At 31.0% G+C, this 72,089-nt stretch overlaps 6 protein-coding genes across 9 annotated transcripts in view; 2 read left to right on the top strand and 4 right to left on the bottom strand.

Annotated features, from left to right (window-relative positions):
* Positions 1–7,061: 7,061 nt before the first annotated feature.
* On the top strand, positions 7,062–10,954 carry LOC112791946 (agamous-like MADS-box protein AGL30). Of its 4 annotated transcripts, none has more exons than XM_025834999.3 (12): positions 7,062–7,281; positions 7,369–7,409; positions 7,567–7,752; positions 8,055–8,114; positions 8,233–8,251; positions 8,380–8,444; positions 8,533–8,548; positions 8,639–8,700; positions 8,790–8,886; positions 8,968–9,015; positions 9,116–9,240; positions 9,699–10,265. In XM_025834999.3, the coding sequence occupies exons 3-12, from the start codon at positions 7,568–7,570 to the stop codon at positions 10,144–10,146; spliced, it is 1,125 nt and encodes a 374-aa protein (XP_025690784.1). In that variant the 5' UTR covers positions 7,062–7,281; positions 7,369–7,409; position 7,567; the 3' UTR covers positions 10,147–10,265. The 4 variants fall into 4 exon arrangements, with proteins under 4 accessions (XP_025690784.1, XP_025690785.1, XP_025690783.1 ...); XM_025835001.3 differs by adding an exon at positions 10,338–10,954 and having other exon boundaries at positions 7,064–7,409; positions 9,699–10,110; XM_025835000.3 differs by lacking the exon at positions 7,369–7,409.
* Positions 10,955–13,024: 2,070 nt separating this feature from the next.
* Positions 13,025–14,760, bottom strand: LOC112791947 (expansin-A1). The gene is made up of 3 exons (XM_025835003.2): positions 14,434–14,760; positions 14,013–14,325; positions 13,025–13,892 (listed from the first exon to the last, which is right to left on the bottom strand). The coding sequence occupies exons 1-3, from the start codon at positions 14,561–14,563 to the stop codon at positions 13,586–13,588; spliced, it is 750 nt and encodes a 249-aa protein (XP_025690788.1). The 5' UTR covers positions 14,564–14,760; the 3' UTR covers positions 13,025–13,585.
* A 32,392-nt stretch (positions 14,761–47,152) lies between these two features.
* On the bottom strand, positions 47,153–49,572 carry LOC112791948 (uncharacterized; the record flags this gene model as incomplete). The annotated part of the gene is made up of 3 exons (XM_025835004.2): positions 47,153–48,448; positions 48,531–48,568; positions 49,164–49,572. Coding segments are annotated over 3 exons (1,161 nt in total), but the record flags the coding sequence as incomplete, so codon positions are not given.
* A 9,285-nt stretch (positions 49,573–58,857) lies between these two features.
* On the top strand, positions 58,858–59,948 carry LOC112791950 (casparian strip membrane protein 2). Its single transcript, XM_025835006.3, has 3 exons — positions 58,858–59,215; positions 59,293–59,416; positions 59,547–59,948. Exons 1-3 carry the CDS (start codon positions 58,992–58,994, stop codon positions 59,760–59,762), a joined length of 564 nt encoding a protein of 187 aa, XP_025690791.1. The 5' UTR covers positions 58,858–58,991; the 3' UTR covers positions 59,763–59,948.
* A 259-nt stretch (positions 59,949–60,207) lies between these two features.
* Positions 60,208–61,481, bottom strand: LOC112791949 (NAC domain-containing protein 2). The gene is made up of 2 exons (XM_025835005.3): positions 60,854–61,481; positions 60,208–60,780 (listed from the first exon to the last, which is right to left on the bottom strand). Exons 1-2 carry the CDS (start codon positions 61,304–61,306, stop codon positions 60,373–60,375), a joined length of 861 nt encoding a protein of 286 aa, XP_025690790.1. The 5' UTR covers positions 61,307–61,481; the 3' UTR covers positions 60,208–60,372.
* Positions 61,482–70,865: 9,384 nt separating this feature from the next.
* The window catches only part of LOC112791951 (methyltransferase FGSG_00040), a 1,937-nt gene continuing 713 nt past the window's right edge, over positions 70,866–72,089 (bottom strand). The window contains exon 1 of the mRNA XM_025835007.3: positions 70,866–72,089. This exon is cut by the window's right edge and continues 713 nt beyond it. Within this exon, the coding sequence (XP_025690792.1) occupies positions 71,149–72,089 (941 nt within the window). The 3' untranslated portion in view covers positions 70,866–71,148.

Consider the following 72,089-nt stretch of genomic DNA (forward strand, 5'->3'; position numbering starts at 1 on the left):
AGGGCTAGAATCGAAACCGTCCCTCATCTAATTTTTGATTTAGAATCGTCCTTAATGTTGCATTTCTAATTAAATTCGTCCTTTCTGATTAAATTTTTTTCTTAATGACAAATCTACCCTTTTCAACGTTAGTGTTTTGCGCGAAACATTTCATGTCTTAAATTGGATGAAAACCCCTTAACATTAATTAGAACTCCCTTTATTCACAATGCTTCGTTAACCAAATCCATTGCATTGTACCCTAACCCGAAAGTGGAAAGGACTGAAGCTGTTTATGGACTGAAACTGAAGAGAGGAGGCGAGATTGAGCAACTGGAAGGAAGGGACGTCAAGAGTCGTTGAAGCAGTACTGATAGGGTTTTCGTAGGTATGATTTTCCTCCTCGTTTTGACTATGGTATCTTTCCTTGCAGTGGTTAGTTTTGGGTTAGATGGTTTAAGTTTTGGTGGTCTGTTTATTGCTGAAAAGAGGCCTTGTGTGTGGAGACTAGGGATTAGCGTCGCTGTGAAATAGGGAGGTCTGTGTGTTTCATGTTTTTAATTAATTTTTTTGTGTTATTGTATTCTGATAGTAATTTATTCAGGGTGTTGTAGAAGACAATGGGCTATTTTAAAGTGAAGGTCTACTATGAAAGATGGTTTACTTATAAGAACGGTCCATTAGAGTATGTGGGTGGAGAAACAACAGTGATTGAAGAGATTGATGGTGATGGTGGTCTGTATTTGAAGCATATGCGGAGCTAAAGCAATTTGGTTACGTGGAGGAGAAAATTCCATCGTTGTGGTTCAAGGATCCGACACATGAAGATTTGGAGAAAAATTTGAAATTGTTTAAAAGTGATGCGGATTCCATTGAGATGTGTAAAATAGCAAAGTTGAGAGACTATGTAGAGTTGTATGTTGTCCACAAGGTTGAGGAGGAAGAGGTGTTTCCTGCTGCTGGCTACATTGATGTTGGGAAATGGGGAGAAAGATGGGATGGGTGACATTAGTAGTGAGGGGCAAGAGCTGGTTGTGTATGGTGGATTAGATGAGGGGCAAAACCAATCTGAACCAGGTGGTGCTGATTCTGGGTTAGAGGATGACAACAAAGTTGAGTATGGTAATTCTAGTGATGGAGACAGTCTTGATTCAGAGTATAAATCATCTGGAGAAGAGGACGACAGTGAAGATGATCTGCACTTTACTGACAGTATGATGAGCTTGATCCTGATGTAAATGGTTTTCAAGATGTGAATGTCATGAGTAAAAAACGCAGGGATGTAAAAAAGAATGTTGTAGGTAATGAGGACTTTGAAAATGACAAGGGAGAAAATAGTGATGACTTAGATTTGGACCACGAGGTTGGGGCTGAGGGGTCTGATTCAGAGCATCAAGGTGTGAAGTTTCCAGTTCACAAGGCACAAAAAGATATGAGTCAATACAAATGGGAAGTTATGTTGAGTTATGTTTGTGTTAACTTTCTGGTACTTTCAGTGTGACTTATTAGCTACTTTTTGTTGGTGATATTTTGCCTATGAGCATCTGAAGTGTTGTACTTAATTACTGGCCTGGACTGGCCAGATATTTTGGGATTAACTCTGGGTGTGAGACACTTTTTTATTATGTATGTTAGTATGACATTTACCAAAGCTTGAGTTAAGCTTGTATTTGTTTCAAGTTTATGTCATTGTTATGGAATTATTCAGTAATGAAAACCAGGCATTTGGTAACCAGAAATGATACTCAGATTTCAAGAACCAACCATACTTACATAATTCTCATTCATACATGTTAAAAACCATTTCAAAAGAACACATTCAGGGAAGTTGCAGCCTAATAACTAAATTCTAACACAGCAACGACCATTAACTTCCACTCTGCCGCTTTCGTTCTTGATTTCAGCGAGACAACCTTCCTCCTCATTCTTGTAATTTCTGGGTTTTCCACCTCTATCTCTAGCTCTATCCAACGAAAGAAATTGCAGCCTTCATGCACCTACGCAGTATCACAGCCTTCACTCTCCAATCCTCAACCCAAAAATCTCAACTCAGAATAAAAGAAAATAAAAAAACCTCATAGTAAACACAGCCCTAGAATCTGTGACCAGAATTCCCTTTCGTCCCCGAGGTTCGGGCCTCTCACCATGGGAACAAAGCAGAACCTACCATGCGAGGAAGATTTGCTTCGAGACGAGGTTGAGCTATCGACATCCATGGCGTTCTCCTTCCACGAGGTCGGCGACGGTGGAATCTGCAGCAGTGGGAGATTCAAACCAATTAACCCCTTTTTTTCCGTTTACATATATATTTATAATGCTTTTTATTTTTTTATATTAAACATTTTTTATTATGCTTGTCTTCTGCGATAACTACCCCTAACGATGAAAAGGGCATTTTTGTCCGAAAAATATGGAAAGGACGAATTTAATTAGAAATGCAACATTAAGTACGATTCTAAATAAAAAATTAGATGAGGGACGGTTTCGATTTTGGCCTTCAACGTTAGGGACCAAAACCATACTTATCCCGATAAATTTTTATATCTGCTTCAAATTAAATATAATTGAGAAATAAATAAATTTACAAATATTTATAAATTCTTATCTTCACTGTTACACATAGTAATAACATAATGATTTTAGTATTATACCTAAATTAATTTAAATTCAATTATTCTATATATTAAATAAATTAAATAACTAATAAAATTTTTTATTTTTTATTTAATTTTTCTATACAAAATTTTTGAATGCTTGATATCTTAATTTTTTTAAAATGATAAAATATGATTTAACAAGTAAGTATAAAAAATAAATATCTTTGTAATAGTTATACATCTAGATATCTAAATCAAACAAAAAAATTTTCTTTTAGCAAATCTTTAATAACTGAAAAGTTAACACGATAGATATGTATGAATCAAAGTGACAAACAAAAATAAGAGCTGTGATAATAATAATATGATATGGTGGTAATTGATTGCGGTTGAGGTTAATAGAAGAAAAAAAAAACAAAAAAGGAGAATAAAACAAGGTAACAAAATAATGACCGCGAGACAATAATAGTTATATATGTGAAAAAATAATAAGAGAAAATAATAGTGTATAATATGATAAGATGATATAATCAAAATAAAAATTAATAATTTTAAAATAATAACAAAATTAAAGATAATTAAAGATGCTCAATATAAAACTACAGAAATATTTTTTTTATTAGAATTATGTATAAAAAAAAGAATGTTTTGAATATGAATATAAATTTTTAAATTTATTTCAAATTAAATAGAATTAAGAAAATAAATAAATTTAATATATAAATAATTAATTTATAAATAATGTTAATAAATCTTTATCTAAATTTTGTTACACATACTAATAACAAAATCTTTTTCTTAATTTTTTATTTAAATTGATTTATTTTATATTTTTTACATATATTAAATAATTTAAAATATTTTATTTTTTTATAATTTATTTTTTAATTATTGATATTAAATTTATAATTTTAGAAATAAAAGTATAAAAATATCTTTTTAACTCAATACAAAAGCAGTCGTGCCTGTTAAGGAGTTAGTCAGTATATAACGTGAGTACATGAAGTTTAGTGTTCAATTTTTTTCCCTATGTTAACTCTGTCAACATAATTTAAAACTAACCTTACAATTATGCATTTTACTAACTGTTTCAAAAAAAATTTACATATAACTTCTTCCTCAATCCTTCACTCAAATAATCAACAAATTTTTTTAAATTTTTTTACTATTTTTCTAATTTTATTTATTTCTCTTACTCAATTTTATAACATTTTCAATTTTAAATAACTTTTTAGATAGTTTTATAAGATAGATAAAAAGAAGAAAAGGATAATGTTAATTTTCGAGCCATGTATGAAAAGAAGAAAATAATAATTATGACAAAAGAAAGTGTTCAATCATCATCGGTGATGATAAGTAATTTTTGATATATCTTATTATATTTTGAAATATTAATTTAAATTATATTTTGTTTAGTTTTATGTTAATTTTAGTTTATACTTTGTACTGTTTTGTTCTTAATACATTATACTTTGATCAACAGTTTAATTTCACTCTAATTATTTTATTAGAGTTTTTGTCGTAATTTTTTTAAAAAAAAGCTAATAACAAAAATTAATAAAAATAAAATAATTAGTTTTAATTTTTTCTCACACAATAAATTTGTTTGTCAAAATAATTTTTTACAAAATTTATATTTTAAATATTTTATATATTTATCATTCATATACTCATATGTATGATAAGGTAGGTTACGTTAAATAATCCATATTGTATGACTTCAATCTATATAGGTATATATATGTCTATATATATATCATATTTTATTATTGACCAAATTCGAACCAACTAAAAAATAAAGCTAAATATTTATGTTTAATTTATCATATTTCGATGATATTATAATTTGTTCCTGCAAACAAAAAAAATTAATAAAATATTCATATAAAAAATATTAATATAATTTTTAATAAATAATTTTGATGTAGAGTACATCAGAACTATATAATATATAAGGTGTAATTCCATACTAAATTCATGTTATTTCACAAACTGCTATAACCAATTCATTATATATATATATACATTCATATGTATGATAAGATAGGTTATGTTAAATAATTTATATTGTATAATTTCAATCTATATATGTGTATATATGTTTATATATATCATATTTTATTATTAACCAAATTCGAATCAAATAGAAAATAAAGCCAAATATTTATGTTTACTTTATCATATCTCGATGATATTATAATTTGTTTTTTGAAAAGAAAAAAAATTAATAAAATATTATATAAAAATATTGAAATAATTTGTTAATAATAAATTTTTTATTAAAATATGTTACTTTGTTATATTTTGTAATAAATATTTTTTTATGTAGAATACATCATAAGTACATAATATATAAGGTGTAATCCGTATTAAATTTATGTTATTTCATAAACTCCATAACCAATCTATTATATATATATATATATATATATATATATATATATATATATATATATATGATAAAGTAAGTTATGTTAAATAATTTATATTGTATAATTCTAATCTATATTTTTATATATATGTATATATATAATATTTTATTATTGACCAAATTTAAACTAAATAGAAAGTAAAGCCAAATATTTATGTTTACTTTATCATGTCTCGATGATATTATAATTTGTTCTTACAAAAGAAAAATAATTTAATAAAATATTCATATAAAAAATATTGATATAATTTTTTAATAAATATTTTTTATGTAGAGTACATCAGAAATACATAATATATAAAGTGTAATTCCATAATAAAATCATGTTATTTCACAAATTATCATAACCAACCTATTATATATATATATATATATATATATATATATATATAAAATACCAATATTTGATATAAAAAAATGAGACTTTCTATATATATAATACCAATATTTAATATTTGATACAAAAAAAATGAGACCTCACAAAAAAAGGCTTGAAAAAAATTGAGTTTAAATACAAATCATTACAATTGTATTTTATATTTTTATTTATTGACCATACAAAGATAATTAATGCATTTATTAACCAAGATATTCAAAGAAAAAAAAAAGGATTCAAGTAGCTTTTACAAATATCTCATAAAAAAAAATAGTTGAGAAAAAAATAATAAACTAAATGTCACATTTTTAGTTTAAATGGCAGTTAATCACTTGAATATAAATACCTTAGAATTTGAACCTATCGAAAAAATGTATTACATTACATATTACGAAAAGATACAAAACATACATAAGAATTTAGTGCATTTTGTACCAAGATGGTTGGATGATATGAAAATATTTTACTTAAACATTAATAATATTCAATATCTCAAACACTATTCTTTCTAAATAATGTTAAGTGATATAAAAATATTTGTATTATATGAAAATTTAAATGTAAATATTAGGTGATATTAGGTATAATTCTTTATCTAAATTAAATATTTAGACAAAAAATATTTTAGAAAATACATAAATTATCTAATATTAAATTTTTATTTGTGTATTAATAAAAAATACACGGGCACGGCAGTAACTGTATGTTGAGCCACTAGTTATATATATTGAGGATTGTAGCAACTATATTGGTGATTTTGATATTTTACTCGTATTTTATTTTTTTTTAATAAAAAAATTACAAATTTAAAAAACTTGTGATTTTAAGTAATTTTACATTGTGTATTATGTCACATATATAAGCTATGAAGTACAAAAATTTTGGTGAATTGTACATATTTTAGATAATAATTTTTGATATTTTTTTGACATGCATGTGTTTGATGTGTTCAATTGTGTCTTAATAAAAGGTAAAAAAAAATTTTTCGGACACGTCTAGACACACTTAAATACCATCACATGTCAGCATGTACAACCTTAATATGTATTTTTGAAATAAATTTAGAAATAATATATCATTATTTAGACTTTGTTAGGTTGACAATGACTTTTGTGAACAATATAAACAATGCAGGGCAGAGCTAGATGAAATATTAGAGGGGAGCCAAAAATATTTACACAATAAAATAAGATTAAAATAAAATTTTTAAGGGGGGCTAAACTGAAATTAAGATATAATTTACATGTAAAAAATTAAAATTCCCTTTCTATATAGGTAGTTCCGCCCAGTCCAATAAAGTAAAAACACATTACACTCCCAAATTACCCACATAAATTTTAATATTAGAATAATCATCCTTATGTTTATTAACATAAAAAATATTTTAAATACTTTATATAACTAAAATAAGATTAAAAATAATTAAAAAATTAATTTATATTTTAATATTAATAAAATATTAAAATATTATTATAATTTATCTAAAATACACTTTATATTTTATATATATGCGTGCATTTATATCTTATAAAATTTTAAATTTCGTATATCAACATGTCTCATGTCAGATTTTATGTCTGTGTCAATGTATGTGCATCATTGCATATAAACAATGCTATAAATTATTAAAATAGTTGATTTATTTAATGATAATTAAACGATGAGTTTTGTTGAGGTTAGTATGGTTGGTAACGAAAAAACAAGATGCAGATATGGTATTAGTATGGTGTTGGAAATTAAAGGATGAGGTTGAGAGGGCGAAACTCATATATGTTAATATTGATTGTTGTAAAGGGAATGAAATGAAATCTGTAACGCTCTTTGAGTTGCCGATTCTATCGCACACCTCAATGACCGTTTAATCGGTCATTCCATCGTGTGTTATGTAAAACCTATTTGTAAGCTCTCTCATTTCCTTCTCTCTCTTTCAAGTTTCAATCTCCCATTCCCATTCCCATTTCCTTTCCTCGCTCGCATTCTGCTAGGCGTTTCGATTCTGCAACGTTACTTTCATTGCATCGTTTAGGTAATCTTCACTTTCTCTTCCTTTTTTATCCTTGTTTTCTTCTAGCTAGGACCGTTGATCATTTCTTGTGCGTAGATTAATTTCAATGTAGAGCATTTTTGTTTATGAATTGTGTTATGATTGATTGAGATTGTTACAAAGATGTAAAATGGTGTAGGATGGGTAGGGTAAAGCTGAAGATAAAGAAGCTAGAGAACATGAATGGGCGTCAAGCAACATATGCTAAAAGGAAGAATGGAATTATCAAAAAGGCTACAGAGTTATCTATTCTTTGTGATATTGATATTATACTTCTCATGTTCTCACCAACTGGAAAACCTTCTTTGTGTAGAGGCAGGCGAAGGTACCTTACCTACCTTCAATTCTCTTTCTATATCATCATCTATTATATCATACTTATTCACAGAAGCATCTAAAACCCTTCATGATTTGTCACAATTATGTAGTCTATAGATGTTTAAGCATTATATATGCAAAACAATATCATCTACTACCTTGGAAAGAGGCATATAATGATATGGACCAATGCTCATATAGGCAACCCTTCGTTAGACATTTCTTATTATCTTAAAAGTATATTTTATTCAAAAATTATATTATCATTTGGCTAATTAGTCATCATTCACTCCCTTTTGTTGCATGTAGTAACTTTGAGGAGGTTATTGCAAAGTTTTCTCAACTAACTCCACAAGAAAGAGCAAAAAGGTGCATAAGGCTTCCATTCATATTGAAAAAATTATTATACAAAGACTTGATTGTTGTTTATTTTATGTTAAATTATACTACACAATTTAACAAAATAGTTTCCTATGAATTGCAACAGGAAGTTGGAGAGTCTTGAGGTAAGTCATCAATTCTTATGACCCAATTTCCATTCTCCTCCCCCTCCCCCCTCTCTCTTCTTTTCAGAACCATTGATTGTTGCATTACTAAGATTCTCATAGTGAATTGTGTCAATTTGAGAGTTCAGGCACTGAAAAAGACATTTAAGAAGTTAGATCATGATGTAAATATACAAGAATTTTTGGGTACAAGGTATGTTGTGCTTAGTGCTTAGATTTAACCTTTTAATCCATTAATTATAAGCTGAAACACTGAAATATTTGTTTATTTGTTATTGCAGTAGTCAAACTATTGAGGTACACAACCAAACTATGTCAATTACTATGTTCAATATATATTTATTTTTGTCATTGTTTTATCTGTCGGTACTAACTCACTTTTTGCAGGACCTAAGTAATCAAGCTAGGCTATTACAGACTCAAATTTCTGAAACACAGAAGAGATTAAGGTGCATCTAATTTCTATAGAAACAAACATTTGTCCAACATATATGTGTTATTATAGCTACATCTAATTTAGTTTGTGTTGACTCTGCAGTCAGTGGAAGGAATTTGAAAAAATCAATAATGTGGAACAACTTGAACAGATGGAAAATTCATTGAGAGATTCAATCAATCAAATTCGAAACCGTAAGGTGTGCATCTATTGAAACAACTGAATTAATCATTTATCCTCTTAGTTTATCTTAGTCTAAAATCTTTGCTTAATGTTCCAGGAACATATTAAAAACCAACAGCTTGTATCACTGCAATGCAATAACCAGGTAAATAATTGTTCATGTGGTAATTAATTAATATTTCCATGGTTAGACATAATACATATATATTGGTGTAACATTTTTTATTCATTTTTCATTCTTTCAGTTCAATGAAATGCATATTCCGTTTAGAATGGGTACTGAGCAGCATCTCCAACCTCTACCATGGATTGGTAATGGTGACAGCCCAAATCTAGTTTTACCTGATGACTCTAGCTTGCTTCTCCACAAGTGAGTTAGTTTTTCCAAAATAAAACATATTGAGTGCGTCAACAATTGTTCTTTGACAGCGTAATGTGTTTAATTAACCTATTTTTCAAGGATATTAGGCATGTATTACTATATCATAAAGTCTGTTTTCATAAGCATATGATCTCATAAAGAATGACACATAGTAGTGGATGCTGATGTCTTATTAACATAGTGAAGGTTATCCATCTCAAGAATTCACCTAAACTTGCAGAGCTTAGATAAATTTAAGAGTTTAGTTTTGATGTGCTAATAGTATAACACGTTTTAAATGATTATCCAGTCAAATACATACATAATAGGATGTCTGTGCAAAACATGCCTACACTAACAATGCATCATAGAACTCAAAATATATTTAAACTCACAAGATTGAATTGCAGATATAGTTTGGTTGTGTTGTTTTGTAAAAACACTTATGATATTGGTTTAATTATCAGAGATGTAGAGGGATCTGCAAGCTCATCATTTGGGAGTTATGCAAGTTACATTGGATCCAGTAGTAAAACAGATATTTCAAACTCGGGGCAAGAAAATGGTGTCCTAAGTGATTTGAGCAGCACTACTGCTCCATTGAGACTACCATTGAATAATGGACATCAGTTTCCATACATGCCATCATACAATTTCAATTTGCTGAATGATTTCAAGTTCCAAGCAGCTCCAGAGATGAACCATCATCATAATCAGCCACAAGAAAACCATAATTTAAGTTTTCATCATCATGTCAACAATGGAAACTTTGAAGCCCCAAGGAATGCTTATGACTCCAATCACCACCACCACCATGGTTGGGCTTCCACTTCAGGGCCTTGTGCTGTTACTATGTTTGATGAGCATTTGTATGCCCAGGCAAGTTTACCTCAAGTCAACTTTGGTTCAACATAGCCAACACTATTCTTTTCTTTTTTCTTCTATTTTCAGAACAAGCATCCATATCTTTTGTTACCTATATTGATACAACAGTTGTGATTATCCTTTTAATTTATACCTCTATTTTAATGTCTTATACTTCCAACTTTGCCGTTTAGCTTCAAAGTTCACTATCCTTATAAACTTCTACTTTTGTTTGAGTGCAGCAACCAAACTGATTCATCATGGATTTTGCCATCTGCCTTGTAATGAATTTGCTAAAGAATTATCAGTCACCCTTGATAACCTTAGCATCCTCAAAGATTTTTCCACAACAGATGTGTTTTTTATATGCAGACATATATAAGAAACAACAAACCAATTTTTAAAATGTGGCTTAGCTTCCTAACAGCAGGTAAGCCTAGCTTGATGTCATTTACTCACTTAGGCAATGTTTGATAATTAAGACAAGACAGGGCAGAACATTTTTTATATCTCTTGGGTTTCTGTTTCTGTTTCTGTTTCTGTGTCTTGTTTCAACGATCAAACACAGCCTAATTGTGTTGAGTTAATGCTGAGGCAGAAGAATGTTACACTAGATCTTTTTAATAATTACCAATAGTAGGTTCTATTGGTGTTGTTGCTTCCACCTTGTCTCTTAGGTGTGAAGGTTACCTATGGCCTAAAGAAACACATTTCTTCTCCCTCATACAGTCAATACTTGTATATATAAGATCACATATAGCAAAAACTAGTAATTCAGTCTTCTGGATTTGCATTTTTGCCCAAAACTCATCATGTATTTGCTTCTTGTAAATATGTCATTGTTCAGTTTGCTTAATAATTATCCTTACATATATAGAGGGTCACCTGCAATGGACCTAACTGAATTTGGAAACATAACACAATATACGAAAAATCTAATGTTTTGATCATGAGCTCAAATATATTTGAGTTCGAATCACTCATGAGCTAATAGTGTGTTAATTTTGAAAGGAAGGTTGTGAATGAATAAACTTTCTTGTACAAAAGTTCCCAACAGACTTTTCGTCCATTTGTTAGGAATTTGTGTCTTGATTTAAGAGTTTTAATCCCCACACAAGTATGAAATTGATAAGTTGTCAACAATACGTGTCGATTTTTTTTTTTTGTGTTAATTGGATTTGACTTTTTTTTTAGTATTCAAGTTGGTAAAATGAAAGAAAAAACAAATAAATACTATGAGAGCATTGATTTTCCGTTGTTAGTAAGATTCGCTTAATAATTCAAAGATCAGTAACCCATAACTTTCTCACTTCACCAACTAATGCAGTTCAGAAGAGTCAAATTCTTCATTATTAATAAACCAAACAGGAAAAAGGCATTTAAGTCAATACTTGCACAACAACATCTTTAATATTCTACGCTTCAATGTACGTGTTCAATGTTGGCTCGCTTTAAGTTAATTATAGAAATTCAGCCTATTTATTGACGTTTTGATTAAAGTTGTATGAACCCTGTCAAAATCCGTAAATCGAATATGTAAACTTTAATCAAATAATTTTTGTTAAACAAATTCACATGAAATCATTAGTCATGTGTGGGAGGCTGGTAGCACTGCACAACTTCAATATAAATTTATAAATGACTAAAATGAGGAAAGAAAGAAGCTACCCGTAAGTCAAGCTTGACCATATTTTTCTATCAACTTAGCTTGCATTATATATATAATTTAATTTTGATGCACCGTCAATGTAAAATAGTTTTATATGTATTCAATTACATAATGTTACAATAGCAAAAATAATTACATTTTAGTGTGAATGTTCATCCAAAAAGATGGATGCAATTAGACAATTATATATATATATATGAAATGTTAACCTCTACTCCTTTAGAACGAAGAGCATATATAAGAGTGAAGGTCAGCATTTTCTTGAGAAAAAGTAAATGTTAAACTTCATAGCATTTCCGATTTCTCATACATGTGTACAAAGAATAGGGAATTCAAATTCAAGTTACAACTATATGAGTTTACCGAGCCCAATAAAGGCAAGGGATAAAGAATAAGGATGGTTTTTGCACAACGAAATCAATGATAAAGATTGGCCGATTGGGGCTTTTCAATTTGTCGATGCGAATACAGGTGGAAAAAAGGCCCAACTTGGTCTAAGAAACCACGAGAAAAGGGACCACCAAAGAAAAAGAGGCTTATGTTATGGGCGCTAACATGTGCATCCAATGTCTTTAACATCTGGCTTTTCTAGTTTTCTTCATGGATCCGCAACTAGATTTATAAAAATAGTGTTACTTATCAGTTAATTCTCCTAATGAAGTGCACAGTTAAGTAAAGTGCACATGGGGACAGAGGACAGCTGCTCCCGGAACCCTAATTCAAATTTCAATGGCTATCATTATTTTAATCGGTAAAATAAATTTCTAAAATTTGAGGGGTCAAGCAAACTACTAATAAATATTAATATTTTTGTGCTCTTCTTGCTATTGACTATTGAGTATCCTATGATGTGATGACCTATTTCTAAATGAAAATTGCTCAATTTATTTTACATGACATAATGCATTAACTAAAACTCTCACTCTTGCTAATGGAAAACCTATCGTAGTAATAATGTAGGCCCCAATTTTGTGATGCTGTCTCAAACTGAAGTTCCTTGGTCACATTATACAGATCCGAAACATGAGAACAAAGATTTTTTATGTTTCAACTTCATGTGTGGCCCATGTTATTAGGTCCTTAGGAATCAAATCTTTACCCATCTTGAGAAGTCTTGATTTGCTTTACTCAGCCAAAGAGAACAATTATTACTACTTTCCTTTTTGTCTTGTAATATTTTTGAAAAAAAATATTATCCTTCTTTTCTTTTAAAAATAGGTAAATGGATATATGGGCAATAAGAAATAAAATACAAAGGAGTAGTTAATAACTGCAACTTTCCATTAGGAAAATTTACACTACAATATTCTCCGATAAAACTAGACATACTCCAAGAGCAAACAATGCTCACAACACGCCCAATAAAGCGGAAAAAGTAACCCCACTACTAATGGCGGGTGGTAACCATAATAGAATCCACCTCTTCCAATTTAGTAGTTGTTCACCCATAATAAAAATATTAAAAAGAAAGTTCCACCCCCTGCTAGCTTCTATTTAGTAGCAGGAAGGTTCACAAAAAGCTTCTCCGAAAAGTGAAGGGCCAATTTAACAAGAGGGTCCCCCCAACTTCTCCATAACACAAGATAAAAACTTAAAAATTGAAGGACCATTTTAAAATAAGCCCTTCTCAAACCCTAGAAAGCCAAATTTTAAAAAGACCAAAGGCTTTGACCCCATGACTATTACTAGTAGCATACTATCTAATACCCTAGTATACTATTTTAGGTCACATACTAACACTTGGGAAAATGATGATACTTTAGAACATACTACGTATGTGTATATGTAAAAATTTGAGTTGGACTTTTGACCATAAGGACCCTAGTGGAATTGAGCACCAGTGTAGGTTTGGCCAAAGGTCCAACCAGCTGGGGCAACATTGTTAGAGACCACTGTACGGCCATCACTTGTAGTGACCTTGAAAGAGAGGCTTTGGCCATTGAGGTAGTTGTTGCTCTGCCAGTTTTGTCCCCAGTTTCTTGACATTGGCATCCAACCGGTTTTTGAACCCTTGATGAACACAGAATGAACATCACCAGCACCACCAACGTTTGTGATTAGTACTAGGTTGAAGTAGGAATGACCATTAATAGTGAACCTTATTCCTCCTCTTCTCCTGCATGCCACCCTATGAAACCAAAAAAGGACACACCTTCAGCCTCTTTGCAAAACCATTCACCAAAATTAACAAACACTAAACCATAAATAAGCCCAATTTGGGAATATGATAAAGATAGTAACTTTATACCTCCTGTAAGCGACAGGGACTATTCCAGCTTTGTATTGAGCAATGCGGAGGAACACAGGCTGAGCTAGATCAAAGTGGTGAAGAGGAGGGTTGCACCACCCACCTGCATTGTTTGGCAATGCATTGTTTGGAGGGCAGAAGTTAGTGGCAGTGACCACAATGGAGCCAGGGAGGCACCATTTCTGGTCATTCACACACTTAATCTCATAGCAAGAGCCACAGCTCAAGCCATTGTTGAAAAGTGCAGTGCTCAAAGCAGCAGTGGTTGTTCCGTACCCCTGGCTATAGAGGTTTCCATATCCACAAGCCCCACCTGAAACGAACACAACAAATTTTCATGACCCATTAGAAGTTACTCAAATGGGTTGCAAAAAATTGAACCTTTAAGAAAAATATAAAACAAAAACGAGTGCATGCATACCCATTGTCCCTGATGCATCACCCCCACCATAGAAGGTAGCATGAGCATTGGTCCATCCTGCTCCACCATTGGCGTAAGCTGAGGAGAACATAGTAAGAAAAGTAACCAAGAGAAACCCAATGATAGCCATTTTCCTTTCCTTATACTAAAGGGAATTAATTTTGATATTATGGGGACAACAAAAGAGGGGGCTAGCTGCTGCAGCAACACGGGAGAGATAAATGTGATTGTGAAGCAGAGGAGTGTGGAAAAATTGGTTGGCAGTGGTACCTAATTTATAGAGGTTTGAGGGGTTTGGACTTTGGAGGGTAGCATAGGGCCACAATCAAAACTTTAACTAACTCTTTTGAACTGTTTGAACCGAAGAATACCGCTAGGGACATAAAGTGGATTCTATTATTTAAGAATTGACATGTATTATATTTTATATATATTAAATAACATAAACAAAGTAGTGCATAATTTCCTTATACTCGTTTAAGAGTTCGCGAATTCAAGTCTGTTATTTTTGGTAAAAAAAATTATGTAAGAAAGGCAGTAGATTTTTATCACTTAGAACATTAATTAGTTAGTCGGTATTAATATTTTTAACATAAATCTAAAAAAAATTTAAATATAATAAAATGTTAAAAATTAAATACATAACAAATAACATCTTTATATTTTATATTTTTTATATACTTATCAAGTATATATCATTATTGTTTGTGTAGTGTAAGTGTATATTTAAAGAGAATTTTTTGGATGAAAAATAAAGATGGTAGTTAATTTTAAAAAAATATATATATTATGCATAATGTTTTTATTTTTTAAAAATTTAATTAACTTGTGTCTTAAAAATATATGTTAAAATTATAAAGTAAGAAGTTTTTTTAATTAAAAAGTAATGTATTTAAGTATGTATGAAAGAGTGCAAGTGGGAAAGAGGTCAATTTTTGATGGTGCAAAAGAGTGTTGTGTGGCTACAGGCTACTGGGAAGAAAAAACCGTGAGGTTGAATAGCCATGTGAGCGGGAAATCTGCAAAATCCATGTGGGCCATAGCAGTAATAGCACTGATAGCTTCCAAGCTTCCACAAGCACATGCAACCAATTCATCATTTGACACAAATACCCCTCTGCTTCTAGGTTTTATAATTTACACTACTATGTCCATGAGGGCTAAAAAATTTTGATATGGTAGTAAAATGAGTGTTATACTTTAGCGTGGTAATTTTTTGTATTTTTTAAAATTATGGGATATACAAATTGAATCCACCAATTTGTATTGAAAAAATTTTAAAAATTTGGAGTACACAAATCGGTAGGTCCGATTTGTATACTCCAATTTTTTTTAATTTTTTTAATACAAATCGGATAGTCCAAGTACAGAAATCAGATGGTCTGATTTGTGTACTTAAAAATCGAATGGTCTGATTTCTGTACCTTTTAAAAATCGGACGGTCCGATTTATATTTTGTACATTAAATCATCCTACATTTTAAAAAATACTACAATAGATCACAATTTAAAAAACACCATTATTAATCCAATATTAAAAATAAAAAAATGGCCCATGGTCCCAACCTCTCTTTCTCCTTTCCTCATTTCCATTTATGTTCTTTTTTCTTTTTTTTTCTAGCGTAGCTTTATTTTTATTATATTGTCCGAAAATATTGTGGAAATATTTTCCCTTTGAATTAAATAAAACGTGTGAAATTAAGAAAAAAAAAAGGCTAAGTGCATAACATGTAATATTTTATCGATTCCTTTGGGCTATTTGAACCATAAAATGCTAGGACAACTTGTGTATTCCTTTTTTTTAACAAATTTGCTATACATTTAAATATTATTGTTATTCAAATTCAATAAAGTAGATTTAATATTAACAAAAATTACTCTCGTCAAATGAGCGTGATTATACGCATGGTGTACTATTATTGTTGTCATTGTCTTCGTCTTCTTCGCATTCCTCCTCTTCTTCTTCCTCCTTCACGTTCTTCTTTTTCTATTTTCTCTTCCTCTTTCTTCTTTTTGTTCATTTTTCTTTGTGTTCTTTATTTATCGCGTGTTTTCTTCTCATCATCATTCTTTTGTTGTTATTGTTGTTATGCATTTTTTTCTTTTCTTCTTCCTCTCCTCGGTGATTTTGCAATATTATGTGTTTTTAATTGTGCAAAATAACCGACCAAATGCACCTTAATTCACTCAGAAATGAACCGAAATTGCATCTAAAATGAATCAAAAATTAAATTTCAAATGAACCAAAATTACTTAATGATGATGATACACAGACACTTATTTCAAAACAAGCACAGATCAAGTGTACTTTACTTAAATCTAAAATGAACTTAAATTACTTAATGACTATGTTTGAAAACAAGCACACAAACAAAATTGAATTATTAGAAACAGAAATGAACTGAAATTACATCCAGAATGAACCAAAAATTAAATTTCGAACGAACCGAAATTACTTAATGATGAGGATACACAAACAAACTCGTTTCAAAACAAATACAGATCAATTGCACCTTATTTAAATCCAGAATTAACCGAAATTACTTAATGATTGCATTCGAAAACAAACACACAAACAAACTTTAATCATTAACAAAAACCCATCCAAATCTATCAAGTGATTTTGCAGCATTATGCGTTTCTTCTTCTTTGTTTGATTTTTTCATGTTTTTTGCTTGATGTTGCTGATAAGTATTGACTAATTTTTTTATTTCTTAAGTAATTTTGGTTCATTCATTGGTTTAATTGAGGTTTATTTGGATATAGAAATGAGTTCAATGTGTTTTTATTGATGATTGAGTCTTTTTGACTGCTTGTTCAAATTTAAAATTTTTTCGATTCATTTGTGTGTTAATTGAGATTCACTTAATGCTACTCATAAGTATTGACTAAATTTTTTATTCCTTAAGTAATTTCGGTTCATTTCTTAGTTTAGTTGTGGTTCATTTGGATCAAAAAATGAGTTTGATGTGTTTTTGTTGACGATTGAGTTTTTTATTGCTTGTTTAAATCTGAACTAATTTCGGTTCATTTGTGTATTAATTGAGGTTCACCTGATGTTGCTAATAAATATTGATCAAAATTTTTATTCTTTAAATAATTTCGGTTCATTTCTTAATTTAAGTAAGGCTCATTTGGGTCCAAAAATGAATTCGATGAGATTTTGTTGATGATCGAATCTTTTTTTAGTAAAGAAGAATAAAATTATTCATTATCACTTTATTCAATTGTATTAGATTTAATTCCATTTCATTCAATTTATCTTGAAAGCCATCTCAACTATTATGATAAATTGTTCATCAACAACACACCTAAATTGCAAATGAACCGAAATATTATTATAACAACACTATTATGTAATAACAAATGAACAAAAAATTGTGCATTCTATAAATTCAAAAATTCATGCATTTTATTTACATTCAAATTTTCGGTTAATTTTAGATGTAATTTTAATATATTTCTGAATAAATTAAGGTATATTTAATTTTATTGTTCTGTACTATTCAAAATATATAATATTGCAAAATTATTTAAAAAGAAAAAAAATACAATAATAACAACAGTAATAAAAAAATAAAAAGAAAATACGTAAAAAAAGAATGAATACGAATGAAAAGAAGAAGTAAAAAGAAAGAAGAATATATGTGCATAAATTTATAAAAAAAAAACGTGTATATAAATGATTTAATTAAACTTAAGTTGCTAATATAATTTGAATGCAGAATATTATTATTTTCTTAATATATTAGCTTTTTTAGAAAAACAAAATTGAAGAGACAAAAGCTGAAGCTCTAGCCGCCTAGGACAACGACCAAAGGGGTTGGTAAATTTAATACACAAATTCCTTTCTATAGCCCAATTTAAGAGCCATAAATATTCATTGTCTAGTACCTGCTTAATTTTTCTAAAATTTTATTTTCTGTGCTCAACTAAACAAAGCAAGTGAAACACAATCCAGAATCTGTTCTGTCCGAAACAAAAATTAAAACCTTTTTTGCCCGATCAAACTCTATTCACTGGGTTTATTATTTTTTTTGAAAATATTTGATAATCAAATTAAATAAAAATAGTTAAAAAAATTTTATTTAATATTTATTAATTATTGAATACTAAATAAAAAGATTTCTGACCTTTTTACTTTTTTTAGCATTATCTTTTATTATTATTATTATTATTATTATTATTATTATTATAGGCCCTAGCCCCTAGGTGTGGGACTTCTTGCCTGTGTTGACATGCAGGGTCGCTCTGAATCTGAAACCTGAACAACGATGTCTTGTAGCTGTTTGCTGTTCATCACTCTTATACCGAACAACCTACTATGCACCACATATATTATTAATGCAACCACCCACATGCTCTCACCTTTTCACTCACTCACTTCAACTAACCTTTTTCCCATCCTACTTTTTTTAAGTATAAAGTAAAATATATTTTTTGTTCTTAAAATTTGATAAAAATTTTAAAAATATTTTTAAGTTTTACTTTGTTTTAATTTTGTTTTAAAAAATTTTTATTTGCATCAATTATATTTTTAATGGCTAATTTTTTAAAATATTTATGACCAATTCAACAATAATTTTATAAGAACAATCCTCAACACAAGCAAATAAAGCATAATTTTCATGTATTATTGTTAGATTGGTCTTAAATTTTTGGGACATATAGATATCGAGGGTATATTTGATGCAAATCGAAAATTTTTGAGACAAAATTGAAACAAAATAAAACTTAGGAATATTTTTAAAATTTTTGTCAAATTTCACGGAAAAAAATATATTTTACCTTAAAATATATAATTATTCTTTTGTTTTTAAAAGATAAAAAAGGCAAATTACTCATTTAAATTGTTTAAAACCATAATTATTAGAATACAATTTTTAAATATTACAAACACAAATGCAATATTTATATTATTATAAAAACCGCGAGAGAATATAGTGGTTTCAGGAATGCACATAAACTGTTACAGGGTGTATAGCAGTTTATGTTAAAACGCGTGTGATGAGAAAGGTGTAACGGTTTCTGAAGGAATGCAATAATGAAAAAATTGCAATACCCCTATAGCGATTTTGGATAAATTACTAAATTGGTCCCTTACATTTGGGCGTAAACCTGTTTGGGTCCTTGAGATTTAAAGTGTCATATTTGAATTCAAAAAAGTTTCATTTAACTTCAATTTAGTCTCACCGTGAGGTCAAAGATAAATAACTAACGAAATGTCCTACATGACAGCAGTATAAGAACAAAGTCAATAATTTGGAGAATAAGTACAAGCTCTAGAGGCACAAAATCAACTGTGGATACATCAATACATGTATTTAATATTTTTTTTAGTTTTATAGAAAATATGTTATTTAAATTATAAAAAAATGATAAATAAATATAGTGATGCATCCACGGTTGATTTTGTGCCTCTAAAGCTTGTACTTATTATCCAAATTATCGACCTTGTTCTTATACTGTTGTCATATAGGACATTTCGTTAATTATTTATCTTTGACCTCCGGTGGGACTAAATTGAAGTTAAATGAAACTTTTTTGGATTCAAATAGGACACTTTAAACCTTAAGGACCAAAACAGGATTACGCCCAAACGTAGAGGACCAATTTAGTACTTTACCCTAGTGATTTTTTTACAAATGACTCATTACACAAATCGCGGATGGGTGTAGCAGTTTACATATGCCTATAAATCTAGTGGAGGCAGTAGAAAAATTCTTTATTTCAATTGAAACCAAAAGTTTAGAGAGAGAAGTTTGTTTAGAGAAAGAATGAGAAAAAGAGTTGTGGACTCAGAGAAAAAAGACTTGGAGAGGATTTGGCCACTTGAGATTTCTAGAGGTTCCATTTTCAAGTGGGACCATGGTGGACGAATGCAGCTTTTACCGACTTAATAGTGTTGTTCACGTTACTGACGGTATCAATGAATAGGTAAGTTTGTTTCTTTTAAGTATTAAAGTTTAAAACATAAAATGTAGTATTTAGGGTGCAGGAATTAGAATAGAATTTAATGTTTATAGTTTAGTATTTGAAATTTAAGATTTAAAATTTCAAATGTAGAAGGTTTGTCTTTTAGTATTTGAGATTTAGGATTCAAATTTTAAATGTAGAGTTTAAGGTTTGTAGGTTAAAATTTTAAATATAGTATTTAAAATTTAAGATTTAAAATTTAAAAGTTAGAAAGTTTGTAGTTTAGTATTTGAAATTTAAGACTTTATTTTAGATATAGAATTTAAGGTTTATAGTTTATTATTTGAAATTTAAAATTCAAATTTTAAACTTTGCACTCAACACAGCTTCCTCTTTAGTTTGGAAAGATTGCCAATCTAAAATTCTGTAGTAGAATTTTTCTCATGCAATCTTTGACCCTCAAAGGTAGGATCTATATCTGGTTGCTGGCCGATGGCTTCTAAGTTCAACGTTAAAAAATGTGGAGGACAATGCTGTGTCCTGGAATTTGATGGCCCTTGATGTATAGGTAGGTTCTTTGGGTATCTTCATCACTGTCCCCCATGATGTGAGTAAGCTCTTCGTCCGAATCATCCTCTCGCATTGCATTTTCAACCCGATCCGGTTCACTCTCACTTGCAATATGCGGAATCATACGAGGTGACCTAGCTATCCTAACTACAACAGATGGAGGATCAGCCAACATACAAGCAGGTGCAACAACAGGCATCGAGGTAGAAGCACCCCACCATAGTCGACTGAGGATTCGGCACTGATGTCCTAGAACTGTCAACACCATCTTCCAACTTGGCATACAACTCGTGTATTCTCACTTTCGGAAAACTTCGCCGATAATGAAACAAAACTTGCATATTTTCGTCCGACCATATCACAAATGTTTCATACTTCGCACCAGTTGACACAACCACAATAAGAATATTGTAAAACAACTTCTTTACCCACTTTATCCCACACATCCCCACCTTTTGTAATATACTCGTTTTTAGCTTTGACAACGTATTTGTTTACTGAATAAAAACACTCACTGGTTCTCTGTTAGTAAACTTAACGCCGTATCTTTTTTTTTTTTCGAATAATGCACTAAAACTAAAACACTCCCCTCACTATCCATTTGTGAATTTGTAAAAATGGCAATCTACTACTACATCATTGCCTCCTTTTTGGTTTTTGTAGGCATTTCTTTTATGAATAAACCGCTATAAACTCACACGGTTTCTTAGACTAGCCATTTATAAAGAAACCGCTATAGGAATATCGCAGTTTTTTTTATTATTGCATTCCTTCAGAAATTGCTACAAGATATAACGGTTTCTCTTCACATGTGTTTTAACGTAAATTACTACACTCTATAACGATTTATGTGTATTTATGAAACTACTGTACCCTCTCACAATTTTTATAGTAATGTGAATATTGTATTTGCATCTGTAATATTCAAAAGTTATAGTCTAATAATTATGGGTTTTAAACAATTTAAATCAATAATTTGTCCTAAAAAAAATCTTACACTTATAAACATAAGATGACTAAAGAATAAAATATTTTTTCAACTAATTTCGGTGACTAATTTTAAAGTTATGTATTTAAATAAACATTCGAATTCATACATTAGAAGACCATTTAAAATCTCACCAAAAAATGAATAAAAACTTGTGAGATTCATTTATCATACATCCAAAAATATTTTAAATATCTAGTGAATTTTTGAAATTTATTTAAAACAAAAAAAATATCAAATTATACTAAAAAAATACTTACAAATATTTAAATTACTATAAAATATCTAAAATAGATCATTATATATATAGAGAGATCGCTAAAAATCGTCAACGGATTGTTGGACTAATTTTTTATTAATTTATTATTGATTATTTTGTTACCAAACTAAACTAATTTGCTGATCGATTTTCAGTTCATATATAATTTTTTATTGGTATTGAAAATAACTTTTTATTTTTTAAATAAAAGCAAAAAATAATGTGGGTTAAAATGACATAATACAAAAATATGAGTTTCAAGAATTTGTTTAAGGTAAAAAATAATTTCGCTGTAAGCGAAAAACAACTTATAACTTTGATACTTAAAAAAACCCTTTCGCCCCGTCTAATAATAATTTGCTGTCGTGTATGCTTCGATCACACGAACAATTCTTCTATATTAAAAGTTTCATCCATTGAAATGAGCTACACATATGTCTATCTAACAAAGCAGATCGGTGAATATCTTCTCTACAATTAATGAAACCCCGTATCAACAATGTTGTATGACCATGTCTCACGCACGTGTGTGTTATATTGGTCTTCTACGTTGTAGAATTAGTAGTATAGAGCAGTATATTATATCTTTGGCCAGCTGGAGTTAGATACTTTTAGTTACTAGTATTCGTGAAGTAAATCATTTAATAAATAATGTTTATCGAGTACACAAATCATGAATTTTCGTAGATTAGATATGCATGGAGAACCATAACCTTTTCTAGAAATTTTACGTTCAACCAATACCGAGAATCCCGGAGTTTGTGTTTTCTTTTTCTTTTTTCTTTGGTTTGTTTTTTTTCCTTTTCTTTTTCCATCACTATACACTACAAGAAATATGTCTAATATTATCGGATTTAGGGTCTCGAATTATGGTCAAAATTATTGATGGATTAATGGAGAATTTTGTAAAAAAATTTATTACGTCAAATAGTTAATGATAGATTAGCTTTTTCAACAGTAAATTCGTCGATAATACTTAACGACAAATGGGAAGAAATAGGCACAAACGTGAGCGTCGAATTTACTGTCGATAAAATTCGACGGTAAACGGTTTTAGTTCAACATTGCATATTGATAATGACATGCAAGGAGTTATCCGACAATAAACCATTTTAGTTGAATGTTATATTTTGGTGACAGGAGTTACCGTTGGATTTATCTCACGGTAAATCTGACGGTAATGAAACTTAAAATTGATAGTGAACATTCTCTCCTTTCATTTCGAAAAGTCTCTCTCTACACTCTTCTTCTCCGTTTCTCTCTCTACCTATTCTGGTTGCCGCCGCCGCTCTAGCCTCGTCTCTCACCGCCGCCTCTTCCTCTCACGAAAATTAGCCAGTTTCCTGTCGCCACACCGCACTACATCATCGTCCAGCAATGCCACCGCTGCATCTCTCTCAGTCGCCGTCAGGTGATGCGTGAGCATCTTATACCCTTTTTCTAGTTATTTTTATATTTTTTTAGTTAGATTTTATTTACTTTTACTTGATTTTAGTGTAAAATCACCTTTAGATGCTACTTTTAGTCTTTCTTGTGTTTTTATCGTTTTAGGTAAAATTCGGAGCAGTTTGGAGAAGCCTAGAGCAAGAAAGGAAAATGCTGACAGCACCCTCCCTGGGCGTTCAACGCCCATTCCTGAAGTTGAACACCAGCAGTAGCCCGTTTCACACCTCTTTGAGCCTCCAAGTGGATTTAGCACTTCTTAGTTTTATTTTATTTTTTGTTGTAATTTTTATTTACAAATAATATCTTTTAGGTTTAGCATTTATTATTAGGTTAGTATTTAAAGGAAAAGATCAATTAGGTTTAGGATCTTCTTCCTTTCGCACTTTTCAGAACCCTATTTTCTTTGTAAGTTATCAGCAACTAAACCTCCTGGTTAAGGTTAGGAGCTCTGTTTATTTCTATGGATTAAATTATTATTCGTCTATTTTAATATATGTTTCATTCAATTCTAAGGTGTTGTTTTCGTTTTTAATCTTATAAAATTGGGTGGAACAGGAGTATGACTCATTTTCTATACGAGTTCTTATGATTCTCGTGAGAGTTATCTCGTTTGAACTATAGCTTGAGAATACGCCTCCTAGATGGCTAATCACACAACCTGATGGAGATACGCAACATCTATTCAGCTGGGATTGGGGTGATTAGGGTCTTTGTGGTATAAACTAGTTTTCTGAACTTCACCCTCCGGTCTGAATTAAATGACCACAGGAGTGGCGTTTGATGAGGATTATAGGAGATTAAATTACTAAGGGATTATGGTTTAATCACTTACAGTTTACCATACAATGAATCATTTATTATTAAAATAGTTAGTAAGAAGTTTTAATCCGAAAAGATAAACATCTCCGAGACCTTAACTGTTTTCTTATATTGATTTTACACCAAATTCTTATTGCTTTCTTTATTGTCTTGTTTTATGCGTTTTCAACCATAACTCTTTTTACTGTTTGCCTAACTAAGTCTAACAGGATAACCATTGCTTGCTCCGTCCGACAATCTTAGTGGGATCGACCCTCACTCACCTGAGATATTACTTGGATGACCCATTGCACTTGCCGGTTAAGTTGTGCGAGTTCTAATTTCGCGCACCATCAGGTTCCATGCATCTCCCTCTTATATAAATTATAATTTAAAATTTATTTACATATTAATTTAGAGACTAGTTATATCTTAACTAGTGATTTAAGATTTGATTATTTATATATTAAAATAAATTATATAATTTTTAGTGTTTGTTTATTTTACAAAGTTAGATTGCTTTAAATATCTATTAAACGTATTATGCATTTAAGTTAATTAGTAAAAATGATTGAAGCCTCTTCGTGAGTGAATTAAGATTTCAACCCTTGTATGTTGGTTTGGATGGAACCTTTGAGGGATGGAGAAATCCAAATTTTAGGGGAGACTCTGTCGAATTTTTATGAGATTTTGAGTGAAATTGAATTCGAAAGTTTTTGAATTATGTTTAGGATTGATAGATATTTGTGTTAATTGTGACATGAATTGGTTCCTCCTTTAAATTCTTATGTTAAGTGTTTTGGGTTATTTGTTATAATTATTTGTTACTCATACATTTTCTCATATTTATTGTAATTATTTTGTTATTTCTTGAGTTTCTTATGTATTATTTTTTGGTATTTATTATGTTATTAATATGTTTACTGTATTGAGTGTTTAATATGTTTAGAGTTTATGAATTTAATTGTGTTTTGATTAGTGTTAGTAACATATTCGTTGTACAGGCATAATGACAGATAGCAGAGATAGGTCAAATAGGTCACGTGGTCATGATAGAGGGTGGGATTCTGATCCACCGAATCCCCTAAGGCTGCCCAGTCATCACCCTCGACCCCAGCTACCCTGGCTATCCCATCGACCCCCTATGATGTCACAGGCAGGTCCATCGGACCAGCAATTCCTCATAGTCCCAAACCCGAACTGGGTGCCGCCTTCTGCGATGCTTCCTACAGATGCAGGGACGACGTCGACAGAGCTTGTGGTTGGTGATTCCTCCAATGTCCCCAAGCATGATGCCCCTCCACCACCACCCGTCATCAATAGAAAGACCTATGACTACTGCGCCGTTAAGCGGTTTCAGTAGATGATGAGCACCGCTAGTCAGAAAAAGACCACTTGACATCGTGGATCTGTCCAAACATCAAGCGTGACTTGGAGGCTTATTTTAGAGATAACAATAGGTTCAAGCGTCGCCGTCTGACAAACATCGCTAACAGGGCTTCGCACAGGTCGTCGAGGTATATGAGTGAGTTAGCAACCTTCATGAAGGCGAAGACCAGACTGGTAAGAATTTTGTCATTGTTTAATGTTTTAGTAGTTACTTGAAATTGTTTTCTACGTTTCTTTTTTATTATCAATTTAATTAATTAATTAGTAGTATAAATGTTAGTTTAATTTTCTGATTTAGTGGATTTAGGTGGTTAATATAGGTTACAATATGTTAGATTAGCCTTTGAGATTGCTGAAAAATGTAACCCTTCAAGGGTGGCTAAATCCAAATTTTAGGGAAACTCTGTCGAAATTTTTATAATATTTTTAGTGAAATCGAAAAAATTAAAATTATGTTTTCGAAATTACAATTAAGATATTGAACTTCATGCTTATATTTGCCTGACATTGATTAATTTGTTTATTTATTTTATTGATTAGTTGATATATTATTTGTAGTTTAAGTCATTGGATTGTGAGGCAACACTGGTGAAGACCTTAAAGTATACCCATATTTTGAAGGCAAAAAATGAGAGATTTGCTAATGAGCGGTTTACGACCCATTATGTGAGTTTAAATTTATCCCAAGTTTCAATTTTATTCGGTTTAAAGTCAATTATTTAACTATTATCCTAATCACAACTAACGTGTGTGACGCAAGACAGAGGTTGGAGGCTGCAACCCAACAATCTCAGTCGCCTAGTGGGGCCGGCTACGAGACCTCCATGGTGGATCCTAATAGGATTTGGCGCGAGATTGCCTCTGAATCCCACAAGAATCTCCGCTTCAGGTTGGAGTCATTCTTCGCCAGTGGCATCTGCTCCTCTGTGTTGGCAGCTTCCTCTGCGTCTGCCCCTGTCACCAGCCCTGCTGATCAAGGGAGGTGGTGCGGAAGCTAACACAGAAGTTTTACCAGTAGGTGGAACAGTGTGAGCAGAAGTATCAAGAGATTCTTGCACGCGTTGCCATCAACTCTGACCTAAGCAAGAAGCTGGAGCAGCTCGACCAGTTGCGACAACAGATGGAGGAGTACAGCCAGTAGATGCACACTAGAGGCAGCGGCGTACTGGTTCCAGCGGTCACACTGCTAGTGGAGCACCGACGGCAGCACCTCCTCCGCCACCGCAGTAGGGGGACCACGATGCCGATGACGAAAATTACCGAAATCTGTAGGATATAGGGTTGCACGCATTTTTGTTTGTCTATTTGATTGTATTCTATATTTGTGACATTTTATTTCATTCAGAACATTTTTTTTAATAGAATAAGTTTTTTATTTTTGGCAATGTTAAATTTAGGGTTTATAAAATTAACATTACCGTCGGATAAATCTGACGGTAGCATAGCTCCTAAACACGTGAAACGGTACCAAAGTGACGATAACTATCAACACAATCTCGCCAAATTTATTGAAAAGTCCAACGAAAAATCTATCGATAATTAGCGTTAGACAAAATAAATTTGACGGTAAGCAGTTTATAGCAACGTTTATACTGTCAATCCAAAAACGACGATAAATTTGACATTATTCAGCGTTTTTCCTATAGTGATATATAATAGTTGTAGTTATCAATAGTAATCTATTATGCCAAATCACCAATAGTAAAATTAAGTATACTTCTAATTTAATATGGGCCAAATATTAAGTGATTGATGAGTTTAGTTTTCAAAATAAATGTTTCACGATGAATTCTTTCCTTGTGATTAACTTTTTATTATTTTAAATGTTCAATGTTCATTTTCACGTTGTGGTTTTCTTCCTTCCTTTTTTGACGCTTGGATGCGGTCAAGTAAAGTACTTAAAAAAACATATATATTTGTGAAGTTGTATTTCTTATTATATATATATATATATATATATATATATATATATATATATATATATATATATTAGTTTTTTTAAATTATTTCGAATGTGGAAGGGATTGTCATCGCCCATATCAACCTTGCAGGTACTAAGGAGGCTCACTAAACTCGTGGCAAGTTTTTTTTAAATAAAAAATAAAAAACTTATTTAATAATGCCCTGCCATGCATGGACATTAAATTTGGAACATTTAATTTCTGTATTAATTTAATAATGAAGTAAAAAATAGAGTAATTTAAATATATTGGTACATGATATATTATATACAGATGTGGACTTATAAGTATACAAATATGTAAAATACATTCTACGATTGGCATGAAAAAAAAAAGAAAAAGAAAATAGTTGTATTTTGTAAGCAAAGATAACCAAATGTTAAAACGTGTCCTTTATCCTCTACATGCAGAATAAAACTGTACGTTAATCACATTGGAAGACACCAAACATGACCTGCGTTTCGCAAGTTCTCATAATAAAATGTGATCTGCGTTTGACAGGAAAATAGCTTGCATACACAACACGTGTATGTGAAAGGGTAATAGAGGATTTTTATAACGCATTTTACATTATGCTTGGAAGGCAGGTGAGGATACTTCAACTCGTTTATGCGTTTTGTTTGCAAGGAAGAAAAAGACGAGGAAGAAGGTTGAGTGTTGAGTAAGTGAGGAGAAAAAATACAATACAAAAAATGCTTCATAATTTTATATTTTTTCAAAAATATATTATTAAATTGATCATTCTCAAAGGGTACATATTTTTTGAATTTTAATTATGAATAAGTTTATTTATTTGTGTTATTATTAGAGTGTATATTGATACTATCTGTATATATGTATTCTTTGTAAGTATGTATATATATGTTTTCAACGAAAAAGTCTTTCGCAGGATTACACGTTTTAGGTTTTAAACAGACTCCTATTTTAGTATTAAATATGTTTAGAGTCGTCGTAATATTCAAGCTATCAGAGTGGCACAGTTGGAAGCATGACATTCTAATAGTGACGGTGTTATAGTCATGGCCTGGGGATAGACGAGTAATCCCTACCCAAGTTATGGTTTGGAGCACCTACCTGAGTAGACGAGTAATATCTATTCTGGGTTGGGTGAAACACTGGCATGGGGAGACAAGTAATACCTATTCCATGTTGTGGTGTTCTGTCCTAATTTAGCTACCGGACATATCGGGTTTGGCTTTATAACCGACAGATGAGACTCATCAGCCATAAGGCAGACATGCATCATATGCATTTGCATGCTTTGTTTAGGTTTGAAGTTTTTTTTGTTTGCCCAATTACTTAACTGTTATTAACTGTTATCTGAGCTACTTGCTGTAATTGCTATCCATACCTGTATTTTCTTTGTCTGTTTTACCTGTATTTGTTCTGGTGTGGTACTTTTGAGATTGAGTTTTGGTGCTGAATTGATGATAGTGTTGATTGATTGCGTGATAGATTTCTGATTGGAGTTTAGCTAAGTATGAAAAATCAAGCTGGTTCAGCATAGACTTAATGAACCTATGCTTAGAACAGTTGGTTATTCATACAGTTTAGAAAACTTTTAAGATATTTCTTATAAGAAAAGAGGTTTTGGATTTTGGATGATCACTGTGTTTGAAAACAGTTTTCTTTTGTAAATATCTTCTTATAACATTTCTGAAAATTCGTGATGAGGCCATGCGGTTAGGTTCTCACCCCTACAGGTTTATCTTTTTAGGAATCGGGCAAAGAAGTTTACGAAGAGTTTATTTGCGTTTTACTTATTCGATATCGTTATACTAGTTTAGTCATTATTTATTTATCCTTCGCCATTAATATTGTATCTTGTAAAGAGGGTTAGGAATTTTTATTGTTACATTTGTAAGTATATATATATATATATATATATATATATATATATATATATATATATATATATATATATATATATATATAAGTGGTTATGATTGATTTGTATGTATGTAAGTGTGTTTTCAAATAAAAAATATTTTCAATTTTTAAAAGATTAGTTTATACGGTTCGAGTTTTGCAAATGCTCCTTTTTTATTATATAGTATGGAAGTCGTCGTAGTACTCCTCACTATCAGAGTGACGCAGCTGGAAGCGTGACATTCAGGTAGTAAGAGTGTTACACATCCCACCCCAAATGTTGTTCAAACTTAACGTACAAGTCTATCATCGGCACTTGAAATCTGGTTTGTTGATGAATATAGAACATTTGCTGCATGCATGCATTGTCTGTGATGAGCATTATTTGAAACTGTATTAGCTCACCAAAAATGTGTACATAATTCCTGTATAAAATATTGCTCATCCTCTTTAAAATGTGATTTTATTTGTTCTCACAAAGACCATTTCACAACTCTACAAAATTGATGGTGCATGGAATAGCAAAAGAAAACGGACGTTGACAAATAAATGTCACTCCCTCGCTTGTATTTGGTATGATCTCACCGTTATAATACACTTGTAAATTTATAATATCTTCTATAGCCTCAACTTCACATCACCTAAAATTTTTTGACATTGCTAACTGTAAGGGAAAAAAAAAACACAAGTATAATTGAGTTATGGAGAGACAATAGTATTTATAGGCGAAATTCTCAGATTAAAATATTTTATTTAAACAATACGTAATTTATGCTTTATCAAAATGTAACTTGTATTTTGTAAGTTTTATTTTTAAAAAATTTCAAAAATACAAAATGCAATCTGCGTTAAAAAAAAAAGGACAAAATAAAAAAAAAAAACAAAAAAACACAACCTGTGATTTACTCCAACATCATAACAATATAAATATTACAGAAGCATTTATTATATTTTGTATTAACACTAAATTTTTTTTCATATGTAAAAAAATAGCCACATCCGTAATGAAAACAAAACAAATATGTCTACACAATAGGGTTAGTGTTGAGCAAGAGATTGACGAGAGAGTGGTTAAAGTAAAGAAAAAACAGCTTTTGAAACAGGGAAAATTGAAAGACATGCTAGTCTTTAACCGGTAAAAATGTATGTATATTGTGACAGTGTGATACATGAATTAATTAAGGTGTAAGGTATGTGCCATTTGCCAACTGTTGAAAACGATGTGTGTGAATCCTTTAACGGCGCCAAGGGTAACACCTCCATGTGCACCTACTTTGGCTTTTTCTTATCAACCTTCAAACTTCAAAATCAACTTGGTTCGTTTATTATTGTGGGGGCACCACCCATTACTATTGTAGCTAGAGGAAAGAAAAAGATACACAATCTATAATAAACAGACGAGAGAATTCAAATATCAAATCACAAGATATCATGTCAGATTAATTTTATTTTTGGTACAACATCAATTTGTTATTATTATCTCCGTGATATGGGTTGCCCCCCCCTATATTGTATTGTCCATTCCTTGATGTTAAAACTTTGTACAGTTTGTTATGTGTATGCTCGTTTTGATATTGAAGGATTTTAGTTTTAACATAAATCAACCCAATCCGTCTATAATAATTCTGTCCATAATAGATAATTGGGTATAATAGGATCGAATTTTGATTAAATCTTATTTTAATTAGTTTGGATATTAATTTTGAAATTGCAAAACTTAAACCAATCCGATTTTTTTAATTAGATTTATATTAATTTTTAAAGATTGAAATATTATATATATATACAACTTTATTTCTATGTAATGCAAATTATAATATTTATTTAAGTATAACTTTGATGATGTTTTACTTTTTATTTATTATTTACATAATTTTTTTTATTTTAAAATTTTTTCTAAATTTTATTTTTAATTGGATATCTAATTATCCGAATTACGTACTCTAATCCGAATTTAATCATTTCGAACTATCTACTCATAAAAAATATCATATCCAAACTAATTTGAACTAATTAAAAATTAATCCATACGGATTTCATTCTTCCCCAAACTCAAACAATTCGACCGATAAATATCCTTACATGTTAGCATTTCATATCGAGGAATATAACCATATAGTTAAACTAAAGTGAAAAAAAAAAAGTAGAAGCAATCATTTATTATCAATTTTAAATTTTAGATGTTTTAAAAATTAATTCTTAAAATATTTATAAGTTAAAAAAAGTTTTGTCATTTGAACTAATTTATGAATTAAATCCATTCAATTTTAATATAATATCAAAATATATATAATATAGCCTAACTAAATTATCTATAAGATATTTATTTTTTTATTAAAAAATTTAAAAAAATATTAGAGAGCAGTTCTCTCATTCAAAGTCGTCATGTTTGAAGAAAATAATTGGATTAATAGTTAAATTAATTTTTACTAAAAAATTTTATCAATTGAATTAGTTTTTAAAAAAATATAAATTAATTATGTTTGTCTTTTTATCATTCTATTAATAATTTTTATCAATAATTAATAATGTAAAATAATAACTGACAATATACATAAAATTTAACATGTTCAATTAGACTTTTGACTAAATATATTTATAAACATCTATCAATTTTATTCCAAAGTTATATTGGAATTAAAATTTATATAATTAAAAAATAGTTAAATTAATAAATTTTTATAAACATTTATCAATTAGAATGTTTTATATTATATATGTTGTCAATTAATATTTTACATTATCAATCATTAACAAAAATAATTAATAAAATGATAGAAAAACAAACATAATTAATTTTCAATTTTTAAGAAAACTAATTTACATTAATTAATAAAATATTTTAAAAATAAATTTAGAAAACGACTAATTTTTCAGTAATTAATTTAACCATTAATAAGAAAAATCACGTTATTGTTTAGCATTTGTCCTCATCATATAATAATTAACTAATCAAATAAAATAGTTAGACCATGAGATCAGTTAATCCAAATCCATCAAATATATTTTATATATATATATATATATATATATATATTATTCAAGAAATAAATTATACCCCTGATTGGAATTTTTTTTTTATTCAAAATTGCTGAAAATTGAAAGATTCTTTGCAATAAAAAACACTAGCTGGTAAAAAAACAAGGGACCCTTTGGGTAATACAGGTTGACTAGTAGTGGTGGTGTTAACGAGAAAAAAACGTTAGAATATTAACGGCCACAACTTCCTTCTTTTCCAATTGCCTTGTCTCATCTACTGTTTTTTCCTTCACTGTCTTAAAAAATCAATCAGGACCGTCCACTTGTCCCTAGGATGATTGCTGCGATGAATTGAACCAAGTCACATGCAAATGTGGTGGACCAGTGTTTTCCACCTTTTGATGCTATTTTCACTTTTGCCAAGGAAAATTCATGTTTGTATTTTCTTGTCTTGCATTTCCAACCTCTTTAATTACTCTTCTTCTCTTCTGCCACATTTTCGAGAATTCAAATCCCCCATTCCACATTCTCCTTTGACTAACCCACTTGCCTAATCTTCTTTACTTCTCTATCTCTGCTCTGTGGCCCACCCTATGTTGGACTCTTTTGTAGTTTTCGTATCCTCATTCACACAAGGATTTATAGGATATCAATATTTTTTAGTCGAATTTAAAGTATAATTATTGGATTACTTTAAAGGTTTAATTATTCTAGTTTTACAAAATTTTTAATTAAATTTTTATATATTTTTTAATTTAATTTTTGTACTATTTTTTTAATTAGATTTTTTTTAACAGTAATTTATTTAATTATATAGAAACCCAAATAAAAAATAAAATAATATAGAGACTCAAATAAAAAAAAATTTAGAGACCCAAATTAAAAAAATTAGTGCAAAAATTCAATTAAAAAAAAGTATAAAAATCTAATTAAAAATTTGACAAAATTATAAGAACTAAGAGAGTAATTAAATCTAACTTAAACGACTAACTTGTATTCAAATAAATTTTTGATATTATACTTTTTAAATCATTCTTAACAAATAGTCTCTAACTATCAATTTAGTAATTACATGGAGAAAACAATTGAAAGAAGGAACAATTTATTCAATTTCACGAAACAAATTACGTATACTTCACCGGGATAAGTACTGTTTTCCTTGTAATGTTATTAAGTAGTTGCTGGTGGTTTGTCTCCACTTATTTGATTCCCTGCTTCCCTTGCATATTTCTCAATACCTTTCTTTACCAACAAGAAAGAACATTAAACCATTGATCTTTTTTAAAAACTAAAAAGAATAAAAAACATGTGTCTTCTAATATGTATTAAGGGGTTAATTCCCCTAACATGTAAAAGTCTAAAAGATACAGTAAAATAGTTTATTTTATTTATTATAAAAAGTTAAGTGTTTAATCTTCGTCAAAAATTAATTCGTTGTGAATCTAAATTTTATTTAAAGATCTGTTAAATTACTTTATAACAAGATAAAATTTGAGATCTGATACTTGTTTAAACAAATCAAATTAGTTGATAGGAAGTTAGTTAATGGCCATATATCATGTATTGTTTATTCATAGTGTATAACCAAATCATAGTGGTATAATTAATGATTGATTTTTTATTATTTATTTATAACTTAAATAATTAAATTCATTTTCTATTTGTTGATCACCATTGTGAGATCATGCTATTTTATTTCTAGTATTGTTTCATTATTGGTTGATGCCATATGCTATGCACACAATAGCGAGTGGCAAGTATATAATTTTGAGGAAGTGGATATTTTTTAGTAGAAAAAAAAATTAGATAATGTCTAATCTTATTTTTTATTTTTTTTATTTAATTTTGATCTTATTTATAAAATTAAAAATAAAATATTATATTTTATTTTCTCAAATGTTAAAAATAAAAAAGATTTATTTTCTAATTTTGAGGCATGGTTTATTTTATTTTACCAGAAACATGCATGGAGCATGCTCTTATTAATTATTAAACAATGCCACGCAGCCCTGAAAATACATCGAGATTGTTGGGTTGGATCGTTTAACGATCTTAAACGAACATATTTGGTTTTAAAATAGACTCGTGAAAACGAGGTATTTAATTGGTTCTTAAGAATTAAATTTCTATTTTATATAAGTCCTTAAGAATTATTTTTATTGGACTAATTGATTTTTTTGTCGTTTTGAAATTAATGTAGACTAATTTATTTTATAATAATATTTTTTGAAATTTAATTCTCTTATAAAAATTTTGTTAAGAATTTATTTATTTAACATACATAATAAAAATTTGATTGAAAGCGACATAATAACTAATATGTTCGATGAGAACAATTTAAAAAAATATATATACTGAATAAAAGATTATTGAAAACTAAAGTATTTGATTTAAAATTTATTGAAATTTAATTTAATTTTTTTTTATAATATCTTTTAATTTATCAGGTCAAAGATTAATTTGTCATAAATCTAATTTTTATTTAAAAATTTATCATTAGTCAATATTTTCAACTCTAACCCAATAACTTATTAAAAAAATGTAAAAAAATAGACCCAAAATTAACATTTAAGTCCAAAATATTATTTTTTAATTCAAAAAATATCTATTTAGACAAAAATTAAAAAACAAAAAACTAAATAAGATAGTCCGTTATTAATCTTCAAACTTTCCTTAAATATATTCTACTTCTATTTTAAAGTTGCATATATACTTAATATATAATTAGTTCTCCTGTGATAAAAAAAAAAAAAGCCAAAACAACTAGTTTGACATCAATAATGCTGCACATTCATCTCCCCCTCCTCCAAATTTACGTTAAATATACGCACGTCTTCCTCTCCCTCCTATCGACGTAACAGATTTACATAAATTTCTTTTTCTACGTAAACATTCATTTTCTTCTTCTTCTTTTCTTCAACGTTAACGATTTGCATTGTAATTTTTTGATCTGTAATCTCTGCTGCTCGTCGTTCTTCTTCTTTTTCCTTCTCTTATGCTCGTTGTTCTTTTCTGCTGCCCGTCCTTCTTCTTCCTATTCTTTTTTTTTCTTCTTCGATTTTGTGGATTTTTTTTCTTCGTTTTCAAATTTTAATATTCTATCAAAACAATAAATGATTCAACTTCAAATCAGTTGAATGAGAGCGTTTTGGACAATTCTTCTTAAACAAATCAAGTGGACGAGTTTTGAATTTTTTTTAATCTAATTGAATGTACGCATGTTTTTTGAATTGAATTGATAATCTCTCAATTGCAGACACAGGTGTTTTGAATTTATATATTGGATAATGTTTCGTTCATTTAGTACTATATAGTTGTTTCACCATAATAACATATTCGGTTCATTCTGCAGAAAGCTGTTTGAATTTGATTTTATATAATGGATAATGTTCCATTCATTTAATACTATACAATTGTTTCACCTTAATAATGTGTTCGATTCATTATGCAGAAAGCTGTTTGAATTGATTTTATACAATGGATAATGTTTCATTCATTTAGTACTATACAATTATTTCACCATAATGACGTGTTCGGTTCATTATGCACAAAGCTGTTTGAATTTGATTTATATAATGGATAATGTTCCATTCATTTAGTACTATATAATTGTTTCACCATAATAACATGTTCAATTCATTCTGCATACGAGGTGTGTTGTGGATGAACAATTTGTCCCAAAAGTCGGGAGATTTTCAAGACACTAGAAGAAGTCGGAAAGTCTTACAAAAATTATTCTAAAGAGTTCAAGAGTTTCTAAAACTGAATACTGATAGCAACATTTTTTTAAAAATTATCTCTCTGCTATATTGATATATGCATTGTTTTTGTTCACCCTGTGTATTAATTTCGGTTCATTTATTTTTTGGGCTCCTGAAACAAAATAGTAGCCAGATATATATATATATATATATATATATATATATATATATATATATATATATATATATATATATATTAACATCTCAAACCAACAGGACAATGACTAATCCATCTTGAATAAGATATATACATTAACATTAAATTTCTAATAACATTTACATTAATATTCACATATATACATTGTTTGGTTTTTTAAACAAGTTAAACAAAATCGTATTAATTACAACCAATCAAATAAATTATATCCTATTTACTATCTATATGCCCAAATGTGAATTTACAATTGGGCTGGAGACTGGAGAGGACAGCAGATGGATTTGGGAGTCTTATTTCTTCAGATGCCTGAATTACTTGGTCTCTGATTTTGTTCAGTTTGTGAAATAGAATATTTAGACCATATTCGAGCCTGAAGCAAAAAAAAATTGGTCAATACTTCACTCGATACACTGACAAGCACAATCATGCATATTTTAATAAAGTGAATCAAAATGGCCAACCCAACTAAATCGAACACCATTCATGTACTGAATAAAACATGATAAATATTCAATCATCAAGAAAAAATTTTTTGCATGCAAAAGAACTCAAATGAACACATAACAATCAGGTGAATCAAATGATAAACACCAGTGAACTGAACACCAATCATGTGATGAATAAAACGTGATAAACATTCAATCATCAAGTAAATAGTTTCTGCATGTAAAAGGACTCAACTAAACACACTAATAATAAAATGAATTAAAATAACCAACTCCACTTAACTGAATTTCATTGATGTTCTAAATAAAACTTAATAAACATTCAATCAACAACAAAAATATTTCTGTATGCAAAAGAACTCAACTGAACGCATTAACATTCAGGTGAATCAAATGACAAACACCTGTGAACTGAACACCAATCATGTGCTGAATATAACGTGATAAACATTCAATCATCAAGTAAATTATTTCTGCATGCAAAAGAACCCAACTGAACACACTAACAATCAGGTGAGTCAAATGACAAACACCAGTGAATCGAACACCAATCATGTGCTGAATAAAACGTGTTAAACATTCAATCATCAAGTAAATCATTTCTGCATGCAAAAAGACTCAACTAAACACACTAACAATCAAATGAATGAAAATGAGCAACTTCACTGAACAGAAAGAAAATAAGAACACATTTCCATTCCTATGCCCTAGTTACGCCAAAAAAATGGAATCAGACTAAGTCAATCTACTAAACAAAGTAACTCAATTCATTAAACCTAAAATGCAACTACGAGAAATACGAGATTGCAAGATTTTAAATGAACAGTAATTTTTATCATACCTTTCGCAATCTCTGTTCTTGTTTTCATTTGTTTTTTCTTCTTTATTTCGAAATCTTCTCGCGATTATTTTCTAGTAACGGTTTTCGCAGAGAACACGAGTGAAGTTTGAGAGATTTTGAGACAGATTCGAACTTCTCCAGTAACAATTTCAATGTTGAAGAAAGAACATTGTTTCATATTCAAGGCGCGAATGAATATGTTAACGTTTTGTGCGTTTGGGCACGTAGAGTCACGTTTCATTTAATGAAATTGGGTTTTTTTATATTGGGCCACCTTGAATAGAGTTGGATAAAAAATTATATGTATGTGTAGCATAACTGTTTATATATATATATATATATATATATATATATATATATATATATATATATATATATATATATATAATGTTGGCCTCTTTATTCTTTTAACATGTTAACTTGAGGTACAAATTCCCAAATTTTATTAATAATAAAGTTATATATATATATATATATATATATATATATATATATATATATATATATATATATATATATATATATATATATATTGGCCTTTTTTTGAACATGTTAACTTGAGGTACAAATTTTATTAATAAAGTTATATATATAAAGAAATTAGATTTTTTATTTTAATAAATAAAATAAATGTAATAATTAATGAAATAAATAACTTTAAAATTTATTACCGTGACCCTCTCTTATCTCGTTTACAGTGTAAATGGGATAAGAGAGAACGACGGTTATATGTACAACTTGTTGACAGCGTTTGACCGGACACCAATTTGAATTTTTCAACCACTTTCTCCTCTCTTTTACCCCTTTTTGACAATATAATCGATAAATACGACGATTGCGCGTGTAGCTGGTAACGATGGACATCAACAGGCTGAACAAGACTTCGCAATGCCGGGACAGCCGACTTTGCGATTAGTTCTGTTTTGTTGAATTTTATGCAATCCCATATAGATATATGTGTGTATGTAGCCATGGTTAGGGTAGTCGTCAAGAACTAGAATATTGTTTGTATAATTAGAAACAGGTCATTGGTAAAAATTTGGAATTCTCTTTTATTTCACTTGTGTTAGGTTGTTACTACATAATTATTAGTTTGGAACTCTATTTTATTTCTCTTAGTTTCGTCAAATTTATAATTAATTTTTTTATATTTTTTAATTTAGTTATTATACTCCTTTTAATTTCATAAGTAGATTTTTTATTTCAAATATATTAAAACTAATAGAATGATATTTTCTAAAAAATATGTAACTAAATATTTAATTATGTTCTTAATTATAAATTCTATAATTTATAAAAAAGTATTTATTTAACAAAAAAATTTTATACTGAAAATATCTAATTACAAAACTTAAAACAGTGTAGGAATTTAATAAAAAAAATATAGAAACCTATTTAAAAATTTAGTGATATTATAAGGACCGTTAAACTTAAAAGAACCAATAAAAGTTCGTAAAATTACTTATTGATAATTGTGAACATATATTTTTTCTTCAGATGCCTCGCCTTCTACTGTCCCGGTGAGTGAGTCATTCCCTTCCTCCACCCGACGCCATCGTCTATATCTGAGGGAGGTTGGATTTGACGACACGGTACCTCTCAGGGATTTCACATTTGACAATGCCCTTATTACGGCATTTGTGGAGTGATGGCGTCTGGAGACCCACATGTTTCATCTCCCATGGAGTGAGGTCACTATCACCCTACAGGACGTAGCGTACCACCTAGGTCTACGCGCCCACGGGGACCTTGTTGGGGTGCTTCCGTGACTTCGGTAGGTGGTACCAGACGGAGATGTGGCAGTTGGTGGAGCGGCTGATGGGTGCTAGGCCTACGGTGGCTCCACAGCAAGCGGTGCAGAGGAAGGAGTCGTTCACGCTGAAACTCGTATAGCTGCGAGATCGTATCCGACAGATGCCCCCTACGGACGACCTAGAGACCCTTCGACAGTACGCTAGATGCTACATCATGTTACTGATTGGAGAATATTTGATGACGGACAAGTCGAACAACTTGGTCCACCTGCGTTGGCTTCCACTTCTTGAGGACTTTGGGCGGTGTTAGGCATTGTCTTGGAGCTCGGCCATGCTGACCTGGATGTACCAGTCACTATACTCGGCAGCACACCGAGGCATCACGAACATCGTTGACTGCATTCCGCTGTTGATGTCCTAGATATACTAGAGATTTTTTTAGTGGTATCCACTGGAGTGAGCTATCTACATGTATCTTATGGCTGCAAGGTTACAACTGTTTATTAATTTATTTAGTAATTATTCGTTTACATTGTGAACGAGATAATTTTACACGTATCTTGTTTACAGTGTAAACGAGATATATACGTGTCACGTCCACATGTTTTATTTCGTTTACACTGTAAGCAAAATACGTGTAAAATGATCTCGTTTACCGTGTAAACAAGATAAGTGAAGGTGACGGATTTGGTAATAAATTTTAAAATTATTTATTTCAATAATTATTATATTTATTTTATTTATTAAAATAAAAAATCTTAAAAAAAATGTTCATTACACATGTAACAAAATCCCTTATGCCGCTACTTGCCTACTTCAATGGAACCCATCCACTTCAAAATTTAAAGCTAGCTCAGCAATGACAAGTTGTGCAAACAGCAAATAGTCAAATTTCTTGTGCTTTCCAGCTTAGGATTAGATGTGTATCTAATCTTTATATCGAATTCCCTTTTTTTTTTTCCTGTCTATGTCAAATTCTCATTTAATTGTTAGGTGTATTTTATGAACTTCATCTTCATGTATTATTCTTAATTAAATATCTCTCTCTAATGTAACCAAAATTGACGTTAATTATAGCTAGCTGGCAACAACAATTTTCTTTGAAAATGAATTATACAAAGAGATTATCAAACATTGATCAGGTACACTATATATGTATGTTTTCATTTCACCCTTACAACCTTTGTGGTACATATATAATCAAGTTATCCATGAAGAAGAATTACCCTTATGGTTAATATAGCATTAATCAAAGAGATTAAGATTTGAACCATTCGGTATAGTGTTATTTATTTATTTATTTAGAGACTCGAACCCCCAACTTCTTAGGTGAATATAGAAAGACTATGTCATTTGAGTTATAACTCATTGGCCATTCGATATAGTGTTTAAGCTGCATGATTTTATCAAAAGCACTAATTAATGATGATAGTTATAGGAATACAGTCAGACAAGAATTTGACACCAATAATATAATAGATAAAATTATTATTTGTGCATCAAAATTAGTCACTATATATTTATATTTATATATATATAGTTTAACTGATTTTTAATATATATTTTATATTTTAAAGTGTATTACGTACTATAAAAATATTATTTGTACAAAAAAATTAGTCACTAAAATTAATCATAAATATATTTATGTATAAATATATATATAATTTAATTTATTTTTAATATATATTTATATTTTAATATATATTTTATACTGATAACTAATTTTAGTAATTAATTTTAATATATATATATATATAGCATGATTGTATATACTAACTAATTTTGATATATAACTAGCATAATTATATAATGGGTTGTCACAAACTTATTATAAATTAAATAACTGAAGGAAAGTATCAGCCCCTGTTTTTTCCACGCCCATGTGGGATGTTGTTTAAAGTGATTATCGCATAATCATATCTTGGGGTGACTCTTGTGATCACTAAAAGGAACAAAATCATTAAGCATTTCCCTCCAATTTCAATTTTCCCAAACCATAGCTTTTACTTGCATTCAAACTTAGAGAGTAACTAGCGTGAACATTCTATTGAGTGGCACGTTTCTTAAAAAATGGGTTTTCCTCACTAGTTAAAAGAAAGAAAAAATGGAACCGCAAGAAAATCCTTCATAGGTAGATAAGATTGAATGGCAAAACAGATTTCTTTATGGAAGAGCAGCTTTACTTTACGAGTCCCACACAATTCACATAAAGGCATTGGGCATGCACGACCAAAACACACACCAACTTTCAAAGCTTGGCCTAACGGGTTGCTCAGTGCGCGTGAACAAATATACCTTAATTATTCCTACAATGTGGGAGAGCATTTTATCCATCTCTCTTTGATAGCATGTGAGAGGGAGTAAAATATAATGTTGGTTAGATATGCATGCATATGAAGCCTTTGCATTGAAAAGTAGGATTTACTTTGAAAAAAGGAAAGGAAGCTGTATCTTTAGATTAATTTTAACTCCTCAACATTGTTGGATAACTTTAAATTAGAAAAATAGTAAAACTAAGTTGTCATTATATACTCTGAATTCAGAGTAATTTTAGCCCCTCAAAATTATTAGACAACTTGAAATTAGAATAATAAAAAGGGTGTGACACATACTTTTTATAATAAAAAGTGTGTGACACATACTTTTTATATAAATTATACATATTTTTTTTTTCAATTCAAACTTTTACGGTTGCCGCCGGTTAAAGTTTACCAATTTTGAATTTGAAATAACATACTTTTTTTTATCTCTCTTCTTTTTATTTTCTCCATTTTTCGTCTCCAACTAACTAACCTAATTTAGAGAAGATTTTGACATCCCTAGAGCATATGTTGGCTTTGTTTGTTTGAAATAAAGTGGAAAAAAGATAGTCGGAGAAAGAAAAATAGAAAAGAAGTGGATCAATTTAGGGTTAAGAGTCAAATTCGTTCCTTAAAGATTACTTATTTTTTAAATTAGTTTTCAAATAATTTTTTTTAGTCATATTAGTCCTTAAAAAAATTATTTTAAATAAATATAGTAATTATTCATACTCTAACCCAACAAATAAAATCAAGCCCAACAAAACAAAAAGGCACACCCAAGAGACAAAGTTCTACTTACCCAAGGCAGATAACTATTTCTAGAAATCTCTCCTACTATCTCTATCTTTTCTAAAAGATAGATTCAAACAAACTTTCAAGATAAAAGAAACAGTTATCCATCCGAAAAGATGGAACTACTCCAACAAAAGTAGTTATATACTCTACTATAAATACACTGACACCCCTCAGGTATAAGGCACGTTCTACTCTATTAAAAAACAGGTACCACCCCTCACGAGAAACTGGACAGGCGGCACCTCAGTATCAAAGAGGTCGGACACTTCCATATTAAGGGATCTGGACCTCACGTTCAGACCCAAATCTACGTTTCAAGTAATCCTCAGAATAGTAGTTATTTTAAGTATTTTAATCTTTTAGACTCATTAAATTAATATAGTAGTTATTTAAAAAAAAACTATATTAAAATATTAAGATTCAACAAGTGATCCAAAAATTGATTTTTCAATTATTGAGTTCTATTATATAAATTAAATAATAATAAAAATTATAATTAAAAGATTTAAATTTTAAAATAATTACAATATTATTTAGTGAGATTTAAAATATTAAAATTTTAAATATATAATCAACAATAATTTGATAAACCCGTTTAAATAAAAAAATTCACTATAAAAAAATTATAATTTGAAAACGTAAAATTTTAAAATACAAATTACAAAATAATTTTATAATAATTTAATTATTTTTATTATTTTATGTAAAGAAAATTTTGTTTATTAAGGTTTAAAAATAATATTAAAATTAATACTATAAAAAATATTTTAAATTTAATATTATGAAAAAATAAAAAAATTTATATAAGGATTAATTTGAATAATTTTTAAAATTTTAAGGATAAAAATGACTAACGTCTGGACTTTTAGAGACCATTTTGATTATAAATAACTTTTTTACATGTCAAGTGATATGTGGCATTAATCTACCACGTCATCATGCCACGTGACACTTAACGTGACACATCATCATCTAACTAATGAAATGACTAATTTGACTTACGTTTTATCTTTTAAGGACTAATATAACTAAAAAAATCATTTGATGACTAATTTGAAAAATGAGTAATCTTTCAAGGACGAATTTTACTATTAACCCATTAATTTAGGGATAGCAAAATTATATGCAGAAAGGTACCTGTGAAGGTTACTAGCGACGTGAGATTAAATTGGGACTTTACCAAATGAAAAATTCTATGTTGTTTACTAGTAAAAGAAGCGTAATATGTTGATCATATGTGTCAAGAGAAGAAGTGTGATGTGTGGCTTTGTATGCTTGTTTCTGACTCATATGAGTAAATTCCTATAGTGGTTCTTGAGATTTATCGAATTACTCTATTTAGTCTTTAAACTTTAAAGTTTCAATTTTATCATAGTGATCCTTCAAATTTAACTTCGGACACCATAGTGGTTTTTAGAGTCATTTCCGATGTGTCGATAGTGACACAGAGATAAAGTGTTGATCCGGGATCGTTTGTCACGTTAAAAGTTTTCACCGGCTAGATGACATGATAAGATTGCAATTGGGTCCAAATTAGTCCCTCCTCTTATAAAATCTTAATTCGTCCCCAATGTTAAGATTGGGCTTTTTTTTCATCTTATTTTTCTTTTTCTTCTTTTTAATCGAAGCTCTCTAACTATCTGCAACTACTTAACATTAAAAAATTATAACAGAAGGTGGGTATACAGTTGCAAGCAGTTCGATAAGGTTACTTTCTAAAGGATATTGGACGAGGACGACTAATTGCAGGAGCACATCGCGTGTGCCGAAATAGTGTGGAGTGACTGCTGTCCAATTTTGCGATAATTTGGGACAAATTTAAATTCAAACAAACCTTTTTTTAGTTGTCTTTATGATGCGAGTTAATTTGTTAGTACTGTGTTAAGTTGTTAGTTCTTTTCTATTTCTATAGCATCTTATTTATTTATTTTTGTTTCAAACAATAGAAAGAGATGGTTTGGGTTATTTGTGTGGGTAGACACTTGGACAAGATGACCAAATTTCAGAGTGATCCCATAGTTGTTTGAAAAGAAACAAGATGGAAAATTGCATGAACTAGGTCGCTCTGAAGTCATCATGAATAACTTGAATCCAGAGTGGATAGAGAAAATTACTGTTGCTTTTTAGTTTGAGATTGTGCAACCACTTGAGTAAGCTACTCCTTTGATAATTTAATTTCCTGTTTCTATTCTAAGATACATTATATTCATATTTTTTCTTTTTTGACTAACTTGTAACTACTTGTCTTTTGACCCCTTTCCAGATTTCATGTGTACGATATTGATTCAAAATACTATGGTGTTCCCACTAAGATTTGTAAAAATTAGACACTAAAAACTATCCCTTTTTAACATTTTCTGCTTAATGCCAAGTTGTAAGTTGTAATCTGCTAAATTTACTGAAGAAGAAGAAAATTTAACAAAGGGGCAATTTATTAGTTGAAAACATGTAAAAATGTGTAAGGTTCCACTTTTTCTGAGGTCAGTTTCATTCTACTTATTGACCTCCATTGATTACTAACATGCCAATTTGGTGTAACATTTACACTATTTCATTTTTTTTTTCTGTGAAAAACTCTACTTTTAAATAATTTGGATGCTGCTTTTTATTGACATTGGTGTTTCTTATTTGTGGTTTCAGATAATGACTAAACATAGCAGGAGCATAATTTTAAACCTCCTAAATATGTTTAGGTCAAAATACTCTACTTATCTCATGTGCAAACAAAATATCTTTTTAATAATTTTACTTATTTTGTTAGTACTCAACGAGATAAATAATATAGAAAAAAAAATAATTTTCTTAGATCTTCTCTATACATAATTGTTATATTCATTTTATTTATTTAAAGGAAAAGTATATAGAATCAAAAGTTACCCGTCAAAAACTAAACAAAACCACATTAATTTATATTAATAATTAATTTTAAATTTATAGAATTCAAAATTTAAAAAATTTAAAATTAATTAAGTAAACCTAATTAAAACCTATAAAAAAAGCTTTCCTTTTCTCTCTCACATTAACCTAGTCACCTACAATAATCACACACACTTCTCTCTCACCAATACTGTTGGAAGCGTCGGCGACTTCCATGCTCTCCGAGATGCACTCAACAAGCGCAATAAAAATCTATACAGACAACTCAACCTTGTATTGAACAGAAATGGCAGCGTCAGGCGCGGGAGAGCCCTCCCGCACCAGATCCAAACCTCTCCACCAAAGTTCTCTCCAAAGACCTCCCCGTCAACAAATCAAAGGGCACATGGGCGAGGATCTACCTACCCCGCGAAACACTGGATCAGAACTCCAAGTTTCCGTTACTGGTGTTCTTACACGGTGGCGCATTCATATTCCCATGCTTTTCATCAGAATAGCCATGAGAGGAATTATAAAAAAAATATTTATTTAATATGAAAAAAAACATCATAATACTTAACAAAAGAAACATCTAATTATATTTTAGTAAAAATAATTAAATATCTATAAAATTTAAAAAAATATGAAATTCTTAAAGAAATAGAGACATTCACATTTGCAATACAAAAAAAATCGAAAAATATATAAAAGAACATCCATTTAGTATAAAAAAGAAACATTCTGATACTTAGCAGAAGAAACATCCATATATATTAACTCGTAGAGATTTTAGATTCACCCAAAAATATTTAGCTAATTTTTTGCTAATACCCTTTTGGTTCTCTAACATTGCTCTTATTTAAAAAAAAACACACACAAAATATTACGTGCATTTGTCGGAGGAAAAAATAAAAATAAAAATATAAATTATAATTAGAAAGTTAGAACCATCCCTCTCAAAGTCTCAATCAATAAGAGGCCCATTGAGCAAGGTACACAAATTGGTTCACAAATAATGTACTTCGGCTCAAGACCAAAAAATACTGCAGCTTGATAAACCCAATGTTTTTCCCATGACTCCTCTATTCAAAATAAAAAGATATGATGGTTTATTTGGCATAAAGGCAGCCCAGTAATGCAGGATTCCGGGAAGGGAAAAAAAGCACCCAAAGAATGTAATATAAAGATAATTAGATTAATAACTGATTCCACCATTTAAATCTGTAACCTAATTTTGAAGTCACACGATGGTTAAAAATCATCATATCCTAATTTATTTCTAAAACAATGTTATATATGCAACAAAATTTATTATTTTGAATTTTTTATCAACCCTGAACCAATAAAAATATTTTTATACTAAATTCTAAATCCCAAATTATAATAGCATAAAATTAAAATATTAACTCAATGTCGGTGAATATCAATAAAAAATATAAACCCTAACATTTCTCTTATTTCTAACCTTCAATGATAGCAAAACGAAGGTTGAATAGTAAACAGAGAACATGAACATGAATCATTCTAAATCTAATAATGCACAACATAATCAAGAGGATTACCCTTCCCATTCATTTTAATGGGCATCAAAGCACAACGGGTAACTTGCCACATTTTGGTTTATAGTTATTTAAATTAAAAGTTCCAAATATTTATCAGAAAATAACAACCAATAAAGTATTTATCAATCCATTCTCAGCCCTCAAAGATACAACAATGTATCCCCGAAAACAATGCAATATATGCATATCAAGTTGACTGAAATTTCAATACACATAAGATACAACATCAGAATTTCAAGGGAGAAAGGATACAACATATCAATCTATACAAAAAACCTCAGCTTAAGAATCTGTCATGAATTTCCGGTTGACTAAAGTTGGACAATCAGCTTCTGAATTTTAGGGAAGGTTTCACATTCAGATTATGTTTGGTTCCAGGTAATAATAAGGTGAAATTTTTCATAGATGAGCTCTATATAATTTTACACAAACTCATCAATAAAAAGGTTCAACCCATTTTTATCCCTATCCAAACATACCCTAAAACAATTTCATGCTTCCACCAAGTCTAGACTTGGTTCAGTAAAATGGAAATGCCTTTGAGCACCAAGTGCTGCTGCCTATTCTGCTGGAATTTCCACCAAAAACATGTGATGAACATAGCCCACTTACTTCCTCAGATGAATTTCCCTTCAAATAAATATGCTTTCTACTTGGTTAAATTTCCCTTCAAAGAAAGATTCTTTTTACTGAAATTTCGATTGAGTAAGAACATCGTGTTTCGTGGGGGTGCATGCCCAAGCCCTTCAACACTATCAACCCCCTGGACACAGCCCCAAGGCCTTGAGGGTCCATCCTCATCAAATGGTCTAAGCCTTGGAAAACCATTACCCAGCAATCGGACACAGAGAGGGCAAGGAGGATCACTTTTCTGCGTCTTTGGAGTTGCTTGCTCCAAACACTCGGCATGAAACACGTGACAACAAGGAAGAACTCCGGTTGTAGGCATGTCTCCACTTCTCACAATGCGTCGGGTACTCCAAGGTGATCTATGTGATAGAAGTCTTTCACACAAGCTGCACCTTGATCTATCCAAAGGGATATGCCGGCGACCACATGTTTCGGATTCAAATAACTCAGAAACCTCAGAAAGATCCAGAGTACTGCTAGCACTACTCCATCCCTGGACATCTCTGAGTGGATTAGAAGCATCAAACTCAGAAGAACTTGCAACTGCAGGATCAAAAGCTTCCCTAGCAGGAGTAATGTCAGGAAACGAGAAAGGATAGATGGGTTTGGATATGAAGGAACAGTGTTTAGAGAAGTTCCTCTGTAACAATCGTGATTTAGTAGTTGATTCAGACTCACTACTCTCTGACTGGGCTGAGGTTGAGCCAACACTATCTGGATCTTCAGAAGTTCCCTGTATATATCTTTGCCTATTAGCCTATTTCTCAAAAGACAACAAACTGTTAAGCAGACACTCGTCAATTAAAAGAAATTACCTCGTTTTGTGTAAAAGATATCTGGGTCAGTGAAGGACCTATTGAATGCCAATGAGAAGGAAGCAGTTCAGTCAGCAAAAGACACAATCCACAAGGCAACCAGAAAGAAATATTACAAGTTCCAAAAATTGTACTCTTCAAAAGTTTAACAGCAACTAGTGAAACAGCATAAGTTCATCTGGCAGGACAAATTTATTTTGCACTAAGCGAATCCACACCAAGAAACTTTGAGTGTGAACCAAGAGACAAGCATGACATTTTTTGAAGGACGACAAACTCATATACAACATAATTTACAAGAAAAGAAAAGGCCTCTGATGATTAAATGAATCCCTAATGGAAAAATCAGGATAAAATAGATAGGTTACGACACGTGGAGACATAATCAAAATAAAAACTGTTCACATAGAGTACAGATATATTTTTCAAACATAATTTCTTCAATATAGTAAAATTGCAAATGAAATAAGACATACAAAACATTTTAAAGTATATACCTAGATGCATAATGTATAGGGAAAAACGCTAGTTGTGTAGTGTGGCAGAACAAGTCCACCGTTAAACTTTACAGAATCACACTTAAAGTAATGTATGCATATCTACAACAAACTAATGTGGAGATTTCAGCATTACCTCTGCTAGTTGGAGTTTCATAATCATTAATGCTTATTTCCTGTATTGCTGGAGGTGTCCACTGAGGACCCTGAGAGAGGTCAGATGGACTACTAAGGAAAGCCCCGGTACCATCGGAAGCGGAATAATGAAGATCATATAGGTGGTTGCCGCTAACCCACCCCCTACTGTCTTTCCCATTTGATGACGTAGAAGAGCCATAGAGCTGAATACCATCATGCAAACCGTATGAAAGCCCTTCGGACTGGAATCTGAAATCCCACCTAGATGGAGGCGGTGAATAGCTTGTATTCGTCCGCCAGTACGGCTCATGTGGGCCCACAGACCAGTCCCTACTGGCTGCATTTGATCCATGTGGCCTTGAAGCCACACAACAAAGCGACCCCGTCTTAACTATCTTTTCAGAATATCACTATAAGCCAATGCTGAATGCTCCCAACACCAAAGCTATCCTTAGCATTCAACTCGGTAATTACATGCCAGGAACAAAAAATTTGGAAACTATGCTGCAATTTGTTATGGTGCAAGCTGCCAGCTTACCAATCATAAGTTAACACAAAAAAAAAAAAAAAGATTTCATCTTCAACATGTGTAGGAAGGCCAAAATGAAAAACCTGCATTACAGAAATGGCATTCAACACAACTGACTAGAGAAATGCATTTACAAGAAACAGCATACAAAAGTAAAGCTATTTCATCTAAACAAATTGTCATTTTAAGCCAACAACTTAATAGTTAAATAACATTAAAATTACAAACAATGAAATATACAAATAAACAATAAATCATACAGACACTGAAATCATGGAAAACAACCCTATGTAGGAACTGATAAAGAAATTATCAGTAACAAAAAAAAAAAAACCGCGTGTAAAAGAGTAAATTCAAATAAAATCAACTACCAACAGAGCAAAGAAAAACAAAAGCAGGAAGCTTTTTTCCTTAAGAAAAAATCTTTCGAAAAGAGGAAGAAAAGAAAGTAGCTGAAATGTTAGCAAGAGAAGCATATGACATGGTATGGTACCTTGTGGCAGCGATTGTGTGCGGAACAGATTGGTAAGGTGAAAGAGCGAAGAAAAGACGAAACCCTAATTAAGTGGTGGAAGGGAGAAAGGGGTTCGACGGAGAAAGGAGACGGCGGTGGCGGAAGTACCAACTACTACTCCCTAAGTCTCACAGCTGGAACCCACCCACCTCTCTCTCCTACTTCTTCATCAACTTTAAAACGCACCGTTTCCACCACCAGAACCCCACTTAAACTTTATCTGACTTTGAAGCTTAAACTTTAAACCTTGATTTTAGGTGACAATGGCATTTCCCAATCTAATAATTATTCTTCGTCGCCTAGATTTCTTCCTCACACAAGTTTGTCACTTTTCAAATTTCTTGTAATAATTTTTATTTTATACGTATTAGTATGAGTTTTGCTTTCTTTAAGCTTACTAAAAGGATTTAGCTCACAAATTTAAGAGTATTTTTGTTTAAGGAAAAAAACTTTTAAGGATTTAGCTAAACATATATTAAAGTTATTATTAGTGGAAATTTTATTATTTTAATAATTCATATAAATATATTAAGAATAAAATTTTATATTTTTATAAAAAAAATTAATTGACAAACTTAACATGTAATTTAACTAAATTTTTAATGTAATTTAAGTTCTTTAGCTTTAAATATGTCAATGGAAACTACAACATTAAATTCTATTTGTAAATTTCGTATTTGTAATATAATAGGTTTGACACATTTAGAATCATGGATATCTTATCCAATTATATTTGGTAACCAGTTAGGGTATGATTCAATTACAACTAATTATTAGTTGGCTGCAAAAAAAAAAAAAAGCCGTAAAAAATAAATAAAAAATTTAAATTCATGTCAAAGTAGCTAAAGAATTTAAATATGAAGTAGAGATGTGTTTTTTCTGGAAATGAATGTTTTTGGTATATATATAGGCAGGTGGACGTTGCAGAGGTGCAGGTCCAACACGCAGGTAACGTGCTGACTCAGCACACAGCCCACATGCTGAATACGTGTCCAAAATTTGAAGCAACATGCAAGCTCCGTGTTGACACGTGGCGGTCATCCATCAACACGCATGATGCGTGATTGATACATGGCAGGCAACTCGCAAGTTGCGTATTGCACACGTGGCGGACGTTTGTTGGATGATTTAGTAACATGTAGCCTGTAAGGTGAGTCTTCTGCCTATAAAAAGCAATGTTCGTAACCATTTTGTTTCATTTGGAAAGAAGTGTTTTCCTCTAGGGTCGGTACGATGGAAGGCACAGTAAATATAGTGGTTTACCACAACGGTGAAGTCGTACGAAATACGTATGAGAGTGTGAGCTTTGTGTGTGAGAATATGTTTTCGTTTGTCGTTCCATGCACTATAACGTTCACGGAACTACAGTACATGTTTTGTCAAAGCATAGAGGTTGATATTATAAAGAGGGTGACCAACATTCTCTACAGGAGTCCGGTTGTCATTTTTGGCGGCCTGATACAGTTTGAGGTTATGCCAATAGTCGACGAAACAAGTATTCAACAGATGTTTCATATTCACCAGCAAACTTAGGTGCAACACCCGAGGATTGAGTTGTATGTTGAGTTTGAGCATATTATTGCAGATGAGGTTCAACATGATCCAGATGTGCAAGATGACAGACTTGAGGCGTACTTGGGAATGAACGATGATAGCGATGAAGAGTTCAAAACTACGTACGAAGCTGGTGATGAGGACAAGGATGACGATGGGGGAGGTGAGGCTGTGGCGAAAACTTTAGTGGTTCCATCCGCAATTAGTCAACTGATTGACGTTCCACCCTTTATGCGTAGCTTGGATCTTGACGCCATGCATGCACCGGAGTTTCCCGAATATGAAAACACAGGTACGTGAGCAGTGGGTAATATGTTTACTTGATTTTGTTTTAGCGGATCAATGAACGACAAATTTGTTTTCTTATAGGTGTTGCTGATCCTGAGGATGGGGAGTTTAGGATCTGAATGGAATACAGTTCAAGAAAATCAGTTATTGCGGCAATTCAGAGTTACACTATCTCCAGAGGAGTTGATTACGTTGTTTATGAATCTGAGCCACAAACATTCTATGCAAAGTGCAAGACTTACGAACGTGGGTGTGACTGGCTTATCCGAGCCAGCTTGATACAAAAGAAAGCCTGTTGAGAGATTCAGAGATACAACAGGAGGCACACGTGTTCCATGGGAACGATCTCACAGGATCACTCCAAGTTAGACTCGGACACGATTGCTGAGGCTATGAAGCCATTGGTTGAATATAACCGTCAAATCTATAATTACGGAGGTACAGGCAAGATTCAACTACACTATTAGTTACCGGAAGGCTTGGCTGGCAAAGCAGAAGTCGATAGCCAAGGTTTTTGGTGGATGGGAAGAATCTTACCAAACTTTATCGTTGTGGTTCTTGGCGATGGTTCAAAAGATGCCTGGTTCAAAAGTCCAAATAGAAACACAACCACTGTATAACGGGAGTCAAGAGGTAGACGGTGTTAGGATACTTCATCGGGTATTCTGGAGTTTCAATCCATACATAAGAGCTTTCAAATATTGCAAGCCGCTGGTTCAGGTTGACGGGACCCACCTATACAGAAAATATAAAGGTTGCCTTTTGGTTGCAGTTGCATAAGAGGAGAATAAAAACATTATACCGATTGCTTTTGCCATTGTAGAGGGTTAGATTGCTGATGCCTGGCACTTTTTTCTCAGTAATTTACGAACACATGTTGTAAGAAAAGATGGCGTGGGATAATCTCTGATCGTCATGAGTCAATCCAGGCCGCAGTAAATCGTTGCGGAGGTGATTGGAAACCTCCGAGAGCATGGTGGATGTTTTGTACTCGGCACATTGGCAACAACTTCTTGAGGGAATTCAAGGTTCCGTACTTGCAAAAGCTTATGGTCAACATTGGGTATTCAAGGACAGCGGAGGAGTACAATGCCAACTACAGGAGGTTGCAAGAACGAGGCAAGATATATGTTCATTGGTGCGACAATATCGATCGTCCCCCTTGTCAAGTTCATTAATTCGGTGTTGAAGGGTGCTCGAAATCTTCCTATATTGGCGCTAGTCCGAGCACCATGTTATCGGTTGAACGAGTTGTTTACGCGGAAGGGTACCGAGGCTTATCAGTGCAAGTGTGCTGGATTTACTTTCTCTGAATTTGCCACTCAGAAAATAGAGGCAAACATGCACCGCGCAGGTAACATCATTGTGAACCGATTTGATAGTAAAATTGAGGTGTTTGAGGTGCGCGAAATGCCTAGTGAAAAAGTGTTAGTTGTTGATCTTGCACGACGGAGGTGCGACTGTGGGCATTTTCAAGTAGAGTGACTTCTATGTCGCCATGTTATTGCGTGATGCACTAACATCCAACTCTCGAGAGCTGGTAAAATCCGGTGGTCCGTAAGACTTGCTCAACATCCAGATGCCACGTCTTTGGTTGGTCAAGCTTACGGGGTAAAAAATTCCTATTAGCCTGATAAAGTTCAACCAAAAAAGGAATTAATTTAATAAATAACAATACGAATAAATTGATAACTTCTTTTAACAGAAAATAAAATAAATAACAATTACAAAAATTCAAATTTCTTATTACTCACATCTATATTCTTTGTTAGTTTCACTATAACATATAATTATATATTGTTGGTTAGCAAAATATAGGTTTATAAAATATAAAATACCATATTCTATAAATAATAAAAAATATATATTAATTTTGAAAAAATTAACATTAATTATAAGGGTTAAGTATGATTTTGGTCCTCAACGTAGAGGTCGAAAATCGATTTCGTTCTCAACTTTTTTTTACTACAAAATGGTCCCCAAAGTTTCAGTTTGTTTTAAAATCGTCATTCGGACGAAAATACTCTTCTCCCTTCACCCCAAAATCAACCACCACCACCACCACTAGAACAGAAGTCTACACCCAACCAGAACCACCACCACCACCACCAATATCATTATGGTCATCATCATCTTCATCAGAACTTTCTCCAAAATCAACCAGAAGTCCAAGCTGAACAAGAACCCACCACCACCACCACCATTATCATCATGATCATTATCATCATCATCATCAGAAAATTCAAGCAACATGCACTTTGAACAATAATTAACAAATTCAGCAACAACAATATTTCAAATTCAAATTTCAGCAACAACAATTTTTCACAACAAATTTCACAAAAATTCCAATTCACAGAAGAAGAAGCTGGTGGTGGTGCGGTGCGGCAGGACGGCAGAGCGGCGAAGAAGAAGAAGAAGAAGAATAAGAAGAAGAAGAAGAAGAAGAAGGTGCGGTGGTGCGACGATATGGCAGTCCCCCTTCTCTCCTCCCTCCTCCCCCTCCTCCCCCCTTTTCTCTCTCCCCACCCCTTCTGTATCCCTTTCTTTTTTCTTTTTTTTTTTATATTTATTTTATTTTATAATTTTTTTAATGAGATGTAATTTAGTAATAAAAAAATAAAATTGGTAAAAATAATGATTTTAAAACAAATTGAAATTTTGGGGGATCATTTTGTAGCAAAAAAAAAGTTGGGGACAAAATCAATTTTCGACCTCTACGTTGAGGACCAAAATCATACTTAACCCTAACTATAATTTATATTAATATTTAACAATACACAAATAAATAACAATAAACTACTAAATTAATGTTAACCAAGTAAATACTAATAAATTAAACAAAAATAACAAACTTACATAATTAGGATGTCCCAAATAATTGACCACATGATTTTCAGGAGACGTATAATTACATACCATTTTGAGTATTCTAATCTGACTCTCAACCTTAAAACTAATTCAAAATCCTAAGTCTCAATGAGTGAAAATCCCACCCTTATCTCCCTCAATAATGGAAGGCAACCCTAACCCTCCAACTCCACCACCTCTCAACAATACATGAGTAATGAGCCCCACCACCCTCTTAATATAGCCGAGCGCACTACCAACCTCTCCTCCCACCATTAATGACGCTTATTTTCGGAGGGGGGCCTGCCTCCTGCATGCCCACATGGGGCAACACGCAGCTTGCGTGCTACTGCATGGTGGACACACGGCGGAGCGCCACCAACACACAGCCTGCGTACTATCTAGGTGGCGTGCACGTGGCGTAGCGATGTCAACTCGCATCTTGCGTATTTTTTGGATGAAGGCACCTTTGCTTCATGAGCTGAGTATGTATGGTTGTCTCTTGCATGGAGTAAGGTTGAGCTAAGTATGTATGGTTGCCACTTGTCTCTTGCCTCTTGCATGGATGACACGTCAGCACACATGCTGCGTGGTGAACAACACGGGATCTACGTGTTGGCTAACATTTCTGACTGCTCCACAATTCTGAAAATCACTCCAAACCCCAATATTTGAGAAAACACAATTGCTTTCTCCATTTAGAAAATAATTTCTGTTCCAAAGTCATTTTTACGATTAAATTTTTAAAGTGGTCTTTGAGATTGACACCGTGCACTAAAATCATCTTTAAGATTTCAATTGCATTAATTACGTTATTCAGATTGAAAAAATTACACCATATTAGTCTCTGACCTATTTTTCGTTAATGATACACTGACGTGGAGAAACCATGAGGTGATACGTGTCACTAAAGATCTATTTATAAAAATTGCACCATTAGTGTATTCAAAGATATTAAAAATTTTGAATTTATAAAAAAAAAGGAACAAACTGATGAAATGACTAATTTGGTACTCGACGTTCAATTTCAGGGACTAAAATAAGCCATTTGATGCAAAGTAAGAGACCAATTTGTTGTATATATAATAATGACATAGTAGATAATACGTAGACAAATAACATTGTGACACGTGGCATAACTCGACACGTGACAAAATAGCATTACAACTAATTAATTGGCTGAAAAAAATTTAAATTCATTCCAAAAGTTACTTTTACGTTAGATGTTTGCTATGATGCCTAAAAGATATTACCTAATTATTAAAATAGGTTAAATAATTAATTTTAAATTTAAAAAAATAAAAATTAAATATTTTAAAATTACTATATAAGGTAATTTAGGCAAAAGTTAGACACCAAACAAAATGCACTATAGAATTGGCCTTCATGTGTCAGAGAAGTTACAGTACTATTCACATCGCGCAAGAGAACATCGTCACTGCCACGACCTCCATTCCTCCATCGCCGTCATCGTGTTCCACCTCTAGGTTGCTTTTTATTGTTGGTCCTAACTCTAACTATCATTGTTTTGAAACATGCAAAAAGAAACATCCATAATATAGAGAAAGAAACATCTAAAACATATAAAAATAAAATATTCAAAATATTTTTAGGTAAAAAACATCTAAAACATCACAAAAAAACCAGCTAAAACTTAATAAAAAGAAACATCTAAAATTATAAAAAAGAACCATCGAAATCTAGCCTACAAAAAAAATCCAAAACATCACAAAAAATATCCAAAGATCTAACACGCAAGGCTACTATGGTTACCACCACGAGGACTACTGCAGTCAGAAGGAAAAACGACACTAAGGAGGCTTGCAATGTTGTAGAATTAACGGCTGTAAGAGAGACACACAACATTGTATACAGCAGTAAGGAGGTGCACGACGCTATAGAATTGGCAATCAATGGCACGCAATTTTACATAATTAACAGCAATAAAAAAATGCACAAAATGCTACAGAATTGACTGCAACAAGGAGTTGCATGGTGTTTTTAAGTTGATGATCAGTAAAGGAACGCAAAATGGAGCATAATCAAAGCATAATTAAATGGTAAAGCAGTGTTAAATTAGCATTTTGTTAATGTAAAATCAAGACTTTGAGAAGAATTAGTTGATTTAGAGTAAACTATCATTTCTACTCATAAAAATTGAAAACGTTGACATATTTGTTCGTAGAAAATAAAAATTACCATTTATATTTATGTAAGATTAGTTTTTTACAAGTAAAATTATCCAAACCTTAAATAATTATATAAAATTCTCAAATTATCTTGATGAGTCTTATTCTTTTCAATTCATCGTTTAGAGCTCTCTCTCTCTCACAATTCCTCCTTCCCCCTTCTCTTCACTCACCATCTAACTCACTCATTCACTCACTCACTATCTACATACTGCAACACCTCTGTCAACCGTAAACTACCAATGCCGCAGCACCATCTTCTTTCCTTCTCTCGCTCTTTCTCACTCTTTCACACTCACTCACTTTTCCTCATATGCCAGAATGAAAGTACTATTCTTAACTTTAAGAAATATCATTATGACAAAGCACAAACAATGTGCTTGCCTTATGTAGTCATTTAAAATTGTTTTAACGTGCAAATTACCACACAGAATTGTGCTATTTTTCTATTATAATCCTATTCCGATGCCGACATATTTGATTCCATATAGCTTCAAGTGTGAGATCATGTTACTTGTCATGTAGCAGGGAATGCTAATCTAGTCCCGGGTTATTGTCACAATATATAATGATCATACTTTAGCCTTTACCAAAACCACTAGAGATTAATTTGCTTAAATGCTAACCTCATTCGTACTACACATATATTTATTTTTCCTTCACAAGCATGCTTTTCTTACAAAATATTTTTTTTAAATAAATTATATATAATAAAGTATTTTAAGATCATCAACTCTCTTTCATATCGCATTATTTATAGAAGTATATTCTCCAGTGCACAATAATAGAAACAAGTTGAGAAATCTATAGATAATGCAAAAATATTACCCTAATTTAAGAGGGCCAAACATATATTAAATAACACAAAATTTAAGTGTTAGTAGATAAACTAATACTCGTTAATTTAGGGTACGGATTAGTAAATTCTAAAAAATATTATTCTAACAAAAATATATTTAACAGAGAATAAAAAAATTAATCTAAAACGGTATAAAATTATCTTATTTTATATTAAATTTTTATTTTATATTATTTAATTATCGTTAGAATAATTGAATAATTTTAGAGATAATAAATATATAATCGTAAATATTAATTACATAAAATTATAAATAGAAAATTAAATAAAATAACTTTGGCTATTGTGTCCCTAGTGCTACTATTATTCTAGTTATTAAATTCCTATTTGGCATGAAAGTACGTATTTTTGTTTGGTAGAAACCCAGGTGCAATCGACTTCACTTAAAGTTGATACCTAAACTGTTTGATAATTTGACTAATTTAACTAAATTTTTATCTAACGACTTTCAGATATCAACTTCACATAAAGTCGACTTCACGTGAGTTTTCATCATTTTGTTTTTTTTAACTCGTTTGAACTTCAGTATTTTATGACCAAGTGACTCTAAGTTCAAAGTATGAGTGCAAAACACGATTCTCACTCGTACAAACATTTCTCATGAAAACAAGCATAGAAATATTTTAATTTAGCATATCCTGTTTCTTATTCTCCAGTGGCATGTGACACAAATTAAACAGCTTAGAGCCTTAGACCATTGTTTAATCAAAGTGATGTATGGCTCTGTATTCTAGAGTTGAAAGAAAACGTCATTCTTCGCTTCAATTATATATCTCGAATACTACAGCAAATAGATAATTATTGTTTTAAGGTGAAAATGTTCCACCCCAGAAGATCATGTAAGCAGCATCATTCACTAGAATCTTCGCTAACTAATCCACTAGAGCATTTCCCTTATGATATAATTAATGTAACATTACACTAACATCATCAGTGTTCAATGTTTTGTGCTTCCTTCAAGTATATAAATGTGTGCAACTTCCTTGATACTATAACATAGTCGAATTAAGCATCACTCTCAATAAGTTGAACAACAAAAAAGAATGAAGGTGAGTTCAGTTGAGGCGGGTGAAGTACCAAAAGGTGTTGTTTCCGCAAGCAAAAGGGTGAAGAGAGTGATGTCAGTAATAGATTTCATTCTGAGAATTGTTGCAGCCATTTCCACACTTGGAAGTGCATTGAGTATGGGAACAGCAAGGGAAACACTTCCATTTAGGACTCAGTTTGTTAAATTCAGAGCAGTATTTGAAGACCTTCCCACCTTTATGTAAGTAGTCATTTCTTTCTAAAATGCAATTCTTTTGTTTAAACAAATCAAACAACAATGAGGATTTGTGATTTCAGGTTCTTTGTGATGTCCAACTCTATTGTATGTGCCTACTTGGTTCTTTCACTTGCCCTGTCATTCTTCCACATACTGAGAAGTACTGCAGTGAAAAGTAGGATTCTCATGGTGCTTCTTGACACGGTAAAACACATTGATTTGAGTGTTCTAACTTCCTATGTTGATTTCTTGTGTGTGATTTTAGAAAATTTCACTGAATTTATCCTAAAAAGCTTATTAAGACTGAAGTAGTTTTGTTATCCAACTTGTGAAGATTATGTATGGCCTTCTCACAGCCGGAGCCGCGGCGGCGGCCGCTATAGTATTCCTAGCCCACCGTGGCAATCCAAGTGCCAACTGGTTCCCTATCTGCCAGCAATACAACTACTTTTGCAAGCGAATTTCCGGTTCAGTGATCGGCTCTTTCTTCACGGTGGTTCTGTTCATGATTCTTATTCTCATGTCATCAATATCTATAAGCAAGCACTGATTTCTATATCTATATATTAAGAGTAGTTGTGAAATTGGTTTGTTTTAAGAGTTCTGATATGAATATCAATGTGTTTGCCTACCTGGGCATGCATGCTCTCATGTGTATGAAACTTAACAAGTGTAAAATCTGTGTGTGGTTATGATTTATGAGATTTCAATAACAATATTTTATTTTTACATAGAATTCAGCAGTGTCATTACACAATTTCTGCATTTTATATTACTTTTACTTTAAAATGTTGCATAGATATATACTAGAAGTGATCGTGATTGCCTACAACTTCAAAATTCTTATTATGACAAAAATAAATAAATAAATAAATAATCTTAAGAAGGCGTGATCCAGGCATCTTTTAAACTATTTTCATAAGTCCGAAAATTCAATTAAGAACCAGTAATAGTCTTGTCCTTATTATGTACAGATAAGGTGAACAATGTCAACGTGAACTAGAATACTAAATTCTATTTGAAAATTTCATTTCTGTGATAGGACACATTTGACATATTTAAAATCTTCATGATTATCTTATAGAAGACTCTTATCATAATTCATCACGTCTAATCTAAACAATATAACATTTTTTCTTTTTTCTTTTGTTAATAATTACTTAGTAATATCCTCTTAAATCATTCCCTTGTTTCATCACTTGGGACTTGCCTGAATCTTGAGCATAATAGCTATCATCCATTTCAACCATTTGAGTTTTGACAAGAGGATCCACTATTCCAATGTTGTCAACACTATTGCTATGTTGACATATTTCAAAGGTTGATGAGTTGTTGTAGGATCCATCAGACAATAGCTGTGAGATTGGACCAAAGTAATTCATGTCCAAAAGATAAGTAAGGGAACAAGTCCTTGGAAGATTCTTCATCATCATCAACTCCTTCTGATCATCATTGTTGGTTGATGCATTTAGATTAATTTGAACTGTTGTTGGGTATTCCTGTCCTTGATCCAATGCTTTAGCAGCATGTTTTTTCTTATATATCCTACACAAGACGCAGTCATCCAGCTGATGACAGAAATATCAGTTACAAATTGAACATAACAATTGAAACATATAGTTAAAAGATTGGAAGTCTTACTCTCATAGAACCAGTGGTCCTGCTGTTGTGATTAGATTGTTGAAGAAGACGATATTCGTGCATGATCCAATCAGTCTTGATCCCCTTTGGAGGTCTACCCTTGTAGAAAACCAAGGCCTTCTTGACACCAACATGCTTACACTTGCTGTAAATAGCCTTGTCTGTCCCTGTGGCCTTCCAATACCTAGAAACCGTTGCACGGTTCGGCCGAACCCCATTCGGATACTTCCTGTCCCTTGGGCTAAAGAAGTACCATTCTTTCTCCCCAAACTCAGCTTTCCCTGGCAATTCCCATGGATCAAATTTGTAGATGTCAACTTCAGGGATGATGGAAGCAGGGCAGGGCTTTGATGTTGCTTGGTTACAAAGGTAATACACAATTAGCTCCTCATCTGTTGGGTGGAATCTAAACCCTGGTGGTAGTAGTTCACAACTTCTACTACTTCCTTCCATTATTGTTATGTGAAATTGAACAAGCTAAGGAGTTTGAACTGTTTGCAATGAGATGTGTGTTCCTTTTATGTGAGGGTCTCTTTGTCGTTTTGTGAAGTTGCATGGATTTAATTGATTGATAGACAACACTTTGTTATTGTTATACCTAGTCATCTGGCAATGCCTTGCCGTTATCCATTTGGGGAAGGGGACCATTACAAGATATATTTAATTTGTGTTTTATTTAATAATTTTGACGTTTAATTTTAATCATAAAATTTAAGAATAATTGGAATCAACGGTTATTGGCCACGTGATTGATTATCTCTGATTCTTTGAATCTAAACAAAGCACGTCTTTATCCATATTGGGTTTCATTTCCATTCAATTCAACTAGTTCCAGTTCCACCCACTCTGGAATATTATTGTGCATGCAGCAGTCAGCGGATCATTTTCTGAATCCTTGGATCTCTGAAGTTGTTGTATTGAGAATGATTTGGCCGAACCAATAACAACAAAATCATTGTAGTCCACGAAATAATCTTAAAAGAACAAAGTTTTAAATATACAATAATAAGCGGTGCTGTGTTGTGTAAATGAATGTATGAACTCAGCAATGACGAAAGTATTTCTCCCTCCTTTTTATTTCTACGTGTGGAGTGAGTGGGGACCACCGCATCAAAGCAAAGCAAAATAATAATGTACAAAATTGAGTTACCCACTAGGCACTATGCAGTAGCATTCTTTTGGATCATCATCTTCTAAAGGAGTTACAAGTTTTAAACGTGGTTCAAACATATCTTAATTAGCTATAGTTTGGTGTGAACATATATATAGTCTCCTACTATCTCGCTTTGCAGAAAACTAGGCGTGTTCGCCGTGTAATTTAAATTGAGTAAATAGTCAAAATCGTCCCTTAAAAATATTTCGATATTCATTTTAGTCTTTGGAAGATAAAGTTAATCAAAATCGTCCCTAGAAGATATACGATTGGTCACGTTAGTCTTTCCGTCAGTTGGATGATGACGTGTCACGTTAAGTGCCACGTGGGATATAATGATGTAGAGGACTGATACCACGTGTCATAAGATGATTGGTTGACGTGTCAGATCAGTGACACCTGGCATGCTACGTGTCAGATTAGTGACACGTGGCATGCCACGTGGCACTTGACATGTAAAAAAGTTATTTATGATCAAAATAATCCTTGAAAGTTCAGACGTAAGTAATTTTCATTCCTAAAATTTTAAAAATTAATCAAATTAGTCCTTATATATATATTTTATTTTTTCTTGATAATATTAAATTAAATTTTTTTATACTACTAATTTTAATAGAAATGTAATTGACAATAAAAAAATTAGTAATTGTATCTTTTCTTTTTAAAATTTTTTTTAAAATTATCTCTCTCCTTTAATTCTTGTCAAAATCTCTCTTATTCTTTTCTATTCTAAAACATTTTTCTTACATTATTACATTTTTTATGGAAGATGTCAATAATTTTCAACTTGGATAAGTTTCGACGAAATTGAAGAAGAGGCGTGCGGCGCTGTAACGCAGAAGAAGAGACGTGTGGCGCGAGAAGCAGAGGAATACAAAGGAAGAGAGAGGCGCGGCGTGGGCCGCAATTCTAGTCATGACGGAAAGGAGGATCAGGACTTCTGCTTTAGTTAGGGGAAGACGTAAGTGGCGTGCGATGAGGCAGAAGAGACGATACATGCGGCGCGATAATGTAAAGAAAGAAAAGGAAAAAGATGATAGTGGCAGCGGAGCTAAGGCTGCCTTCGTGAGCAGAGGAAGAAGAAAGAGAAGGAGATGTTGCGCGAGGGAGAGAAAGCAAGCAATGATTTTCAAAGAGCGTGTAGAAGAGCGTTGGGCCAATGATTTTTGACCCATTGAATTCAAAAAGATGAAATAAAAAATATGAACTTATTATTAAAGTGAGAAAACATCAAAAACAGGTGCCAAAAGAAAAAAAAGAACAACAATACATAGGAAAAAGAATTTTGTGAAAGAAAACACAATGATTTTATCAAAAAAATGATATTCTATCTTCTCTAAGGAGGATACTATAACTCTGATACTATGTTAAATTTTTTGAAGAAGAGGAGAATAAAAATATAATATTATATGTGATATTATTGTGTTGAAGTTGTTATTACATGATACAATAATCATTTTATTTATAAAAATATTACCAACTAATTTTATTAATATTCTATTTACTAATTACTACTGGTCATTACTAACTTAACTCTTAATAACTACTAATAACTTTGATAATATTTTAATAATAGCAGTACAATTTGAATTGGATTAAATTAATTTTAAAAAATAAATCCAAAATTTGATCCAATATACATAATTTGTTAAAAATAAAATACAACCAAATATAAATTAATACATTTTTAATTAGTTTTTGATTTAAATTAAATTAAATGAACATATTTAAATCGATTTGAATTGAAAAAAACCGAATATATTAGGTAACCAATAATTTTTTTGAACAATATAAATAACCACCAATTAAATCAAAATACATGATACATCTAAATTTTAATATTAGAATAATCATTTGCACACTTAATAAAATGAACATCCAATATATTTATTATTCATATTATTTAATATTTTTATTGTCTATCTATATTTTTTTAATATAAAATTGTGTAGTGATGAAATTATGTCAGGAGGTCTATTTTTCGTTTTGGATATTTTAGGAGCATACACAACTCAAATCAATAAGACATCGGACAAATAGCTTCATGCGTGTTAATTAATTTCTTTCTTTCTTTCTTTCTTTCTTTCTTTTTATGGCTGATGTTGATTAATTCAAAAAAAAAAAATCTCATATTATATGTAACTTGATCAGTGATGTTCAAAGACCAACATCTTTTTTGACTAATTGTTATAGACTTAATAGTTTTATATATATAAAAATATCAATGATACATTTACTAAAAAAGGCAACGATCACGTAAATCAAAACTCTATTTGGATATCACCAATTAGTTAAACATAGTTATTGAGAGGGAATGAAGCGGAAGTAGATAGACATGAGCGACGCACTTTTGTACTAAGGATAAGCACTAAAATTATTAAATAAAGAAAAATATAACCATCACTACCAAAAATAAATGATTCCCAATATGGAGTAATGCATTATACAGGAAAAATAATGATACTTTTATTTTTTTATAATATTATTTTACACATAATTTTTTTATTGTATATTATTATTAAAATAGGAATATAATAATAATATATAATAAGCTAGCAGTTAAGTGCTACATTATTAGCGATGTTAAATCAGATAGGGATTTGGTTTTTTGTTTTTATTTGTCCAAACTAAAATAATGTTTTTTCTAATTAAGTGAATCATCTACATGATTATTTATCATTGAAACACTAACTATTTAAAATAAAGATAGATTAACCCCATGTTTTCAATCAAAATAATAGTAAAATTCACTCTTTTAAGTTTTGAATAAATCCAATGCATGACGTATTAATAAATGTCTATTTTTTTTGTCTTATATCAACTCTATCCCGATCAAACTCTATACATATCCATTTTACATCCATTTTCTTTTATTCTTTAGATATTTTATTTTCGGTTGATTAGTTAACTATAAAAATGTATTCTGTTCTAATCGTAATTTACACTCACTGTGACTTGTTTTTGAGAGGCATAAACAAATTAATGAATTTAATATCGATACACTATAATATCTATAAATAATTTTATAATGTAATTTAATTATGTTTGTTATTAGATGACAAATTATATATTAATTGTAAAAAATAATTATTTTTATGACATAAAAATATATAATTAAATATATATAATTATTTTATATTACTAATATATTAAATATATATATTACGTTGAGTGTGTTATAAATGAGCATCGAATAAAAGCTTTTGATTTGAGATGGGCGCTTCATTGTGGTAACGCTCAGTTTCTTTTATGAATCAAATATTCACGTTAGAATAACGTCCCTCATTTTGGGCGTTAACAAAGCCCATTTTAAAAAGAAGGTAGATGGAATCCTTTGAGTTGGGCTTTCTTTGCATGCTTTATTAAGTGGCATATAAACTTCATGAATTAAGGTTAGTGCATACATGCTTAATGCCTTATGCATGCATTATTAGTGAATTAATGATTAAAATATGTATCTCATGTCATAAAATTATTCATCCCAAAAGTTTAAGCTAATTTTGGGATTTACCAAGGATCAAACTCTTGACCTTTCGGATCTAGAACTCTAATACTATGTCATGAATCCACTCATCTCAAAAACGTAACTTTATAAGACAATGTAACACTAATTATCATATCTCTAATACTTCCTAAACTTCCATTGTACACATTGTATGCTTAGGCTATTGGCTCCCTATACTTTCTCAATAATGAAATGCAAGAAGCATGCATGACCTAACGTTAATTCATGAAACTTATATGTATGTTAATAGCGTGAATAAAAGAAAGAATGAAGCATGCACGTTGAAGGAGTTGTTAACGCCACTTAATGAAGTATGTAAGTAATATATATTATTCGAGAAACAAGCAAAGCATGCAAAGAAAGTTTGGTATTGGTAACGCCCAACTCAAAGGGTGTCAGCCAAGAGTAACAAATGCGAGTCTATCTTCTTTTTAAAATGGACGTTGTTAACGCCCTGAAATGAGAGGCATTATTCCAAATATATAAAAGCGTGAACATTTAATTCATGAAAGAAACTTGAGCGTTACCACAATGAAGTCTCCATTTTAAATTAGAAGCTCTTGACATACTAAACACTCTTAAAATTAGACACTTGGACATTAGTAATATATTTAACGTAAATCGATATTGCCTTCTATAATTTCCGTTCAACAACCAAATACACATAAATTACTGTTATTTGTAGCAGTTTTTGTTATTTGTAGCAGTTTCTGTTAAATTTCCATTATACGTAAACGGCAGCTACCAACAACGAACGTTCTAACCTAATCTGCTATTACTAGTAGCAGTTTTTATAAAATTATAAAAAAATACATTTACATCTTATTTAAAAAATGTGTAATTAAATAAAATTGATCTCCACTTTATTTATTTAAATAAATTGTCCTTATTATTTGATATTTATTTATGCGAAATGTTGTATCATATTAATATATCATATTAAAAAAATAACTTATCAATTAACAATAAATATTTAAATAAAATTTAAATTTATCAGATTAATTTTTAATTTGTCTAATTACAAAATATCGTACAAACAATTACATATAAAAAATAAAATATTCTTCGCACTTCATTTCAATCCCCAAAAACGCATTAAATAAAGCGTATCCCACAATAACTTTGAAAGTCAATGATCCAAACTAGTAGCATTGCTCGAAAAACATATTCTTTATCTCGTGTCTGAATTTGCTTTGAAAATTTGGATGGAATATTCTTTCCAGTTTTGGATTGACATGAACACCAACAAACCAGGTAGCGATACATAAGTCATTAATTTGCCCCACAGCGCATGTTTAAATTAAAGACCGTGCGTCAAACCCCTTGACCTCATCATCACATGATTGGGATTTAGACCCAGCTAGGATTAGATTATTATCATCCTCTAATGATCAAGGATTGGATTACCTTTCTGTTATGTGTCATCTATCTTGTTCTTCTCGTAGTAGATAAGATGTACATATAATGAACGTTCAACAATCATGCATTAAGATTTGTCTTCTAATTGTAACGGGTATGGATAACAAGGAATGGAAAAATCCAGTTGAACTTGAATTTTGTAAAATAAGCTTAGATGTATCCAATAAAGCACATGATTTCTTAACTGACTAATCATATATATATCTCAGTCATATCATCTATTATATAGGTTTTGAATTCCTTCTGTCTTCTCTCTTCGATCTCTTTCGTGTGTTTCTCTCTCCCTTCTTCTTTGTCGTTTACATAAGTTTCTCTCTATGTTCTCTTTCTTCGTTTTTCTCGTTTTCCATTGTTTCTGAAATAAACTCTGAAATCGTTTTGAAAATAATGGATGATTCAACTTCAGATTATCAGTTGAACCAGAACGAAGTGAATTTTGAATTTGAATATAATAAAGTTCCTGAGGTGTGGTTTAATTCCAGTTAATAATTGAATTTGAATTTGAATCCAGTTAGTAGTTTATAATTATGTAGTTGAATAATGCGTGAACTTTGTCTGTGAAATTTACTGCTCATTATTTCTTGTTTAAATTGAATCTAATGTACTAGTTCTGATAAATTTTCTGCATTTTATATCAGAAGTTCGGATGTAAATCAGGAATATTTGGGTGTATTTTAAGAAAGTTTGGGTGTATTTACAGTTTATGACTTTTCATCTTATTGAGGGTGAATTGTCTTATTCTTTTAGTTGAATTGTTTTAGTTTCTGTTTAATGATGATTCATTAATCTAATTTTTGTTATTTTTTATGATGGTTTTATAGTTTTATTTGCATTCTATAATTTATGCTTGTTTTAATATGGTGTATTTTGGGTGTATTTTGCAGCCCTTCTATGGTATTGATGAGCAGTTTGTTCTCTATATACAAGCATTTTTCTCATACAAGTCTTTACAAGTCTTCTCCTCCTTTTATTTTTTTGAATCCAATCAAGTGACTGAGGTGTGGTTCAATTCAGAAGAAAAAATGTAGCATTAGAGGAAACATTTTTCTATACAAAAATGCTATTTGTACACTAAAATTAACTATTGAAATCAGCCACCAATGTATTTGTGTATAAATACATAGGTGGTTTAATTTATTTTCAATGTATATTTGTATTCCAGAATGTATTTTATACTGGTGGCTGACTTTGGTGGCTAATTTTAGTGTACACGTAGCATAACTCATTTCTGTATTTGCAGCAAATTTGAGTGTAACACGAAGATATTTGGGTATATTTTAAAGAATTTTGGGTGTAGTTTTATTTTGATAAGTTCTGCATAATTTAGAACTTTTTCTCTTCCTCCCCCTTATCTTCTGCTGCTTCTTTTTTTTTTCATCATCATCACCATTTCTTTTTTTCTTATTAATCTTTCCCTTTTTATTTTACCTTCTCAAGTTTCTTCTTATTTTACTTTCTTAACAAAAATAAAAACAAAAAATCAAATAAAGAAGAAGAAGAAACACATAATGCTCCAAAATTATTTGAAAAATGATGAACTTAGATTCATTTAACTAAAAGAAAAAAAGAAATAAGAAAAAGAAGAAGAAAAAATACAGCATTAGAGAAAATATTTTCTGTACAAAAATGCTATTTGTACACTAAAATCAACCACTAAAATTAGCCACCAATGTATTTGTGTATAAATATATGTGTGGTTTAATTTATTTTCAATGTATATTTGTATTCCACTATGTATTTTATACTGATGGCTGACTTTGGTGGCTGATTTTAGTGTACACGTAGCATAACCTATTTCTGTATTTGCAGCAAATTTGGGTGTAAAACGAAGATATTTGGGTGTAACGCAAAGATATTTGGGTGTATTTTAAAGAATTTTGGGTGTATTTTTATTCTGATAAGTTTTGCATAATTCAGAACTCTTCTTCTTCCTCCTCCTCATCTTCTGCTGGTTCTTTTTTTTCATCATTATCACCATCTTCTTCTTTTTTTTTTCTTATTCATCTTTTTTCTTTTTATTTTACCTTCTCAAGTTTCTTCTTGTTTTATTCTTTTAACAAGAATAAAAACAAAAAATCAAACAAAGAAGAAGAAGAAACACATAATACTGCAAAATTACTTGAAGAGGATGAACTTACATTCTTTTAACTAAAAGAAAGAAAAAAATAAGGAAAAGAAGAAGAAGAAAAAAATGCAGAATTAGAAAAAATATTTTTCTGTACAAAAATACTATTTGTACACTAAAATCAGCCACTAAAATCAACCACCAATGTATTTATGTATAAATATATGTGTGCTTTGATTTATTTTCAATGTATTATTTGTATTCTAGTATGTATTTTATACTGGTAGCTGACTTTGATGGTGGATTTTAGTGTACATGTAACATAATTCATTTCTGTATTCGCATCAAATTTGGGTGTAAAACGAAGATATTTGGGTGTAACACGAATATATTTGGGTATAAAATGAAGATATTTGGGTGTATTTTTGTTCTGATAAGTTCTGCATAATTCAGAACTCTTCGTCTTTCTCCTCCTTATCTTCTTATTTCATATTCTTATAATTCTTTTTGGGAGAAATAAATCAAACATAGAAAAAAAAATACATAATGTTGCAAAATCAAAAGAAGAAGGAGGAAAAACACGATAATGAAGATGAAATACGCGAAGAAAAAGGAAGAAAAACACAAAAAAAGGGAGAAGAAGAAGGAAGAAGAGGAGGAGGAGGAGGAGAAACGCCAAAAAAAAAATGACAGTTATAATTTTCATCGAGAAAGAAGAAGAAGAGTCGTTCTTAATGGTGAGGGAGCGCTTTGGAAACGTGATGCGCGTGTTAACACGCTTTTGTGGGTGAGTGTAGCTTCTGTTGGATTTGGCTCAACTTGTAAGACTTGTAAATAAAAAAGACTTGTATGTGTAGTATAGAATTTACGTAAACGGCGAAGGAGAAGGGAGAGAGAAACACACGAAGACAAGAAAACGCAGAAGGAATTTAAAAAAGGAAATGAAATCCTTTCGAAAAAGGAAGTTATATATTTGTGCATTGATTAATTGAAAAATCTGTTAAAGAGGCGTGTGAAACATACATGCCATAAGAGGCATGTTTTAGAAATTAGAGATTTTTAAGACTTGTATGATTTGTACAGTGAAAAAGCTTGTATGCAGAGATTAATCCTATTAATTTTTGTAAATTAAGTTTTACATTTATCTGAAGAAAGATATTTCTTAACTAACTAATAATATCTCTCTGTCATATCATCCATTATATATTGGATTGATAAAAACAATTTCTAAAAAATTACGTATAATTTAATTTGGTCCCCATAAAAATATCAATGTAAATAATTAATTTATTAATTTTGATAAAATTTTATTTTTTAATTTTAAACTTTATGTAAAGATAAATTATATATATATTTGATAGATGAAATAAAATCTACTATTCTATATATCATATTCTTAACGTACTACGTAACACTTTAACCATAATATGAGGAAAAATTAATAAAAAAAAAATTTGACTTACATTATTATCTTTTAAAAATTAAATTGAAATGCATAATTTTTTAAAGACAAAGTTTAAACATTAATCCATTATATATTATATTTAAAACATGTGAATGGAAAACAAATATGCACCCTACCAATACATATGCACCACAACACACAATCTCTGACCACTTCTCTTTCTTCAGATCACTAATATAGGTGTGAGGGGAAAGAAAGGTTAACATTGTATCAAAAACAGAACTTCAATCTACATTGATAAGCAAGTTACAAATAAACCAATGGCAACAACTGATAAAACATAACTTTTATATGACAGGCCACACCTTGAAAATATAAGTTTTAGTAAACACGAATTTTTCATCAAGTAAACATATCATCCCTCTGTGTATAGTGTATACTATATAGAACCAGTGAGCAAAATGAAGAAGAACATACAATGCTATTATGCTAATCAAATGACAAATCTCATAGTAATGAGAATACAAAACCTATTACACGCTCTGATAAAATGATTTTAGCAGAAGCAAGATCAAGAGTTTTGAATAAAATTGAAATTCGTAGTTTCATAACATTGGTATTAGCCATGACAACTTAAGTTGCTCATGATTATAAACAAGGCACCAAAACCATGAGAAGGAAAACAAATAGAGAAAATCTATAGGCTACAGCAACTAGTAGCTGACATAGAAAATGTATTCATCCAAGTTCAATCACCAACGCAAAACTCAACAAGTGTCTTCATTGCTTGCTTTTTCACTACCTTCCCATACACATCTCTTGCTAGCTTTAAAGCTTTTTCCATCCCCACAAGGCCGCTGCCACCGCCACCATTTTTCTTCAACTCCTCCACCATAATCTTAAGCAGCCTATGATCACCTCCCACCACATCAACCACGCTATCCACCACGGCATCCATGGCCGGAATGCGCCTTCCCCACCTCTTCATAGACCTATCAGACCTATAAGCCTCACAATAAGCAGACCAAAATGAAGCTCTCAAATAGGCCTTCTCTTTTCCCCTAACCTTCAATCTCTTCATGTGTTCCTCCAATTTATAAACCACACCACCAACATCCATCCCTCTTTCAAGTCCAATCTCAATCTCCTTAATCTCTTGTTTGGTGAAAACCTCATTTTCAAATCTACACCTCTTACACTTGCATTGAATCCCCCAAGTCATCGACATCTCCCTTCGCTTGCTCAGAGGACTAAGCGGATCTAAATAGGCAAAAGTGATCTCTTCTCCGGCCTTGAGATCCTTGGAAGCATGAACTATTAAGTAGTCCCCAACATGCAGTCGCCGCGAATTTGGACAGCATGAATGGTTGATGAAGGAAGGTAATAGCCACAATCCAACACCATAGGAATCATTGTTCTTCCTCAACACATTGGCCGAAACAGCATCCTCTGTGAGTGAATTCACATCCAAAATGGCCAGCAACTTCTCCATATCAATCATTTCACATGAATCCACGTTCCCAACATTCTCAGGCCTAAACAAATCTATATCAGGAATCTCAAGTTCTTCCTCATCTTCCCCAATTGACAACATACCAATCAAATCCCGGGTTTTGTAACATTTCCTTGCAAATTCAGAAACTTTCTGAATGAAATTCTTCCACATTGCTAACTGCGCATCCTCGCTTA

This window comes from Arachis hypogaea, chromosome 13 (genome assembly GCF_003086295.3).
Source record: "Arachis hypogaea cultivar Tifrunner chromosome 13, arahy.Tifrunner.gnm2.J5K5, whole genome shotgun sequence".
In the NCBI taxonomy this organism is placed as follows: Eukaryota; Viridiplantae; Streptophyta; class Magnoliopsida; order Fabales; family Fabaceae; genus Arachis; species Arachis hypogaea.

Bases quoted from the DNA above. Each gene is read 5' to 3' on its own strand.
- LOC112791946 (XM_025834999.3), top strand. From the start codon at position 7,568: ATGGGTAGGGTAAAGCTGAAGATAAAGAAGCTAGAGAACATGAATGGG. The intron at 7,753-8,054 runs GTACCTTACCTA...TGTTGCATGTAG, and splicing joins TTGTGTAGAGGCAGGCGAAG to TAACTTTGAGGAGGTTATTG. The intron at 8,701-8,789 runs GTGCATCTAATT...TTGACTCTGCAG, and splicing joins GAAACACAGAAGAGATTAAG to TCAGTGGAAGGAATTTGAAA.
- LOC112791947 (XM_025835003.2), bottom strand. From the start codon at position 14,563: ATGGCTATCATTGGGTTTCTCTTGGTTACTTTTCTTACTATGTTCTCC. The intron at 14,326-14,433 runs GTATGCATGCAC...TGTTCGTTTCAG, and splicing joins TGATGCATCAGGGACAATGG to GTGGGGCTTGTGGATATGGA. The intron at 13,893-14,012 runs GTATAAAGTTAC...TTGGTTTCATAG, and splicing joins GTCCCTGTCGCTTACAGGAG to GGTGGCATGCAGGAGAAGAG.
- LOC112791949 (XM_025835005.3), bottom strand. From the start codon at position 61,306: ATGGAAGGAAGTAGTAGAAGTTGTGAACTACTACCACCAGGGTTTAGA. The intron at 60,781-60,853 runs GTAAGACTTCCA...TTCTGTCATCAG, and splicing joins GGACCACTGGTTCTATGAGA to CTGGATGACTGCGTCTTGTG.
- LOC112791950 (XM_025835006.3), top strand. From the start codon at position 58,992: ATGAAGGTGAGTTCAGTTGAGGCGGGTGAAGTACCAAAAGGTGTTGTT. The intron at 59,216-59,292 runs GTAAGTAGTCAT...TTGTGATTTCAG, and splicing joins GAAGACCTTCCCACCTTTAT to GTTCTTTGTGATGTCCAACT. The intron at 59,417-59,546 runs GTAAAACACATT...CAACTTGTGAAG, and splicing joins TCATGGTGCTTCTTGACACG to ATTATGTATGGCCTTCTCAC.